Source organism: Arachis stenosperma, chromosome 6 (genome assembly GCF_014773155.1).
Source record: "Arachis stenosperma cultivar V10309 chromosome 6, arast.V10309.gnm1.PFL2, whole genome shotgun sequence".
In the NCBI taxonomy this organism is placed as follows: Eukaryota; Viridiplantae; Streptophyta; class Magnoliopsida; order Fabales; family Fabaceae; genus Arachis; species Arachis stenosperma.
The window spans coordinates 131,966,420-132,038,508 of record NC_080382.1 but is presented as its reverse complement, the minus strand read 5'-3'; the positions used below and the strand labels follow the sequence as shown (position 1 = coordinate 132,038,508).

Sequence of the window (72,089 nt, the reverse complement as noted above, 5' to 3'; positions counted from 1 at the left end):
ATTGCCTTAACATTAGCAGGTGGTGGTAATTTTTCAATTACTTCAACTTTAGCTTGATCCACCTCTATTCCCTTGTTTGAAATTTTATGCCCAAGGACAATCCCTTCAGTCACCATAAAGTGACATTTTTCCCAGTTTAAAACTAGGTTGGTCTCTTGGCATCTTTTCAGAACAAGTGCTAAATGGTTAAGGCAGGAGCTGAATGAGTCTCCAAATACTGAAAAGTCATCCATGAAGACTTCCAGAAACTTCTCTACCATATCAGAGAAGATAGAGAGCATGCACCTTTGAAAGGTTGCAGGTGCATTGCACAAGCCAAATGGCATCCTTCTGTATGCAAACACTCCAGATGGGCATGTGAATGCCGTTTTCTCTTGATCCTGGGGATCTACTGCAATTTGATTATAACCTGAATATCCATCCAGGAAGCAGTAGTATTCATGACCTGCTAGTCTTTCTAGCATCTGGTCTATGAATGGTAAAGGAAAATGATCATTTCTGGTGACTGTATTGAGCCTTCTATAATCAATACACATACGCCACCCTGTAACTGTTCTTGTAGGAACCAGTTCATTTTTTTCATTATGAACCACTGTCATGCCTCCCTTCTTAGGGACGACTTGGACAGGGCTTACCCAGGGGCTGTCAGAAATAGGATAAATAATCCCAGCCTCTAGTAATTTAGTGACCTCCTTCTGCACCACCTCCTTCATGGCTGGATTCAGCCGCCTTTGTGGTTGAACCACTGGCTTGGCGTCACCCTCCAGTAAGATCTTGTGCATGCATCTGGCTGGACTAATGCCCTTGAGATCACTGATGGACCACCCAAGAGCTGTCTTGTGTGTCCTTAGCACTTGAATTAGTGCTTCCTCTTCCTGTGGCTCTAAGGTAGAGCTTATGATTACAGGAAAGGTATCACCTTCTCCCAGAAATGCATATTTCAGGGATGGTGGTAATGGTTTGAGCTCGGGTTTAGGAGGTATCTCCTCATCCTGAGGGATTTTCAGAGGTTCTATTATTCTCTCTGATTCCTCCATATCAGGCTGAACATCTTTAAAGATGTCCTCTAGCTCTGATTCGAGACTCTCAGCCATATTGACCTCTCTTACCAGAGAGTCAATAATATCAACACTCATGCAGTCATTTGGGGTGTCTGGATGTTGCATGGCTTTGACAACATTCAACTTGAACTCCTCCTCATTGACTCTCAAGGTTACTTTCCCTTTTTGGACATCAATGAGGGTTCGGCCAGTTGCTAGGAAAGGTCTTCCTAGAATGAGAGTTGCACTCTTGTGCTCCTCCATTTCCAGCACCACAAAGTCAGTAAGAAAGGCGAATGGCCCAACCTTGACAATCATGTCTTCAATCACGCCTGATGGGTATTTAATGGAGCCATCAGCAAGTTGAAGACATATCCTGGTTGGTTTGATTTCTTCAGTTAAACCAAGCTTTCTGATAGTAGATGCAGGTATTAGGTGATACTTGCCCAAGATCACATAAAGCTTGCTTGGTACAAGTACCCTCTAATGTGTATGGTATCATAAAGCTCCCAGGATCTTTAAGCTTCTCAGGTAAGCTTTTCAGAATGACTGCACTGCATTCTTCAGTGAGGTAAACTTTTTCAGTTTCCCTCCAATCCTTCTTATGACTTAAGATCTCTTTCATGAACTTAGCATAAGAGGGTATTTGCTCAAGTGCTTCTGCAAACGGAATCTTTATTTCAAGAGTCCTGAGATAGTCTGCAAAGCGGGCAAATTGCTTATCCTGTTCCGCTTGGCAGAATTTTTGAGGATAAGGCATTTTGGCTTTATATTCCTCAACCTTAGTTGCTGCAGGTTTATTACTTACAGAAGTGGGTTAGGAAGCCTTTTTAGAAGGGTTGCTATCAGCACTTGTATGTGACTGATCCCCCACTGGCATTTGAATGCCAGGGGTGGAAGCTGGAGTGGTGTTAGACGCCACCTCCTTATTTGTTACTGGCGTCTGAATGCCAGAACTATGCTCCCTTTGGGCGTTCAACGCCGGATTCATGCTTGTTTCTGGCGTTGAACGCCAGGAATGAGCATGGGCTGGGCGTTCAGCGCCAGCATTATTCCTCTCTGGGCTCTGATTGTCCTCAGAGGGATTTTGAGTAGCCATTTGTTCATTTCTTGGCTTCCTGCTGTTTTGAAGTGAAGTGTTTAATGTTTTCCCACTTCTTAATTGAACTGCTTGGCATTCTTCTGCTATTTGTTTTGACAGTTGCTTTTCTATTTGCTTTAACTGTACTTCCATATTCCTGTTGGCCATTCTTGTTTCCTGTAGTATTTCTTTGAATTCGGCTAGCTGCTGAGTTAGAAAGTCTAATTGCTGATTGAATTCATTAGCCTGATCTACAGGACTGAGCTCAGCAGTTACTGTTTTAGCTTCTTCTTTCATAGAAGATTCACTGCTTAGGTACAGATGCTGATTTCTGGCAACTGTATCAATAAGCTCTTGAGCTTCTTCAATTGTTTTTCTCATATGTATAGATCCACCAGCTGAGTGGTCTAGAGAAATCTGAGCTTTTTCTGTAAGCCCATAGTAGAAGATGTCTAATTGCACCCACTCTGAAAACATTTCAGAGGGGCATTTTCTTAGCATCTCTCTGTATCTCTCCCAGGCATCATAAAGGGATTCATTATCTCCTTGTTTGAAGCCTTGGATGCTTAGCCTTAGCTGTGTCATCCGTTTGGAGGGAAATAGTGATTCAGGAATTTTTCTGATAGCTGTTTCCATGTTTAGCTGTTCTTAGGTTGGTTATTTAACCACCTCTTAGCTTGATCTTTTACAGCAAATGGAAACAGTAATAATCTGTAGACATCCTGATCTACTTCCTTATCATGTACTGTGTCAGCAATTTGCAAAAATTGTGCCAGAAACTCTGTAGGTTCTTCCTGTGGAAGACCGGAATACTGGCAGTTTTGCAGCACCATGATAATGAGCTGAGGATTCAACTCAAAGCTACTAACTCCAATGGAGGGTATACAGATACTACTCCCATATGAAGCAGTAGTGGGGTTAGCATATGACCCCAGAGTCCTCCTGGACTGTTCAGTTCCACTTAGTTCCATAATGGAATAAAAGAGATGGTATTGATGTTGATATTATTTATTTTATAAAAATTTATTTTATAAAATAAAGTAAAAATAGAACAAGTAAAAACGAATTAAAATAAAAAAATGAAAATATAATTTTTTTTTTGAAGATTTTCGAAAAATTTGAGGAAAAGGAGAAAGTGGTTAGAATAAAATTTTTGAAAAAGATAATAAAATATATATTAAAAAGATAATAGTTTACTATTGTATTAGACATCTTTGAACGTTTAGTTCTTAGACCTTGGGGGCTGGCCTCTCGGCCATGCCTGGACCTTTCACTTATGTATTTTCAACGGTGGAGTTTCTACACACCATAGATTAAGGGTGTGGAGCTCTGCTGTACCTCAAGTTTCAATACAATTACTATTATTTTCTATCCAATTCGATTTATTCCTGTTCTAAGATATTTGTTGCACTTCAACTTGATGAATGTGATGATCCGTGACACTCATCATCATTCTCACCTATGAACGCGCGTGACTGACAACCACTTCCGTTCTACCTTAGACCGGGCGCATATCTCTTGGATTCCTTAATCAGAATCTTTGTGGTATAAGCTAGAATTGATGGCGGCATTCATGGGAATCCGGAAAGTCTAACCTTGTCTATGGTATTCCGAGTAGGATTCCAGGATTGAATGACTGTGACGAGCTTCAAACTCCTGAAGGCTGGGCGTTAGTGACAGACGCAAAAGAATCACAGGATTCTATTCCAACCTGATTGAGAACCGACAGATGATTAGTCGTGCTGTGACAGAGCATTTGGACCATTTTCATTGAGAAGATGGGATGTAGCCATTGACAACGGTGATGCCCTACATACAGCTTGCCATGGAAAGGAGTAAGAAGGATTGGATGAAAGCAACAGGAAAGCAGAGATTCAACAGGGACAAGCATCTCCATACGCTTATCTGAAATTCCCACCATTAATTTACATAAGTATTTCTATCCTTTATTAATTAAGCAAGTATCTCTTTATATTTCCCATAATCAATTATTATCCGCCTGACTAGGATTTACAAGATGACCATAGCTTGCTTCATACCAACAATCTCCGTGGGATCAACCCTTACTCACGTAAGGTATTACTTGGACGACCCAGTGCACTTGCTGGTTAGTTGTGCAGAGTTGTGACTAAGTGTAATTCACGTGTGAGAGTGGTGCACGAATTTGCAATCCGTACAACTAACCAGCAAGTGCACTGGGTCGTCTAAGTAATACCTTACGTGAGTAAGGGTCGATCCCACGGAGATTATTGGTTTGAAGCAAGCTATGTTTATTTTATTATTCTTAGTCAGGATATTAATTAAAATTATCAGTTGGAATTATTAGAAAAATAAAAGAGTGTGAAATCGTTACTTGTTGTGCAGTAATGGAGAATATGTTGGAGTTTTGGAGATGCTTTGTCCTCTGAATTCCTGTAATGTACTTTTCCATGCATGCAAATAATTCAATGTTCCTTCCATGGCAAGCTATATGTAGGGTGTCACCGTTGTCAATGGCTACTTCCCATCCTCTCAGTGAAAACGGTCCAGATGCTTTGTCACAGCACGGCTAATCAGCTGTTGGTTCTCGATCATGCTGGAATAGGATCCATTGATCCTTTTGCGTTTGTCATCACGCCCAGCAATTGCGAGTTTGAAGCTTGTCACAGCCATTCAATCCTTGAATCCTACTCGGAATACCACAGACAAGGTTTAGACTTTCCGGATTCTCAAGAGTGGCCGCCATCAGTTCTAACTTATACCACGAAGATTCTGATTAAGGAATCTAAGAGAAGCTCATTCAATCTAATGTAGAACGGAGGTGTTTGTCAGGCACACGTTCGTGGGTTGAGGAAGGTGATGAGTGTCACGGATCATCACCTCCTTCATAGTGAAGCGCGAATGAACATCTTAGATAGGAACAAGCATATTTGAATGGGAAACAGAAACACTTGCATTAATTCATCGAGACGCTGCGGAGCTCCTCACCCCCAACAATGGAGTTTAGAGACTCATGCCGTCAAAAAGTATGTAATTCAGATCTGAAAATGTCATGAGGTCCAAAATAAGTCTCTAAAAGTTGTTTAAATAGTAGACTAGTAACCTAGGTTTACAGAATATGAGTAGACTAAGATAATTGGTGCAGAGATCCACTTCTGGGGCCCACTTGGTGTGTGCTGGGGCTGAGACTAAAGCTATCCACGAGCTGAGACTTTTCTTGGAGTTGAACTCCAAGTTATAACGTGTTTTGGGCGTTCAACTCCGGATCATGACGTGTTTCTGGCATTTAACTCCAGACAGCAGCATGTACTTGGCGTTCAACGCCAAGTTACGTCATCTATCTTTGTGCAAAGTATGGACTATTATATATTGCTGGAAAGCCCTGGATGTCTACTTTCCAACGCCGTTGAGAGCGCGCCAATTGGACTCCTGTAGCTCCAGAAAATCCATTTCGAGTGCAGGGAGGTCAGGATCCAACAGCATCAGCAGTCCTTTTCAGCCTAACTCAGATTTTTGCTCAGCTCCCTCAATTTCAGCCAGAAAATACCTGAAATCATAGAAAAACACACAAACTCATAGTAAAGTCCAGAAATATGATTTTTGCCTAAAAACTAATAAAATTCTATTAAAAGCTAATTAAAACATACTAAAATCTACATGAAATTACCCCCAAAAAGCGTATAAAATATCCGCTCATCAGAGAGCTACCAAATTATTAGAGCCATTGTTGATGATCACAATTCCGTGCACCACACGCCTAAGGAGTTAGAGAGATTCGAGCTCAAAGTGATTGAATTTCGATATTTTTGCGACACTTTCGGCCAAAACAAAACTGCACCATCACCAGCTGTGCTTCTGCCATTGTGTGCATATTTTCTAGTGTGTAAAAGGTTTAATAACTGAATTACATAAGAGATTCAAACCCACGAGATCTTCTTTGAGTTTCCAGCCTTGGGACTAACGAGCAGCAGTAGCATTACCGGAGAGTCAGAGCCACTTCTTTTACTTCACACAATACTTCCGTGTTTCTTTAGCTGCCAAGAATCACCAGCAGTAGTTATAATAGTAGCAGTAGTGGTAGTAGTCTTTGCCCTCACTTTGTATAGACTTTTAGAGGGCTAGGTGCTTCTGTAAACACCTATATAAACAAGTTAGAACGGGTCCGAGACTAGAGTGACTCTTGTGAGTCGAGCCCTATTAGTATAAATATGGAGTTTGTAAATATTTTCATGAATAAGCAACGACGTAACACGATGTGAATTATGATGTACTAAATGAGCCTTCGAGCATATATGTATGATATTACTCTGTTCTCTGTATTTTCTATGCTTCATGTATATATTATCTATTTATCTAATACCTATTTCGCTATATCTATATATCTGACACGTGATCTCGACTAGCGCTATAGGCTCATATGTATATATGTAATATAAGGTCTAGAGTCTTTAAGAAAAGCTGTGAAGTAGCACCTGGCGGCTAGCATTAGTCATGACATGCTGGAAGTTGGGTTGTTACACATTCTGCTGATGAACATACGGGCAAGAAAACCTGTGCTGAATGCCTTTACAACTCAAATATTTTGTTAAAGCAACATATTCTTGTGCATTGTCTGACTAAATTGCTTTAATTTTAACACCTAATTGGATCTCAACCATTTTCTTAAAATGCATAAAAATAGTGTGCACTTGTGATTTGTGATGCAATAAGTAAATCTAGGTAAATCTAATGTAAGCATCAATGAAATGTAAGTAGTAGCGAGCACCATTTATTGTTGGTACAGAGGTTAGGTCCCAAATATCAGTGTATACAAAACAGGACAAGACACTGAGAACAAGACAGGACAAGACACTGATGGACAGAGATGCAAAATTTTGTGTTTTTGTATTCTGTTTGGTGATAAACTAGAACAAATTATGAAAATCCAATTTATTCTCATTTTTTTTCATTCAAAAAATTTGAGATGAAAAATATAATAACAAAAAATATAACTATGAAAAATTAACAAGAATAATAAAAGAAAAAATGAAAAATAAGTTGTGTCCCTTGTTAGTGTCTCCGTGTTCTTCCTGTCAGGATGGACACAAAATACACTAATTCAGTGTCTCTGGACACATTGTCTCCGTCCATGTCTCTTCTGTCAAACACGATTTTATGTCTCTGTATCCATGTCCCAGTGTCCTGTCTCTATAAACAAACGCAGCGTAATGGACTGGTGAACTTGGTTATTGAATCAGGGAATGGAAGCTGTTTTGATTTACCTAAACAACAAGAACTGCAAATAGAATTTGGGTGTTTGAAAGAAATGTTACAGGATTTCAAGATTCTAGATAAAACATTTTTGGAAGGATGCCCTAATCTCAAGTGCCAAAGCTTGAATGTAGCATCATCCTTAACAGTAGTGATATGTGTTGTGGGTGAGATTCGACTTTTATTGGAACCAAAATAGTAAAGTACATGATTAACTGATCCTCGGAGAAGAGTCTCCTTAGAAGCCTGGCATTTTACATAACAGCCATCAGCATGAAATTCTATCCATACTCTATTGTCAGTCACAAATTTATACACACTAATAAATTCTTTGTCAAATCAGGCACATGCATCAGTTTATGCAGTTTAAAAGTATGCGAATAAGAAAATGGTTTGAACAAAGAGTTATCAATATTATATATTACCAGAGCATTACCATTTCCAACTTGCACTTGTTCATTTCCTCTATAAGGTGTATATTCTGCCAATTGATATGCCTCTGGCGTCATATGATGCGTAGCGCTGTAACATTTGCAGTTTCATCTAATGGTACACCTATTGAAATAAATGCATCCATAGTTTTCTTTACATCTAACAAGTAATCAGTAATAGATCCCTCTTTCTTTGTGCAATTCAGCTTGTTTCTTAATTGATTTTCTTTAGCTCTAGTTTGTGAATCAAGGAATGTCTCTGACCTTTTCCACACTTGACACACAAAAGTACAGCCAACCATTCTTGAAGTGATCGAGGCACTCATCAAAGCTAGGAGCCAAAACTTGAGCAACGCATCCTGTCGTTTTCAGATCTTGTATTCTACAGAGGGGCTTTTATTTCTTCGATCTTCTTTAGAGTTAAACATGACTGGTATATTGACTCCAAAAATGTGATCTATCAGCTCGTAACCTTCAATCGTCGATTTCGCCTGGTCTCTCCATGGCAGATAGTTGTTGTCATCAAGCTTGAGTCCGATCGAGGTGGAGAATGCGTGAACTACTGCTGAGTTTTCTGGATTTGCCATTTTCAGAACCCTAAAGCTCTCATACCCTAAAAGGTACCAAACTCCACACTTGAGAGCTTAAGACTAGAAAGAATAGATATAAGAATTCAGAGAGTGAGATAATGATTTTATTGCCAAAGAATTAATTACATAAGTATATCTATATAGTTGGATCTTGTTTGCCTGTTGTACCAGTCATAACACTAACTACTATTAGTTATAACTGACATCTGTCCTTACTAACAACAATTAGTTTCTAACTAATTTCCTTTCAATTAAGTGCTAGACATAGGCTTTTTGAGTTGATCTAATATACTTGTATGTATAAATCTTCTAGATCTTGCCTCTCTTAACTTTCAAATTTTCATCTAGGCTTTGTTTAGAAGTTATTTTAAAATGGTTCTCAAGATTTTTCTATACCTTAGCTTATAAGTGTTTTTACAATTGATAAGAGTTCTACTAAGATATCATAAATTGTTTTATATATGTTAACCTGACAAATAGTTTTAAAATATCTTTACCAAAATTTTTTGAACATTTTTTCACATATTTCATTTTCTATTAAATTCTTAAATTTAATAAACTTTTAAAGTTGATTTATCTAGAAAAGAGTCACCACACTTTTATTCTCTCTCTCCACTTCACCATCAGTTTTTTTTTTAAGTTAAAGAATCGATTCTTGTAGTAGAAAAGTATTTATTTTCAATAAATTAGTTCAACTAACAATCAATTTTTTTTTAAAATAATCCATTATTTTCCTTTTTTTGGCATTCTCCACGTTTTTTTAAAATGTTTAGATTAGTGCTTTTTAAAACCTTTGTTTATGAATCAATTTTACATGTTATAAAAACCCATATTTTCAAAAAATTTTAATGCATGTATGAAAGAGATACTTAAGTTATGATTCTTAAAAAGAATTGTTTAAGTCCTATCTGCTAAACACTTCATAACTTGAATTTGGCTTTCTTGGTTTCTTTTGTTATTTTTTTGTTGTTGCATGATACTCAAACTCTAACATTTATCAAAATACACATAGACGCATGCATGCACGTACACGCAGGCCGCAACACACACATATAAAAAGAAAAGAGAAAAGAAAAAGAGATAATGAATTAGAGACAGAAGAAGGAGGAGGAGGACAATTAAAAGCAAAAGAAGAAGGAAAAGGGGCAAAAGAAAAAGAAGACGTTAAAGAAGAATTAGGAGTGAAACAAATAAAAAAGGATGAAAATATATAGAATGAGAATAGATCCTTTTAATTTTTTCTTTCAATTAAGTATGTCAAGTGTAATTTTTACTATTCAACATTTTTTTTTACATTTTTTTTAATTTCACTTAATAAATGTACGATGAGAAATTATATTTTACAACTTCACTTGAGAAAATTTTTTTAAAAAGAGTCATTTCCTATGCAAAATACTCAAAATTGAGAAAATATATGTAAGAAATGAAAAATTTTTTTAGATCTGTTTGATTGGACATATATAAATTACAAAAGATAAAAGACATACTTTACGTTTACATAAAATATTAAATAGTATTAATGGTTGGATTTAAATAGATTATCATAATTAATTAATTAATATTAATGAATTAGATAAAATAAATTAGGAAAATTAATCTCAATTTCTAGTAAACAATTTTATCATTTTATTATTAATTTTATCTTATGGTGTACGGACTGACACGACACAATACATGACACGTAAACACGCGAATTTAAAATTCTTATAAGATCCAGGGACACGTCGTATATATAAAATATAAAGTATTTTTTAAATAAATTATAATGATATTTTGGTATTTTATTGATATTAAAATACAAATAATTTTTAATGTCTTTTTTTAATTATATAAAATATTTAAAATATTTTTTAATAATTAATAATATATATTATTTCTAACTCATTTCAAGAATATATGTTAAGAATATGATTTGACACGTGATGGTACTTAGGTGTGTCTAAACGTGTCTGAAATTTTTTTATTTTTTAAGATACGATTAGATACAGAAAATATACATCTCAGACGAATATCAATAAATGTCGTGTCTAAAATATGTCACAAACAAAACAATAAAAAATGACCATATTTCATAGATTTTATCATAAACTTTTAAGTGACGTTGAATTAAAAAATATATATTTTTTACTATTCTTATCCATTTGAAGTAAACTTTTAAAATGACTAAAAATTTACAAAGAGAGCTTGAAGTCTTGAACCATGTTTTTTATTTAAAAATAAATAAATATAATCTCAGAAATTATATCAAGGTTTTGGATTTGTAAGTAATAAAAAATAAAAAATAAATTACTATTTCTATCAATAAAAAAATAAAATTTAACTTTATATCCATAAAAAATAAAATTTTATAAATAAAATGATCTAATTTTTAAAAAATTATTTAAAATTATCAAATTTTTAATTTACAGTTTTTCATCATCACCACACCCACTAGAAACCACCAACAAGCCATCACCTCAACCCCTGCCCCCAAATCTATCCTACTTTATCCTATCATATCATCACCTGATATCAAGAAGAATGAGCGAAAATCGATTATTTCATGTCGAAGAAGTAGAAGAAGATAGAGAAGTACTACACATATAAGTCATTTTGATTTACAAATTATATAAGTTGGGCCAAACCCAATAAAAAGAGTGTTCACCTATATGAGCGTGTCAACACGCGCACTACTTAATGGTTTTCATAGCTCTTCACGTTCCTCCTCCTCCTCTTCCTTCTTTTTTACATTTCTCATTTTTTTTCTTCACGTGTTTCATCTTCGTCGTCGTTTTCTATTATTGTTGTTGTTGTTGTATTTTTTTCCCTCATTCTCTTTCTATTGATTTTGCAACATTATGTTTTTTTTGTTTGATTTTTTTCTCCCAAGAAGAATTATGAGAATATGAAATAAGAAGAAGAAGAAGAAGAAGAAGAAGAAGAAGAAGAAGAAGAAGAAGAGGATGAGAAAGAGGAAGAGGAAGAGTTTTGAATTATGCATAAGAATAAAAGTACACCCAAATATCTTTGTGTTATACCCAAATTTGCTGCAAATACAGAAAAATGTTTCTTCTAATGCTGCATTTTTTTCTTCTTTTTTTTTCCTTATTTCTTTCTTTCTTTTAGTTAAATGAATATAAATTCATCTTCTTCCAAGTAATATTGCAGCATTATATGTTACTTCTTTTTTTGTTTGATTTTTTTATTTTTATTTTTGTTAAGAGAGTAAACAAGAAGAAACTTGAGAAAGTAAAATAAAAAAGAAAAGATGAATAAGAGAAAAAAAAGAAGAAGCAATAGAAGATGAAGAGGAGGAAGAGGAAGATTTTTAAATTATGCAGAACTTATCAGAATAAAAATACACCCAAAATTCTTAAAATACACCCAAATATCTTTGTGTTACACTCAAATATCTTTGTGTTACACCCAAATTCGCTGTAAACACAGAAAAATGTTTCTTCTAGTGCTGTATTTTTTATTCTTTTTTTCCTTATTTCTTTCTTTCTTTTCGTTAAATGAATGTAAGTTCATCCTCTTTCAAGTAATTTTGCAGCATTATGTGTTTCTTCTTCTTCTTTATTTGATTTTTTTGTTTTTATTTTTGTCAAGAGAGTAAAATAAGAAGAAATTTAAAAAGGTAAAACAAAAAGAAAAAGATGAATAAAAAAAGCAGCAGACGATGAGAAGGAGGAAGAGGAAGAGTTTTAAATTATGCAGAACTTATCAGAATAAAAAGACATCCAAACATTTTTGTGTTACACCCAAATATCTTCATGTCACACTCAAATTTGTTAAAAATGCAGAAAAATGTCTCCTCTAATGCTACATTTTTTTCTTCTAAATTGAACCACACCTTAACCACTTGATTGGATTTAAAACAATAATCAATTTTGTTCTAGTTCAATTGATAATATGAATTATTTATTATCTTCAACAACGAGATAACTGATGATGGAGGAGAAGAAATTCTAATAAAAAAAGAAGAAAAAAGAGGAGGAGGAGGAAGAAGTGGTGTTGATGACGATGATAATAAAGAAGAAGAACGAAGAAAAAGAATGTTCAGTACAAAGCACATGAATATAAATGACTTGTAAAGACCTGTATAAAAAAATGTTTATATGAGGAGAATAATTCATGTTGAATATCAATTAACAATTATATATATATTTGAATAGTTTAATTAAAGTATCAATAAAGAATTAAAGATATGCATATAGGGAGATGCTAGGGGAACAATGACTTTGGTGAACAATATGAACAACGGGCCTTAGTAATTAGCCCAATTAGATTACTAACATAGGAACACTCGTAAACACCCCCTTCCTTAAATCCTAATTTTGATTATCTTAATTAATACCATCATAATCATCTCATCCACTCCCCCCTTCTTTGACCCAACAGTCAAAACCTTTCCCCTTCCCTACCTTTCGAACACCATTCAGGAAACATTAGCCTTCCCTCACCGCCATTTGAAACGACATTGACGAAGGAGGACCTTCCCCCATTAGCCGCTTCTTTTTCGCTGCAACCCGTCGTTCATCCTGCCAATCGCCGAATCTACCATCCGCTGGCGCCTCAATTGTGAAGACGACCAGCAGCAGACGAGAATCCCTGGCCCTGTCGCATGGAAGTCGCCCAGAAACCACCGGTGTTGCCGTTTAACCGCAGTCTCCCTAGGTTGTAACCGTTGCATGTTCGCGTCGTTTGGAGTCATTACCGGGTACAACAAGAGAAGTCGTGGGGTGTGTTTTCGTTCCCAGATTAGAGGTCAGTAAACCGATAACCGTTTATTGAAGGTTTAGATGTTCATAGTAACTTTTATGTTCTGGTTGCTTAGAAGGGTTTTGTTGCTTGCGGAAATTCCTGGGTCTGTTTGACTTATCCAATTGTTTGTGAACATAAAGAAGTTGAAAGGAATAATGACACGTGCATGTTTATGAGCATCCGGTTTTTGCGTCTTGTTTTTTAATGAGTTACTATATTTGGCTTTATTTTGCCTCTGGGTATTAGTAAGTCAGCAATTTGTGTACAACACGTACTATGAATATGTTGCTTTGTGATTTATTTAATAAATCTAAATTGGATGATCATTTTATTGATGAACAGAAGGTTGAATATTTTTCACAGGTCATTCCAAAACCTAACCTAAAAGCCTGTCACAATTGAAAAACTGTTAAATACTCTGATTATGTATATTTGATATTGAAGAGATAGGTTTGGTTTGGAATCCTGTTTGTTTATTTTATGAAAAAATTGTAAGTATAATTTGGGATCAATTTACATTTTTCTAGTCTTAGGTGAAAGTGTATTTTATTGCATCCTCACATGTCCACTTGCATTTGATCCATTTGATTGGAAATGATATAAGTGAAAGTAGTTTTGGCATTGAGTCTAATCGTGCAAAGACTCTATTTACATGTTGATCAGCATATTTGATAACCATCGTAATCAATATTAGGACTTATTTTGGTATCTTACGTAATTACAAGTTCAATTTTTAACAGCTATGCTTCCAAGGACCTTGTTTAACTTGATTTTTTTTAAACTGCCTATGTACTTTTACTGCACACGACTGTGGAGTGTTATGCTGTTGATTTTCATATGGTATTTTTTTTAAATTACAGCATGGATAGTAATATCACATGGTTCATGGATCCTTGGATTAAGGCAAAGATGTTTGAAATTCGATAGAGCCTGGCTTGATATTTTAGTATTGTTTTCTTTGTATGTTTCTGGTTCATTTGATTGACCGTTAATTTCTATAAATTACGGATGTTCAATTTTGTAAGAAAGGATGGATGAAAAAATGTGACATGATTTACATCATTTAGGTAGTAATTTCTGATGTTGCGAATTACTGGAGCCTAGCAAGCTGGTTATATTAGGACTTGTTTTGGTGACTTAGGTAATTAGAATTTCAATTTTTTAGCAGCTACGCTTCCAAGGACCTTGTTTAACTTGATTTTTTTAAAACTGCCTATGTACTCTTACTGCACACGACTGTGGGTGTTATGCTGTTGATTTTCATATGTGTTTTTTTTAATTACAGCACGGATAGTAATGTTACATGTTTCATGGATCGTTGGATTAAGGCAAAGATGTTTGAAATTTGATGTAACCTGGGCTTGATATTTTAGTATTGTTTTGTTTGTCTATTTTTGGTTCAATTGATTGGTTAAATAACAGATGTTCAATTCTTTAAGAAAAGATGGATGAAAAAATGAGACATGATCTACATCATTTAGGTAGCAATTTCTGATGTTGCAAATCATTAGAGCCAAACAAGCTGGTTATATTTGGACTTGTTTTGGTGAGTTACGTGATTAGAACTTCAATTTTTAACAGCTATGCTTCCAAGGTCCTTGTTTAACTTGATTTTTTTTAAACTGCCTATGTACTCTTACTGCACACGGCTGTGGGTGTTATGATGTTGATTTTCATATTTTTTTTTAATTACACATGGATAGTAATATCACATGGTTCATGGATCCTTGGAATAAAGTAAACATGTTCGAAATTTGATGGAGCCTAGGCTTGACATTTTAGTATTCTTTTCCTTATCTGTTTCTGGTTAATTTGATTGACCTTTAATTTCTATAAATTACAGATGTTCAATTTTGTAAGAAAATATGGATGCAAAAATGTAGCATGATCTACATCATTTAGGTAGCAATTTCTGATGTTGCAAATCATTGGAGCCTAGCAAGCTGGTTATGTTAGGACTTCTTTTGGTGAATTACGTGAGTAGAAGTTCAATTTTTAACAGCTATGCTTCCAAGGACCTTGTTTAACTTGATTTTTTTTAAACTGCCTATGTACTCTTACTGCATACCACTGTGGGTGTTATGCTTTTGATTTTCATATGTTTTTTTTATTACAGTATGGATAGTAATATCACGTGGTTCATGGATCCTTGGAATAAAGCAAACATGTGTGAAATTTGATGGAGCCTGGGCTTGATATTTTAGTATTCTTTTCTTTATCCCTTTCTAGTTCATTTGATTGACCTTTAATTTCTATAAATTACGGATGTTCAATTTTTAAGAAAAGATGGATGCAAAAATGAGATGGCTTTTAGCGGTGGCTTAAGTAGATATGAGTAAGATTTGTTGTAAATACTATAGTTGCATCATCTTTCATGTCTACGTATGTATGAATATATAATTATCGATCTTGGATTGTTGTAGAGACTCGTTTTAAAATTTAAATAATAATACATGGTTATACAGAAACAAATTTTGTTTCCATTAGAAATTTTGCTAAATAATGTGAGAGGACTAATATAATATATGAAGGTAAAATAATTTACGCTTTTGAGCTGACCTACAGCAGTTATGAAGGATTTTTTTCTATTAATAATTTCTAGTGTTAATAATAATAACTAATTGTTATCAGGAATTGCGTTGGTTCATTTTGTAATCGGAAGGCCAATTTCTTAACTCATTATTTTATATGGAGCATGTTATGACCAATATCAGGTTCTTTGCTGTTTACTTGAATTGAGTAGGACATTTTGTTGGGCTGCTAATTATTTCTTTTTTTTCTTGTTTCTTAAATTATAACGGGGTTAGTAATATCACATGGTGCACCGATGCTTGGATTAAAGCGAATCATACCAAATATGTTGCATTTTGCGGATTGATTTTTTTTATTTATACTGTTTTTTTTGTGGTTAATGTGGTTGAATCTGTACTCTATACACTATGCATGTTCAATTTTGTTAGAAAACTTCATACCTTAATGAACTAGGCTTTTTTCTAGTGGTTAATAGAAAACTTTATTAATATGGGAGTCATTGCAACGGCAGCTTGGTTATTGATGGCAATGTTTTTTTTTAATCCTTCTTGGAACACGATGTTGTGTGTGTCCAGAGCTTCGGATTGTTGGCTATTTTTGCAATTATAGTCAAATGATAATGTGTGTTTTATATCAAGACTTATGGTTGAATGTTTCCTGACAGACAAGAAACTGCTTTGATTTTCACTTGCTGAACAGCATTTTAATGGGGAAAAAGGTAAGCAGTGTTTTGGGTTAACAAATTTTTTATTCTTTTTATTTCTAATAACTTGTATTGTGTTGCTTAAAAGAAATTAGTGGAGACGCGATGTTCTCCATGCTACATCAACGGTATGATAACCCACTTGCAAGAAATTAATGCCGATGCAAAGCTAGCTAAGATTGATTCTATTGGGTTTGGCTTTGTGAAGCAGATTCCTCGCTGGGCAGTCAAGCAGACGATAATGATTTAACTGGCCAGGGCTTATGATGTGGAGACAGACACGCTTTTAGTGGATGTCGGCGACATCCCAGTTAGTGCTGAGTTAATAGGAAGGGCGTTAGGGATACCCTCCAATGGTCAGCTCCTTATCTTTAATTGTGAATTTGTTGTCATATATTTTGCTGTGGATTTTGCTCTTAGGTATGGTTAAATTTATTCCATTTGCTTGTTTCAATATGAAATGGAGGGGTTGACATTCCGAAAATAGAAAAAAAGAATCCGGCTCACCGGGAAATCAAAGAGCAATTTAAAAAGAAGACAACCACTCAGCTGCGCGACTTTGTTTATGCCTACCCTATGGAGACAGAAGCGGATAGGATAAATTTTAGAAGGTACTTCATATTAGTGGTCTTAAAGATGTTCCTATGTCCAACCAGCCAACAAACAATTTCTCCATGGCACATTCTTCCAATTTTGGATGTCTCAGATCCAAGCGAATTTAACTGGGCACATAAGACATTCAAGTGGCTCGGGAAGGCGATTGAAACACACCAAAATAAGAAACTTGAAACTTGTGGCAGCTGCATGTTTGCCCTAATGGTAAGTTTAATTGTTCATTTACTTATTTAGCCCACTTGCGGTAGTGCTGAACTAAGAAACCATACAATCTTTCCATCCATCTCTTGTACTTTCAGCGGCTAAGGCATGGTCCACTAGAACGCTATCGAGAACCAGAGCCATGGTTGATAGCATGAACTACATCAAAACTTGAAAAAAGGCAAACAATGTAATTGATGAGGTACTAGGATGGATGATATATTCTCTATTATAATATAATCCACCTAAGACATTTATAATTTTCTATGGGCTTTCGGATGAGTGTTTCGTAAGCTCAGTTGACCCTTTGATGTTAGGGTCCCATCAGAAAGAGGGCAAAATTTCGAGAGGATCAAAAATTGCGAACCAGGAAGAAGGGGGGAGAATAGGTAGCTAAAAAAAGAGCGGAAAGAGAGAATGCAGGAGTAAAGCGGCTCAAAAGGTAATGTGTCTTTTGCAATTTAAAGCACGTGCAACATTAAAGTCATAGGCGGTTAGATTAGATTATAACTTCTGGTATTTATTTTTAATTGCACAACTGGAGTCATGCTCCTATAGAATTTGGATGTTTTATAGGTTCCATATCAGTGTACTTGTATGTCAAACTAATTAAAGTTGGTATATGAAATTGTCGCTTAATGTACACAGGAATGCAAGGAGACATCTGTAAAAAATATGGACTATACGAAACCAGCTGAAACACCATCAAGGACATGTGAATCAAAACTTCTTGGAAGCCCTACAGCGCCACCAGGGGTGACTTCATCTTAGTGTCTACATGTGTTGGCATCATGAATTAATTACTCTGATCTACTATTGATGTTGTTGGGGTTTGATGTCGATTATGGGTTTGCGCTATGTTAGATGTGTTCGATGTTTATGTGTAATTTTATTTGGCTTGGGTGTTGACCTAGTGAGATTTAGGTTGTTATAGGAATCAACATAGCTTTTTTACGGATTGAATTTTCTATTGTGATCATGGATTTGTATGCGAGTATATAACATAGCTGTTTTTTTCTAAAAGCATGATAATTTGGTGTATATTCCATATTCAAGAAAGCAAGATAGGCACCCGAAGAAAGCTACCCGTCGTCAGACCCAAATTCGGTAAAGGCAGCCGTACAGCACGTGTTGCCGAGACGTGCAAGGAGAGGAGTGCAGTTGTTTCTGACTCTGACGACGACGACCACGTGCCACATGTTCATCCAAAGTGCCATTTATTTGATCACAGCTTAAGCCTGACAGGTGATCACCTAAATCAGGATGCCGAACACTTTGATGGGCCGCAATTTGATCCAATTACACCTTCCACAGCACTAGGGCAAGTAACTAAATATGATTTTGACAGGTAAGCTCTATCAGTTTACATCTGTTGTAGATATGTAATGGAGGTATCTTGATTTACGTGTGACTTACATCCGAGTGATAATTGACTTGCCTTACTTTGTTGATTTCGATGCAGAGAGTTTGATTTGAACTTCGTGCGGTGTCCAGAAGTCGAGGAGATATTGGTAAAAGTTGAATAGAAAAAATATAGCAAGCCTTTGGAAATGGGACCCCTAAAGACCGTGATGCCGAATAAGTCACAGTGCCAGACCTCGAGTCCCGAAAGGCCTAACTTTTCACTGGGCTTGACACAGCTTGAGAAGCCACCGATCACACCCCCAATGATAGCAGTACATCCAAGTCTTAAGGATGTTAAGTTAGGAGAAGATAAGGAAGACATGATCTGAGAATGGATTGTGAACTCTTCCATCGATGAAGAGGAGCTGTTGGCAACCTACGAAGGTAGGCCATATCTTTGGCTGTTGAGGAAGGATCTATTAACATTGAAAGCACGTGGTTGGGTTAACAGCAATGTAAGTGTTTAATCTCGATGTTTTAGCTTCACTTATTGCATTCTTCGTACACTTTATTTCATAATTTTCAATTTTGCACCGCAGATCATTCAATGGATGCGTTACGCATTCAATGATGCACAGTTCGAGAGATTCAAACGTGATTTCTACTGTGTCTATCCGGACATATTGGTATGAATAATATAATATTTTTGCAACTTATTGTTGACACTTTATAACTGACTGATCCTCTGACAACAGAAAACAGTCATGCAACCGCACAACCTCGAATCATTCCATAACGGGCTAGTTGCAGTGTATGAGGACTTGGGTCCAAACTTTGGAGAGGATTCCAGATTCTTTAACAAAGTGGATGCAACAAAAAGAAAATGGGTGAGACATTGATGTATTTTACATGTTGCATGATACAGCATATTTAAACGAGAATGTAATTGTCCGTGTCAATTAGTATGCACAGTTTGCTAGGTGTTTGTTCCATATGTAGCACAATTCTTGATTTTTTTGTTGATCGACCTGTTGAGTAGTACTTGTTGAATAGAAGCCATCATAATTAGGACGGGGGATGTATCACCTATTGGTGCCCGTAGATTAGGATGATTATTTCACTTGTGTGGGATTTGATCTATTTGTGCTTCATGATACACCATACGATTAATGTTTGACGATGTTGTGATGCGTGAATTTTTGTGACAGTAATTTATTCCGATGTGTTCAAGAGGACACAGGTGACTGTATGCATTTGAAGTGGCAAGGAAAAGGATTATGGTAATTAATAGTCTTCATGATGAGGCATCTGACGATGAAAGGAAGAAACTAGATTCATATGCGGTAAGATCAAACACTTCCTTAAGCATTATTCATGAATACGTGAACCACTTAAAACATATGCTGAAGAAAGATTGCTGAGTGATTTTCAGGGACGGTTAATTGAAGACATGGCTAGGGTGGCCATCCCAACGTATGACTGGAGTCCAAACGGCACAGTGTGTGCGTATGCCAAAGTCCCCATGAACAACGGGTAAGTAGTTCAAACCAACAAACCCAATAAATGATTACTTCGCTAGTGGGTTTAGCATAACCATTTTATTGATGGCATTGGTTTTACTTGATTATCTAGTTGGAACTATAGTATCTATGCCATCAAATTCATGGAGACATAAAATGAAAATTGTAACATAGATGAATGGAATGATGTAAGTTAACATGTCAGTCTATGTTTTGGTTGTTTTTACCAGCTCATGTTAATTTGAAACATTAAACAACGTATATTTTTAAACACTACATAGGAAATGATTCTGTCAATGAGACGTGAGCTGATGTTAGATATTGTCATGGGAGCCCATAATGAATCAATCCAGCTGGTGCAATCCTTGTTGGAGCAGAACGACGGACGTGTTCGTCACAACTGTCAAAGAAACAAGAAAAAAGTGGTTAAATCACCCTTCACAGCACCAAGCACAAGGTCATTGATGGAAAGAGTGGAAGAATTACCTGTGAGGAAGACCCGGAAAAGGAGAATGTGATAGTTGTAATTAGTTTTTAAACAATACTCTCAAATCTTCTTAGCTTCTTTTTGTGTCTATGAGTTGGAGTTTTATTATAATAGAGTTGCTAAATTATCTGGCAAAATTCATTTATATGGTTTATTTCTATTGCAAAGCATTTGATTTTGTTGCATGTAGTTAATGATTCCTAAAAGCTAAGAGTAAGGAACAACACATGTATTAAGAGCATCCATTCACACACAAGGTGAATCACAACTTAAAACTGAAATAACCATCCACCCAACTAATAAATCAAACATCCGCATTGTACTAGTTGTACCTAATAACTCACAACTCCTAAGTATTATGAATAACCATCCGGAACTTATAGAAATAAACATCCGCTATCCTTCTAAGGCGACCATCCGCGATATAATTCTTGTAACTACTCACACACCTAAAAAACCATAATGACACAAATAGAAATAACCATCTACTAACCTATTAAAGTGAACATCCATATTATAACTATTGTAAGTACTAAGATGCCAATTGGAATCCACATTAAAAGTAACCATCCAGTCACCTATTAAAGCAAACATCCACATTATAACTCCTGTAACTAATAACTTGCCATTCATAATCCACACTAAAAGTAACCATCCAGTAATCTATTGAAGCGAACATCCACATTATAACTCCTGTGACTAATAACATGCTATTCGTAATACACACTAAATAATCATCCGGAAACAAATAGAAATAACCATCCGAAACCTAATAAACCAAACACCCGTATTATTTTTCTTTTGGTTACTAACACAGTCGTCGTAATCCACATTAGAAATAACCTTCTAGATATAAAAAAATAACCATTCACAAACCTAAGAAATCGAACATCCATATTATATGACATTTAAATAATCAAAGACAAATTGCTAATCCGATAAGAAGTAACCATCCAAACACAAGAAAAATAACAATCAATAACCGTAGTAAAGCAAACATCCTGGACATGCCACTCGAAGTTAAACGCACACAACATCCCAAATTTATTAAATGGTTAAAATACAGATTATACGACATGTATTTATGTAGACAGTATTTTACAACCAATCAAACGACGTCCAGAAAAATATAAACACGTCGGACACGTGAGTAGCATCAAGATAAGGCAATGAAAATACAAATTTCATAATTCTTAGCATAGAAAACCTAAACAAAGAAAATGGCCATGAAACATACATATTGAGTTGTAAGACCTAACAAAAGGGACCTCTAATATGACATAATGGATGCAGTATCATAAACAATCTAGGTATTGTCAAAGGAGTTTAACAGCAACATGAATCCACCAAGTCCTTGCTTAGCAATCTCCTGAGCGGAAGCCTCTGAATCTTGATTTGCAGCAGATTCTACACGATTATCCTGAAACAAACAAGCTCAATCAGAACCAAATCACTATCGACATAATAAAAACCGTTGTAAAAGTGAAGTTTAACTTTAATTCTTATACATACCTTGCGTAAACTCTTTCGCTTTCTCTGCATGGATTTTCTGATTGATTTATCCAACTCATATCCTAGCCTTTTGCCTTTTGGATGACCCTTAATGGTTACCTTTGATAGGGTCTGAATGTCCTCTGTGCCGAAAACGGTTGAAGGGTCTGTGACAATGCTATTGTGTTCAGTAGCGACAGTGTTATTCTGCATCCTGCCATGGTAATCTGCTAGCTTGGCCCTTGCATCCTCCAGAACATTATGTAGCATGTCTGCCTCATTATTGCAGTCTACGAATTCCTGCGCAACATTGTAGAAATGTACACACAACCCTCTGAATATGTTGTGGCTTTCTTTGAACGTCTAACGTCGTGGCTACTCTTAATGTAGGTGTGCTTGCGCTTTATGTTCTTGCTCCAACGAGGTAAAACATAGCAGGAAGGCACCTCATTAACTTTGTAAGATGAAAGTACTACAAGACAGTGGCAACATAATATACCTGCACTCTCGAACAAGTTGCAATCACATTGAATCTCGTGAGTCGAACGGTCAAAATGGACGTCAAAACGTAACGTATCGGGTTGTCTCATAGACTAGTATTTCCTCTTCCACTTTTACCCTAGCCGAGTCGCCCTGTTCATCCACGGCACGAATAGTGCAACCAGCTTTCTTGCCAAACTCCGTTTAGACATCCTTAAACATCTCGTTGGTATACTCTTTTTGAAATCGTCTCTCGATGGCTGATCTAGTTGAACATGAGATTAGACCTCTCGAGTCTGCAGCATCGTCCTCCAGTTCCTTCTGCTCCTTCGTTCCTAGGACATTATCGAACTCGTGGACAAACTGGGCCAAACTAGTCTTACAATTTAAGTATCCACCAAAGAATGAATGCATACACTCACTCCTCTGCGTACTCCTCATGGAAGCCCATAATTGACCCTTGAAAAAGATAGGCACCCACATGTGTCGGTCCTCAAACAGATCTAAAAAGGACCTTCTTAATTAGAGTTCCATATAATGTGATTCAACTCAGCATTCAACTCTTTGAACCTAGAATAACCTCCAAGCTTGTTGTGTATCTTTTTTGTTATATGCCATATGCACCACCGGTGTCGTGTATTGGGCAGAACCTTCTTAATTACACCAAACATAGACTTGCATTGGTCTGTGATGATGCCCTTTGGTGCCGTTCCCATGCACTCCAGCCATTGTGTGAACACCCACTCAAAATTCGAGATCTCTTTACTGCCAGCAGAGCGCATCCTAGCAAAGTAGACTTACCATGGTGGTTCACACCAATGAAAGTAACGAACGGCAATCCATGCCTAAAGGACAAACAACTATATTTAAAAACATGAAACTAATAAAAAATAATAAAATAATTAAACAACGTGAATTTAAATACATTTTACCGGTTCGTGCTGTATGTGGTATCAAATGAGACCACATCTTTGTAGTATTCATAAGATGCCCTACATCTTGCATCAACCCAAACTGCACTCATAAACTTGTTATCCTCGTTTAGATTCACTGCGTAAAAGTAGTTCGGATTCAACTCCTTCATTCGCATGTAGTAATTCAGCATCTCCTTGACATCTGCGTTGACATTTGTGGATCGGAGTGTTGATGAAATGTAATTCCTGACGTCCTTCTCTGAGAAGCCCAAGTTCGAAGGCCCACCAACTTCATTGGCTAATGCAAGAAAGGTCTTGTTGGGTCGAATGTTCGCCTCATCATTAACCTCAATGATACACTTCGCATGTATTGTTAACTTCCTGTTCTCATGGTAGTGCACCGCCTTCTTAGTTGAACACGGGTGCGAGTGATTTAGTTCAACCTTCAACAAGACCCAATCATGCTTTTTCCTGTGGAACTTTGCATATATTCTTGCTCTGCATCCCACACCTGCCATTGTGTTCTTCCGTATGGGTGCCTTGACAGGAGACCCCCGGAAACCCTCCCGATTGCAATGGATAGATTGGTTGATCGGTTGCTTTATCATCCTGTCAAAATTTGTGGCCCGTATCTTACTTATGAAACAAACTTTTTTTTGTATAGGTCGCATAAAAATCTTGGGCCAACTTCAAATGCTCAAACCGCATCCCAACTCTAGGTATTTCATCGTCAGCAACGCAATTATGGTCTGGTAAATGCAAATTAGTCCAAAATAGACATCATTTGAGGCGCACGACGATTAATGGTCTATTCAAACATGCGGTTAATGAAAAACAGCAATAAAATAGAGTCTGAACCTCATCAACAAGTTCCGTGTCATCACATCCCAACTGAGTAATTTTCGTACATTCTATGGCCTACAATGAAACATACACAACATAAATAGATACTATAATAAAATATCAACTAAATAGATTTTATTAATACTATATTAAAAAATATGATATTAACATTTATTAATATTCATGAATTAAACGAATTCAGAACAATGAAATTATACTCATACAAAGTGGCACCTAACCAAATAGTATTGCATTAATTATTTATATAGAGAATGCATAAATACACCACATATCAAGTATCACTACACAAACTAAAATAGAGTCTTCTACTATCATGTAAAAAGTCTCGTTATTAGCTCCTATAATTTTCTTCCATATTTATCTTTATGAAAATCAAGTTAAACAAGGTTCTTGGAGGCATATGTGTTAAAAATTGAACTTCTAATCACATAAATCACCAAAAGAAGTCCTAATATAACCAGCTTGCTAGGCTCCAATGATTTGTAACATCAGAAATTGCTACGTAAATGATGTAGATCATGTCACATTTTTACATCAATATTTTCTTACAAAATTGAACATCCGTAATTTATAGCAATTAAAGGTCAATCAAATGAATCAGAAACAGATAAGGAAAAGAATACTAAAATATCAAGCCCACGCTCTATCAAATTTCAATCATGTTTGCTTTAATCCAAGGATCCATGAACCATGTGATATTACTATCCATGCTGTAAAAAAAATATGAAAATCAACAGCATAACACCCACAATCGTTTGCAGTAAGAATACATAGGCAGTTTAAAAAAATCAAGTTAAACAAGGTCCTTGGAAGCATAGGTGTTAAAAATTAAAGTTCTAATCACGTAAGTCACCAAAAGAAGTCCTAATATAACCAGCTTGCTAGGCTCCAATGATTTGCAACATCAGAAATTGCTACCTAAATAATGTAGATCATGTCACATTTTTACATCCATATTTTCTTACAAAATTGAACATCCGTAATTTATAGCAATTAAAGGTCAATCAAATGAACCAGAAACAGATAAGGAAAAGAATATTAAAATATCAAGCCCACGCTCCATCAAATTTCAATCATGTTTGCTTTAATCCAAGGATCCATGAACCATGTGATATTACTATCCATGCTGTAATTAAAAAAATATGAAAATTAACAGCATAACACCCACAGTCGTTTGCAGTAAGAATACATAGGCAGTTTAAAAAAAATCAAGTTAAACAAGGTCCTTGGAAGCATAGGTGTTAAAAATTGAAGTTCTAATCACGTAAGTCACCAAAAGAAGTCCTAATATAACCAGCTTGCTAGGTTCCAATGATTTGTAACATCAGAAATTGCTATCTAAATGATGTAGATCATGTCACATTTTTACATCCATATTTTCTTACAAAATTGAAGATCCGTAATTTATAGCAATTAAAGGTCAATCAAATGAACCAGAAACAGATAAGGAAAAGAATACTAAAATATCAAGCCCACGCTCCATCAAATTTCAAACATGTTTGCTTTAATCCAAGGATCCATGAACCATGTGATATTACTATCCATGTTGTAATTAAAAAAAATATATGAAAATCTACAGCATAACACCCACAGTCGTTTGCAGTAAGAGTACATAGGCAGTTTAAAAAAAAATGAAGTTAAACAAGGTCCTTGGAAGCATAGGTGTTAAAAATTGAAGTTATAATCACATAAGTCACCAAAAGAAGTCCTAATATAATCAGCTTGCTAGACTCCAATGATTTACAATATCAGAAATTGCTACCTAAATGATGTAGATCATGTCACATTTTTGCATCCATATTTTCTTATAAAATTGAACATCCATAATTTTTAGCAATTAAAGGTCAATCAAATGAACCATAAACAGATAAGGAAAAGAATACTAAAATATCAAGTTCAGGCTCCATCAAGTTTCAAACATGTTTGCTTTAATCCAAGAATCCATGAACCATGTGATATTACTATCCATGCTGTAATTAAAAAAAAAAACATATGAAAATCAACAGCATAACACCCACAGTCGTTTGCAGTAAGAGTACATAGGCAGTTTAAAAAAAATCAAGTTAAACAAAGTCCTTGGAAACATAGCTGTTAAAAATTGAAGTTCTAATCACGTAAGTCACCAAAAGAAGTCCTAATATAACTATCTTGTTGGGCTCCAATGATTTGCAACATCAGAAATTGCTACCTAAATGATGTAGATCATGTCTCATTTTTTCATCCATATTTTCTTACAAAATGGATTAACAATGTTGATCTTTTAATAACCATCTAATTTATATGAAAATAAACATACGTTATAAACAAGATACATTGTTTATGTTGTCCAAATGTTCACTTTCTCCGTTGAACGAATTGAGCATGTTGTCGATCGAATGTGTAGTAATGTCACCGGTGAAAGAATCTGGCGCGAGACAACTCGGTTCAACGGAATTCTCCTCCATTAAATTGGCTATGAGAGGTCACGTACTTATGAAACGGGAGCTGCAACTCTCCCGTGTATTACATCGGATTAGTCGGTGACTACCTCTGTAATGGTGGAGGACTTGGGCTGCAGGGGCTGCACAGTGCGTCTTCACGGAGACCTGGGGTGGGCTGCACGGTGCGCTGGTTGTGGAGTGTGGTGAAAAAAAAAAAAGAAAACCGCTTGGGGGCTGACTGAAGGTCGGAATAGGGGGAGGCAGCGTCGGCAGTAAGTGACCGGGGAAGAGTGGCTTTGTTATTGGTATATGTGTAATTGTTCTTTATCCAAAAAGATGACTTTTTAAATTTTAATAAATGGTTATTATTCTAATTAAATTAATTACATCATTAAATAAACTTAAGAGTAAATTATATTTGTAACCTCATTGTTCATATTGTTCACTAAAATTATTGTTCACCTATACTTTTTAAACAGGAATACGGGATGACTCGAGCAGTCAAATTAAATAGGTAGAAGTAACTAACCGGTTATTATTGTTTAATTTTTCTTTGTAAGTAGTTAAAGTGTTAAACACAAAAGATAAAAATGCAAAAAAAAAAAGCCTAAATTGCAAGCAAATTTTACAAAAATAAAATAAAACAAAACGAAGAGTAATATTAAAAAATTAATATTAATTATTTTTCAAATTATTTTATTTATGTTAATATTTTTAATTTTAATTTTAAATAATAAGCTTAAATCTTAAAATTAGCTGTTAGTTACCTTTTTTGTTAAATAAAAAATTATTTATACATTAAAATTAATTATTATATATTTGTGTATGAATTTGGATCCTCTAAATTTTAAATTTGTACTTTAGAGGATAAAGGGCCCATTTGGAAAACTTTAGAAGTAACTTTTTTTTAACTTTTGACTTATGAAAAGTAGTAGTATTAATGTCTGGTGCAAATTTTAAAACCAAATTGCAACTTTCTAAAAAACTATTTAAGAGCTTATAGAAAAGTTAAAAAAATAATTTCTCTCATAATACTTCTACTTTTCATCACATTTCTATAAAATAAACACTTTTAGAGTTAAAAATCCAAACACAAAATAACTTATTTATAAGTTACTTTTAACAGAGTCATGGCTCAGGATTCGGTAGTCCCAAAACCTTTGGACTACTTAATGGTCCGATTAGAAAACATGTTTTTAGAGTGTTTTTAACAATTGCTACATAGTCCTTGAACTAATTTTAATTACAAATTAACCCGATATATTTTATTTAATTATAAAAATTATTTTTTATTTTATAAATTATTATTTTATCAATTATCTATTATATTTATTAACAATCAAATACAAAAACAACAACCAATTATATCCTCCATTGATCCTAATAAAGCTTTTGGTCATTCCAATCGATTAAAATATTAAATTTGATCTCGTGACGTTCGTCCATGGCTTCTAAATCGTATTTCCTTTAAATTCAATCAATTGGTTTATCAAAACAATCGATTGAATTGTAACTCAATCGATTGAATTACAGTGTATCACAAAACATTCGATTAAAAGTTGTAAGGTAAAATGGTTTTCGCTTAAACCAATCGATTGTTTATACTTTCCAATCGAATGAATGCTCAAAAACAATCGATTGTTTTTGTTACTCAATCGATTGAATTCACGAAAACAACATGGATTTACCAAATACAATCGATTGGAAAGTGATGACATTGAAGTCTTAGCCAAATTCAATCGATTGGTAATGTAATCCAATCGATTGGAAGGTGATGAAGTTGAATTTTTTGCCAACTTCAATCGATTGGTAATTCTACCCAATCGATTGAAATGTGTCCTGTGCCTATTTTAATCTTGTTATCTTTTTAGAAATGATCTTATTATTCATCTATCTTATCTTTAAAATTCTATCTTCAATTTTTGCTGTTTTATTTTGATGTTGATAAACTAATCTTATCTTTTCCTTAATATTAACATTATAAATTGGTGAATAATCCATCACTAATTATTCAATCCCACCATTGAAATCGTGTATTATTTTCTTTGATTATAAAAAATTTAATTGTTTTTCTTTGGAACATCCATCTACTCAATATCCAATTTTTTTTTTAATTTTTTATCCGTCTATTTAATAACCACTATTTCTTCATCGTTAATTACAGTAATCAGCAAAGGTCCAATCAAGTTTTTTATTATAGTGTTCAGAAAATAAACCATCGTTTTGATTACAAAATCGAGGTCAGTGAATAGAATCTCTAATTTTGCAATTATTCGTTTCGATACTTTATCTGTGAAATTGATTGTGTAAGGAAAAAATATTTTTTTATCTTTTATTAATTCACAAAAATTGAGAAATACTAAAAAGTAAATAGATGTTATTATTTTTTATTATTAATTAATTAGCTAATAATCAGGGACGGACCTAGAGGGGGCGAGTAGTGGCCTAGACACCCAAAATTTTAAGAAACTATACTTATCTATAACAATTTATATTAGGAATACAGAGGGTTTGGTGTCGATTATTTTTTTCCTATTTTACCCCTATGTTTATAATCTAAAACAACATACTCAATCACGTACTCACGTTCTGTAAATTTTGCATTAACTCATGACAGAATGATGTAACTGCTCGTTAAGATATTCTTATTAGATGTAAATTATTGTTACAAATATTTTTATTAAGATATGTTTTGAAGGAATAAAAGTAGAATAGTTCAATAAGGATTAATTTTTTAAAAAATAATTTTACACTAATAATTTTTCTCTTCAAATTATTAACGTACTTTTCTAATATACTCTAAGTACTTACACAGTATATAATATCAATTAGCATTCAAATTTAAGTTCCAATATTGTTATTAACAATAGAAGTTTATTAATTTTTAAAAAAATTTACATGCAATAAGTTTTGTATCAATATATCATGATTCATTTTAAAAATAATATTTATTCATCTAAGTTATAGAGTGTCTTGAAAAATCATATTTAAATAATTTTTTATTTTTTAACTATTTTATATTTTTAGATTGAAAACTTTGTATTTTTTTTATTCAAGCTTTATTTTTATATTTTATTTTAATTGTCTTATTCAAAACTATTAATATAAATTTTTATTTTGTAGGATAAATAAAAATATGAGATTTTTTTAATAAATTAAATTATTGAAAAACTTACTTATTATAAAAGAAGTTAACTATATTTCTTGATTATAAGAATACATATAATTCACTTTTGAATGTAATCAAAATAAATATAAATTTATTCAATTTTTTAAAATTTACATTAATATTAAGGAAAAGATAAGATTAGTTTATCTGCATCAAAATAAAACAGCAAAAATTGAAGATAGAATTTTAAAGATAAGATAGATGAATAATAAGATAATTTCTAAAAAGATAACAAGATTGAAATAGGCGCAGGACACATTTTAATCGATTGGGTAGCATTACCAATCGATTGAAGTTGGCAAAAAATTCAACTTCATCACCTTCCAATCGATTGGATTACATTACCAATCGATTGAATTTGGCTAAAACTTCAATGTCATCACTTTCCAATCGATTGTATTTGGCAAATCCATGTTGTTTTCGTGAATTCAATCGATTGAGTAACAAAAACAATTGATTGTTTTTGGGCATTCATTCGATTGGAAAGTATAAACAATCGATTGGTTTAAGCGAAAACCATTCTACCTTACAACTTTCAATCGATTGTTTTGTGATACACTGTAATTCAATCGATTGTTTTGATAAACCAATCGATTGAATTTCAAGGAAACACGATTTAGAAGCCATGGACGAACGTCACGAGATCATATTTAATATTTTAATCGATTGGAATGGCCAAAAGCTTTATTAGGATCAATAGAGGATATAATTGGTTGTTGTTTTTGTATTTGATTGTTAATAAATATAATAGATAATTGATAAAATAATAATTTATAAAATAAAATATATAGGGTTAATTTACAATTAAAATTAGTTCAATGACTATGTAGCAATTGTTAAAAAACTCTAAAAACATGTTTTTTAATGGGATCATTAAGTGGTCCAAAGGTTCTAGGACCACCGAATCCTGAGCCCAGAGTCATTTATTGTTTAAGTTATTTTGGTTACCCAAACTGGGCCAAAGTGTGATTTTCTATCCTTAAATGGTCTCTCCCTCATATTTATTTTTGGTGAATTTAGATCATCTAAAATTTAAATTTGTACTTTAGAGAGCAAAGTGTGATCTTCTACCTTTGAATGGTTTCTCTCTCATATTTATTCTTGGTCCCACCTATAAAATAAATGGTGAGAAATCATACTTTACTCTCTAAAATAAAATTCAAATTTTAGAGAATTCAAATCCATTTTTGGTCCCACTTCTAAAATAAATAATGAGAGATCACACTTTACTCTTTAAAATAAAATTCAAACTTTAGAGAATCCAAATCATTGGTGAATTTGGATTCTCTAAATTTTAAATTTGTACTTTATAGAGTAAAGTGTGATCTTTTACCTTTTACTCTCTAAAATAAAATTTAAATTTAGAGAATTTAAATCCATTTTTAGTCCCATTTCTAAAATAAATAGTGAAAGATCACATTTTACTCTCTAAAATAAAATTCAAACTTTAGAGAATCCAAATCCATTTGTGTATGATTATGCGTAGTTAAGTGTTTAACTGATTTTTAACGTGTTTTCCTGCATCTGAAGACTGATTTTCTAAATTGATACGTGTGTATTTCAAGTTGCAATGCCTGTGTTCGACGATCTTCGTTGAATCGTTTCTGGTTTGGTTGGAAATTTTAATTGTCACAGGTCTCCACACTTCACCCGATTCGATCCGTCATCATCTCCATCCTCATGTTCGATCTTATACTCCATTTTTCTTGTAAGACGAGGATGATTCGTTCGAACCCTAAGCCCCTTTTGGTCCTTTTGTTGCCCTTCTTTCTTCACCGTCACTCTTCTCTCTTCAACGTCGCTGTTGCTCTGTAATCTCTCTCCACCTGCTGCAACCTCTGAGCTCGTCGCCGATCTGCTCTCTTCTATTCTTCTGTGCCTCTCTCCGCCGCTGCTCTGTTTTTGCTGCAAATCTGCTCTGGCCGCCGATTAGATATCGCGGCAGCTCTGCTCTTGCCGTTGCTGCTGTGCTCTCTGTCGCCGCCGGTCAATTATCTCAACCTGTCTGCTCTCTTGTAGATTTCTGTGCCTACGCCGCTGCTCTGTTTTCGCTGCAAATATTCTCTCACAGCCGTTCAGATCGCTGTCTCTGCTGTTCTTTCTGCTTGCGCAATCTCCGTCGCTTCCTCGTACTCGCTCGCCGCCGGTCAGATCTCTCCTCCGATCTGCTCTCTGCTAGTCCTTTTCTAGTCTTCTGTGCCTCTCTCGAGATATTGTTTTTCTGATTACTTTCATGAATTATTGAATATTGATGAGTTATGTGGTAACATATATGGATTAGTTCAATTTTTAAATTTCTTTGTTCATCAGGCTATTTTATTAGATTAGTTCTAGTTTTGCTCTTTATGAGATGAAAATTCAGTGTTTCATTAAACCTGATTAAATTTAGCGGGAGCTCTTTACTCTTTGTGCTTAGTTCTGCCCAAATAGAGCCTTAATTTGCTTGCGTGTGAATTATACCTTGTTACTTTTATGAAAGAATAAACTAATTAACATTCCGGAGGCTTAATTTGCTTCTATTTTGCTTGTCATTTGCGGTTAATTAAAGACAAATGGAAGGAGGAAGGCCTTAATTTGGTTCTGTTGTGCTTGTCATGTGCGCTGTATAATAGGATTTGCTGCATCTTGATAGGCCATTTCCCCTGAAATTGCTTGCTTTCCTTCTGCTGTAAAAATAATCGGAACTCTCGTCATTTGAAGAAATTTCAATCTACATAAACATAATTAGTAAGAGCAATATGGACGGATCAGTTTGGTACTTGATTTGCAATTGTTTTGTGATTTGCTATTTCTATTGCTGAGTGATGTGGTGTTGCTGATTCGGTCATGTGATCCTGAATTCAACTGTCATTTCTCATTTTTGCTTCCGAACCTTGATTTGCAATTGTTGCATCTGATTCTATACCAAATTTCTTACTTGACTTTCTAGCAATGATACAACAGAAAACTATTTGAATTTCTCACACACTTCCAATAAAGATTACACAATATGAACTCTTGAAACAATAATTTCTCTTTTTGAGCTTGAAGGACTTCCTTTTATAGGAATTTGCATACTTGAAAAAATGTTATACCCTTGTTATCGGTAATGTTAGTGGCTGAGAAAGAATGTTATAGCTTTGCACTCTCCTTCCCTTCAAGCTGGCTATAATGAAAGGAATTGAAATAATTAGTATATTTGGAAGAGAAAATTATGAGTGTTGCTCAACTCCCTTTATATAGCCCAATACTTATCCTTTATTTGCTATTGTTACGGGACATGGTCTTGTTGAATGGATGTAGGTGAGTGGTGAGAACATTTCAACTATGGCTGTAGATATATTGGCTTTGATTTTCAACCACAGTAGCCAGTGGTCAATGACACATGCCATGACAATAGTAAACTGTAAAAACATGGCAAGGTTTCTTGGAGAGATTGGTGGCTGTAGGAGGGAAACTCATGTAGGTGTTTCTAAACCAAGCATGCCCAAAGTTGTTGAAAACATACCACATCAGCCAAATTTCCGCACCTATGGTTGTTCTTCTAAGGAGAAGGAAGATTTCCACTTTTCTATTGTCACATCAGAACTACTTATAATATAAATTTTTTTAAAAATAATCAAAGAAAAAACAAAGGTCTCTTGAGCCTCGACTCCTTCCCCTCTTCCTCTTTCTCCCTATCCATGGCACATCTAACTCATCCATGAAGCTACTAATTTCCTTAGTTGATTCTGCTATATTATTTCTTTGTATTTTTTGTTTTGTTTTATTTTGTTTTTCTTTCCAATCAGAATGATGTCGTCTTCGGACATTACTGGAATCTTGGATAACTCAAAGGAGCTTGATCGGTTAAGGAAAGAGCAGGAGGATATTCTGCTTGAGATCAACAGGCTCCACAAGAAGCTTCAAACAGGTCAGTCAATCATTTTCTTTCTTTGTTTTTTTAGGTGATGTGTCTTGATCCATTCTGCAATTCAATAAATGTCGAAATCAGTCATTGCTTCTTTTTGCAATTCTAGTAATTGCAAATTTTATTTCTAAATAAAATTTCCACTTTAAGGCATAAGCTTAAATGTCAGGTGTGCTTGCCTTTCTATATATATCATTAATTTCTTGAATGTTTTAATTTTTGAACCCCTTTACTGGTGGCTCAGTCAACAATGATTCTTGGATGCAAATGTGTGTTTTGATATTGATACTGTGATACTAATATAGAGAGACATTCAGATATTGGGAGCGATCATTTCTGCTGAGAAATTGTAGTTAAATATGCTATAAATTTTAAATTAAAAATTAATCATTAGTTTTCGGGTACAATTGTTGATAGTTTCTTCTAATTTTGATGCAGCTCCTGAAGTAGTTGAGAAGCCTGGGGATAATTCATTAGCCAGGCTTAAAATTTTGTATACTCAAGCAAAAGATCTTTCAGATAGTGAAGCACAGTATGTTTATTGTATATGGCTCTGAAGCATTTTATGTAAATGGCATTTTCTTTTCTGTTCACTGATTCATTGTAATCACGAGTATGTATTTTCTAAAACTGGATTGACTCAACTATACTGAGCAGTTCCAGCTTAAACATTTCCATGCCATAATTGATTGTTTCAAATGCATCTTTTTCTTTTTCAAATTAATTTATTGTTGTTGATTGTTGATTTGGTTTTTGGTTTCAGAATTTCCTCTTTACTGATAAACCAACTTGATACACTACTGCCTTCAGGACAAGGTCAACCACGAAGAAGAATAGGTGTGTCTCAAGTTATTGACACATCGATTTTTTTTATTGAAAATGTTGCTTATGTTATCTTCTTTTTGGTATTTTTGACATATAAAATGTTTGTCCGTTGAATTAAGCTTATAGTCTTATACATTATAATTCATCCATAATTAGAAATAGATGCTTCAATATATATATATATATATATATATATATATATATAGGCACAGGATAAATGAATGATTGGCCAATATTATAGAACCATGGCAAGTATCTAAAGCGTGAGACCATAGCTTTTCCATGGAAAGGAAAGTATGAAAAAATAAAATGAGGAGAGTGATAATATGTCTTTCAATCAACCAATCTTTGTGGCTTATTATATGTCAAATTTCCCTAGATTTGTTCAAAGAAGTTGCAGATTCTGATTGTATAAGATTTTCTTTTTTCTTTTGTTTCCTTTTTCTTTTCCAGGAAAAGGTAAAAGTCGACTGCTTTGGATACTCATCAATATAGTTGACGTCTCTGCTGCCATTTTCATGAATCTCATATAGTCAAAGATACAAGAAGGGAGGAAAGGGGCAAGGAGGGAATGTTAACCTGTAACTTTAAATTAAAAGTTGAAGATAGTGTGTTAACTGATCCAATTTTTAATCTATTCCTTTTCTAAATATATGGTGGACGGAGAATGGTTTGGAAAGCTACGTAGGGTTCATCTACAGTGATCAATGATTTAGCATTGATGCTTAGACAACTTTTAACTCATTAAGCAGAATGCTTTTGCATCCTCTTGTTAACCCTGGATAATTCATGCTTGATGTATTGCTTCCCCAACATTGTGCTAATGGCTTTTAATGGCATTCAGTTATAGTATGGAGCTTTGCAAGCATGAGAATCAAAATTTGTTAAGATGTAAAAGGGTTCATGAAATACTTCAGTTGATGTTATATATTTTTTTTTGCACCTATTTTTGTCTTTAATTACAAACATAAATTGCATTATTATGACTTAAGTTTCAATGAGATGTCATTTCTTTTTTAAAATTTTTGTGCTTACCGTTACTATGTTACAGAAGGTAATGAGCAGAAAAGGAAACGAGTGAAGACCGAGTCAGATATTTCTAGGATGAGCAATCTTAAGGGTGAGCAGGTATGAAGAATTTCCATGGAGTTTAACTGATATAAATCATTGAACATCAATTTCTGTTTTATTTGTTGATAAAATTTATTTTTCTAGTATGATTCATCTGAATGTTGTGTTTCACTAGGTTAATTTGTTCTTGCTTCTCACTTCTTAGGTAGCAGCTAGGGTCACACCACGTAATGCTGATAAGGATGAATGGTTTGTTGTTAAAGTGATCCATTTTGATAAGGAATCAAAAGAGTAAGTGTACATTCTTTACCTAAGTTGTCAAGTATTATGTTCAAGCTATAAAAAATCAATTCACATTCAGCTTGCATAATATTAAAATTTGAAAATATATTGCCAGATGGCTTTGATATGATATGCTATATAGTTTAGGATACTATATATCATGAATTAAGCTCTAACAAATGCATATTGAGCTTATTCTAGCCAGTGAAAGAATATTGTTTAATGACAAATTGAGTTATTACAGATTATTAGATTTATAATTTTATATGCTTAGCATAGTTCTACTATCAAATGAACATATAAACAAGGTTCCTTGTATTTTTATTGTGTTTATTCCTATCTCTGAGTTTTTGTTATAGTAGATAAATTTGTTGATCCTACAATAAATTATGGCATATTGTTTCCCAAGGAGGATAATGTACTATATCTTGTCAAAAAATCTCCCAACTTTCTGAGTATCTGCCAAGGAGTAACTAATATTAAGGTGTTATGTTAGTACAACCTTGTTAATATCGGGCTTGGTGATTCTGTTATTTTATTCTCTGATATGCTTGCTGAGCCCCTAATTTGCCTAGATTCAGCCTTTGATTACAGTACAAAGGTCAATCATGAGCTTGATGTTAACTTGAGTCTGCTTGGCTGTACTTAATTGAATGAGTTGTTATTTGACCATCTTTAAGTTGTTGGAAGACGTTACATTTCTCGGCGTTAGTTGCTATTTCTTGTGTCTGTCTGGTTTCAAATTGTTGATGCAGAGAATAGTACCAGTGGGACATTCAATCTTTTTGTAATTGCCCTTATCACCATCATTTTGTTGTTTGCTGAATCTTTCGCAACATGATTTTACAGAGTTGAAGTTCTAGATGAAGAACCTGGTGATGATGAAGAGGGAAGCGGCCAAAGGTAACCTAAGAGAAACTGTTTTGTTTTGTTTTTAAATCGTGTGAATACCATATTTTTGTCTTAACATATCTAATAACTAATATAATATATATTTGCATCAATAAGGACTAGATTGCATAAGAAAATAAAAAATATTCTGCACCAATTAGAAAAAGATTGCATCAAAATATAAATATAGAAAAAAGAATTCTGCAGCAATTTTCATTTTTTTTCTTGAGGCACGATGCCTCTTTCTTTTTTCAGTCTTTTGTACTTTTTTTTTGCTCTCTTTTTCCAATGCCCACCGTGATCCCTTCTCTTATTTCTTTTGTGATTTAGGTCCTTATTTGCTTTTCTTTTCATCTTATTTTGTTTTCAAAAAGTATACAGAAAAATTCCGAAGTTTAAACCTTTTAATAAAATCCATCAACATATGATTTTTCCAATTTTTAGAAGAAATACATTGGTTTTGATAGTGTTCTGATAGTGTCCTGTTTGTGTTGCTTTTAACCTTAACATGGGTTCTTTTCTGCTCCATTCAGACAATACAAGCTTCCCATGGGAAATATAATTCCTTTCCCAAAGAGCAATGATCCTTCAGGTGCTCCGGATTTCCCGCCAGGCTCACATGTTTTGGCGGTCTATCCAGGAACTACTGCACTGTACAAAGCAACAGTTGTACATGGCCATCGCAAGGTAATGGTTTCTTTGTTTCCATTTCAAAGGGATTATTTCTTGTTTTTTCGTCTAACTTCCAGTGAGTTGTAGTGTCTATAATTCCTTTCTAGATAGAATTCTGTTGATGCTGACATGCTACTGAGTACTAACCAGCAATATTGTGCATGTTCTGGGGCAATCTTTTTAAATAAGATAGGAAAAAGACAAGAATAAGAAGAAAACAGCATTTGATAGCATGAGGCTGGTTCAAATTTCAACACCATATATAATATATATATATATATATATATATATATATATATTATATATATATATATATCTTTTTTCTTTTTTTTTTTCTTGACAAGAATACTATATGTGTAGTCTTTGGTATTTTACTGCATAATATAATGTTATCGAAGTTGTATTTGTTCTAACTATTAAAGTATAAGTTCATACCAAATTTATTATTTTATTATTTTTATTTCCAATTATAATTGATATAAGATTTTACTCATTTTTCTTCTGTACTCTTATAATTTATATTATTGATTATTTTACACTTTTATAAATTACCAAAATTGAGAGAGTACAATACTTTCTAAGTTATTCTTAATCTTACATGTACTCATCATCTTCACCTTTTATGTAAAATGAAAAGAAAGAAAATGTGCTAAATTAATTAGACATAGTTATTAGCATTGAAAATTTGAAATATGATTTGTTGACTTCAAGTTTGCAATGATTTATTAATATTGAAATAGTACAATATTTAGTATTGAAATATTATTGATTTGTTGAAGTATTCACTCCTCAACTGCACTATTGACTATTGTGTTGTCACTATGTTATGGTTGTTAACTTCTGACGTGTTTGGCAGCTATGTGTTGGAATTTGATGATGATGAAGAAGATGGGTCTTTGCCTCAAAGGACGGTTCCCTTCCACAAGGTGGTTGCTCTGCCAGAGGGCCATCGCCAATGAATTTAAGCAATTTAGGGTTGGTTTGTGAGTTGGGTTAAAAAGGGAGGAAATGAAAGGTTTGTAATGTAAATTTTAGACTAAATGCTCCGAACTCCAAACCCAAACTTATGAACAACCCTTATAGTTTGTGTATAAAGTAGGAATGGCGTTGTTGCTTTACGTGCTGGTTGTGTAATATGATTTGTTATATTCTCATTTTTGTGTAATGATCACTGACTAATATTATGTTTGGATGGGAAAAAGATTTTCTTAAGTGAGGAGATTGTAAAGTGATAAAATGAGTAATTTAATTAATTACTATTGAATTTGTAAATTTTATTATATGAGTTTTATTATTTTAATTTAAGAGTGATAATATATTTAATTCTTTTACTTTACCAACTTCACTTCAGAAGAATTTGATCGAGAAGAATGAATTGTATTTTATTTGTGCTGCTATTGCAATGAAAATATCCAAAATATAGTTGGTGAAAGCTTTATAATCTTTAATGAAGTAGCTTTTCTAAAGATTTTAAATTTTGGATAAGAGTCAAAGCAGTTTGCACATGTCAATTTAATCATGAGTAATATTAGAGGGTTATTAAAATTTATTATTTTTAGTTATCAGTTAGTTATTAGTATTTAAAATATTTTAATATTTAAAATAATAGGATAAAATGTTATTAGATTAATAAATATATTAGACTAAAAAAATTAAGTTAATAGCTAAAAATAAATTTTAATGACTTTTTTAACATTTTTCTTTAATCTTCTTTAATCTTCGCAAGATTGAGTGTCTCAAATATTTGAATAGAAAATTAGATGGATTTTTTATTAATTAAATGATGATATCTCATATAATTATTTTGTAACAGATTATTATGGAAAGATTAATTTGACTTATTATTATATTTTATTTTTTAGGTATTAATTTCATAATTTGAGATATTTAATATTTTAAAAACTAAATTAATGAATTTGTGATCTTTTAGACATTATTTTGACTATTAGCCCTGTTAAATTTCTATTTTACGTTGCATGAGTTTTTAATTAATTTCTAACACCAGAGAGGCGAAGAAATTTTAAACAGACCGCACCATAATCAGAACAAATACAGTAACATGGAAAAGTTTGTACCTGTAAAAAGAAGCATGAAGATAAATGATATCTCATGTTAAGAAAACTATATGGTACAAATCTAAATCTGTACAGATTTACAGATTTAATGATCTAAACCACACATCCTAAAACTACACTTTTCACTTAAAACCGTAACTCTTCACAAAGAAAAGCGTCACCTAATGGAAAAAGTAAATTAGAAGATTTAAGAGAAGAAATAATTATGTTATCAAAATTAATAGATCAAAAATTAATGATTTTAACTAATGTTAATTGTAATGACACCGAATTCTTAAAATCAATACAAAATGATTTTTTTCAAAATCTTTATTTTACTATAAGTTTTATTGAAGGACTTCAAAAACCTGAAAAAACTTATTTTTCACACGGAATTTCTAAAAAATGTTACCATGGAAATGATTCTCCACATCTTTATCATACCTTCAACCCACAATTAAATTCTATAGTAGATATGCTCGAAGAAATATTAGTATGTATAAAATTTCAAAGGGATAAAGAAAAAGAGAATCCCAAAGAAGAAAAACTTCAAAATATAATCAACATAACAGATCTAAAAGTAAAACCACTATTAAAATTATGAATATTGAAGAAAAATTAGAAGAAGTTACAATGCTTTTTAAACAATTAAAAATGGCTCAAGAAAATAATATTATGGAACATGGTTTTCAAATAGAAGAAGAGTTAGTTAATTCTGAAAATATAGAAAATGAAGAACACATTCTAGATTATTCAAGTGACGAAGAACCAGCAATTCCAATACAAGTAAAAAATGAAGCTGGAACATCTAAGGATAATCAATCTCAGTTTAAATGGGAAACAGGTTTTGATAATTATGCTTTTAAAAAAGGGTTTATAAATAAAGATTCAAAATATACAAAAATACCATCAAAATACGTTCCTAAAATCCAGGAAATGGAAGGAGAAAGAATGCTCGATTTAGACTGCAAAAAGAACGAAAAAGAAATTTTCGAAAACTGGTTAAATTCCTTCTTATTAGAAGCCTTTACTAATCCAAAACTTAGTGAATTGTCTGGAAGAGACATTTGGAATTACATAGGGTTTCATACTAAAGGAACTATAAGAGATTATATGACATCAATAGAAAACCAAATAATAGAAGAATTAGAAACAAAAACAACAGCTTATGATAAGATATTATATATAATGATGATTCTATATAAAGAATTTTTTGGAAAAAATATTATAGATCATAGACAAGAAGTCTATAATAAAGAATATCAAGAAGCAAAAAACCATTTAGCTAATATTCAGATATATGATTTATGTAATGTGGAATCTTATATATGTGAATATAGAATATATTATTACAAATTAAAAGAAGAAGATAAAAATCATTATCTTAGTATGTACATAACAAAACTTCCATATCCTGCTAATGAATTTATAATGGGAAGATTTATAAGAGAAATAAATAGAGGAACAATTGAAAATAATTTTGGTGGAGCAACCTCTGCAATAAGAGAGAAAATAAAAGAACGTTGTATGCAAGAAGCAACTCAAAAAAGATTTGCAAATATAATCAGAATTTGCTGTCAGGATAATGAAGAGATACCTCAAAAATATGGTCTTAATAAAAATTTTCAAAGAAAAAGAAAATATCAATTTAGAAAAAGAAAATACTATCCAAACTGAAGAAAAAAGAGATATTTTAGAAAAGAAAATAACAATAAAAACAAAAGACAAAGAAATAACTATTGCCCGAATAAAAAAGAAAATTGTAAATGTTGGTATTGCCAAGAAGAAGGACACTACGCAAATGAATGCCCGAAAAAGAAGGATAAAAAGGATCTTACTAAACAAATAGAAATTGCTAAGTCTTGTTCCATGGAACCATTAGAAGAATCTGATGATAACTTAGACTATATTTTTGAATATGTCTCGAAAACAGACTCAGAGACTGAGTAATAATGCTACATTTATTACTATAAAAATAATAGAAAAGTTTATAAATGCTTTCATAGATTCTGGGGTAACACAATGCTTTGCTAGTTCAAATATAAAACTTGATTGGAAAAAATTAAAGAAACCATTAAGAGTTAGAATAGCTGACAAATCAATACATAAAATTGACCAAAAAGCAGAGATGGTTGAAATTTTTATTCAAAATTATAGGTTCATTGTTCCATCTATATATATGTTAGATTCTGGAATGGATTTTATCATAGGAAATAACTTTTTAAAGCTATATCATCCATTCGTTCAAGAATTAACATATATAGTTTTAAAAGCCCCACACGATTCTTCAATAAATCAAAAATCAAAACGTATAAAAATACCAACTACTACTATAGATAAGATCTTAAAATTTAAAATATTTTCTATATTAGAAACATGTTATTTAAATTTATACTTTCAGATAAATATTCCAAAAAATAATCTTGAAATAAAGATAGAAGAACTTTTGGATGAAATTTGTGCTGAAAATCCTTTAGATATTAAAAATACAAATAACGAATTAGTAAGCATTAAATTAAAAGATCCCACAAAAGAGATAAATGCTCCAAATAAAATTCCTTATTCCGCAAGAGATAGAGAAGAGTTCTAATTAGAATGTAAAGATCTTTTGGAAAAAGGAATTATAAGATTAAGTAAAAGTCCTCATGCGGCTCCAGCTTTTTACGTTGAAAACAATAATGAAATTAAAAGGGAAAAACGAAGAATGGTAATAAACTATAAGAAAATGAATGAAGCAACTATTGGTGATGCTCATAAACTTCCAAGAAAAGATTCTATTTTAGAAAAAATCAAGGGAGCAATTTGGTTTTCATCTCTTGATGCAAAATCAGGATATTGGCAACTTCGTTTAGACGAAGAAACAAAGAAATTAACTGCTTTTACTTGCCCAACAAAAGAATCAACAAGTGTGTTACTTTATGAATGGAATGTATTACCATTCGGATTAAAGCAAGCCCCAGGTATTTATCAAAGATTTATGGAAGAAAATCTAAAAGAATTAAATGAATTTGTTTTAGTATACATTGATGATATATTAATTTTTACAAAACAGGATAAAGAAGATCATCTTCAAAAATTATTAATAGTTTTAGAAAGATGTAAACAGAAAGGATTAGTTCTTAGCAAAAAGAAAGCAAGAATAGCAAAACAAGAAATAGAGTTTCTTGGATTAATTCTATCTACTCAAGGTAAGCTAAAACTTCAACCAAATGTTCTAGAAAAGGTAAATTTATTTCCTAATAAAATAGAAGATAGAAAACAATTACAAAGATTTTTAGGGTGTATAAATTATATTTCCAATCAAGGATTTTTAAAGAATATAACAGAATACACTAAAAGCTTATTTCCAAAAATAAGTACTAAAAAAGAATGGAAATGGGATGAAAAAGATAGTATGCAAATTCAAAGAATTAAAGAACTTTGTGAAAAACTTCCAGAACTTTATATTCCAGAAGAAAATGACTACTTAATAGTAGAAACAGATGCTTCAGACATAACCTGGTCAGGATGTCTAAAAGCTAAGAAAGCTATAAAAAGTTTGGAACAAGAAAAAGAATCACTAGATCCTAAATATTCCCCAAAGGAATTACTTTGCAGGTATATTTCAGGGACTTTTACTCCAACAGAACAGAGATATACCACTCATGAAAAGGAAACTCTAGCAGCAATTAAATCTCTTAAGAAATGGAAAATTGATTTACTACCCAGAGATTTTACATTAAGGACAGATTCAAGTTACTTAACAGGTTTCATACGATATAATTTAAAAGTTGATTATAATCATGGACGATTGGTAAGATGGCAATTATTTTTGTTACAATATCCAAAAAATTGAATATATTAAGGGTGACAAAAATGTTATTGCAGATACATTAACAAGAGAATGGAGTTCGTCTACAACGCATTAGATCAAGAAATCCAGAAATACGAACAAGAACTCGAAAAATGCAAGCATTGTCAGCAAATAAGGACACAGATCCAATCCCTCAAGAAGGCCATCGAAGCAATGAAATCAACACAACAACCAAAACCATCAGAGTTCAGCCAGCTAAGCGTGGTGGACAAATCAGGTGAAGAAAAAAATTCCAGAAAATAAAACAATTGCTGAAATTATCAAAAAATCCACCCAAGATAAAAAATATTATGTAATTTATAATGGCCCCATGAAAGGAGTATATGATGCCTGGGAAAAAGCAGCACCATTTACACATCAATCAAGGATAATTCATAAAGGAGAGTTTTTAACACTGGAAGAAGCAAAGGAATCTTTCAGGGAATATGAAGCTCTTCATCCAGAGCAAACCCTAAAAAGAGCAGATAAAGCTCCAATTCAAACCCAGAGAACAGGAATAATAAGAAACATTCCTACAAGGGCTGAAATCAAGGAAAAGAAAAGGGTCTGTAGATCAAATCTCAGAGAAACCCTTAACATAGTCCTGAATTGGACTGAAGAAAAAAGGGCAATCTTGGGATATTATCCTATTGCCAAAGAACAGCTAACAAAGCTGGTTATATTTCCAGATGCTTCCCCATCTGACACCTATCAGTTTTTCCAGTATGGATTAATTGATACAATTTTAATTTTTAATGATTTGAAAATTATTAGTGAGTTTCCTGCAGGATTCATTGATGCAGTAAAGAGATTTAAAAATATGATTGACAACGTAAATCCAAGGGATATATCCCTAAAATTTACGAATAATCAACCTATTTTTAATGAAGAAGAAGAATGCTTGGTTCCAGCACATCAAGTAATCTTCATGTCCGTCTTCCCAGAAAATTTTCAACCAATTGATCAAGTTCAAGATTTAACAATCTACAGTCATGAAGGAAGACTAGCCAGCACACTAGCAAGGGTCTTCGAAAGAACTCAAAAGATAACAAGAGAATCTCACACAAGAATCAATTATAAAAGCAGAAATACTTTGCTTGTGTCCAGTAAAAAGAATGAAATTGAAGAAAGAGAGATGAGACTCTTAGTGGAATTTGAATCAGCATTCTACAACTTATCTGGACTCTTAGAAATGCTCCCCGAAGGGATAAAGAGGAATATCTGCTATTTGATAAAAGACAGAGAAGACCACAAGTGCCAGCTATGTGTCTCAGAGTTATCTGAAGAAAGCAATAATGAAACGGAATCAACCCACATGATAAAGGAAGAAGACAACGCATCTGAAGGTCACATAATGAAAGAGGAGGACAGCACATCTGAAGCATCTCTCAACATTATTGCATAGTGACGTAAGCGCTTAGGTCATAGAGCACCAACAATGTAGCTGGTGCAAGATAATAAACAATGACGTAAGCAATGACGTCATAAGAAGGGTAAAGATGAGAATTGTCCATCAGACCCAACCATTATAAATAGGTTGCTTAGGCAATTGTAGAAGCATCAGACAATAGAAAGCAGGAGGCTAACAGTACTCATATGCTAGGAAAGCAAGGAGGAAGTTGCCAAGGCGATTCTATAGTCTGAAGAAGAAGAATTCCCTTAGGAAAAACCAATTCTAAACTCCCCTCTGGAGTTAGTATCTACAATCTCCCCTCTGGAGATAAAAACATCTTATGTAAATATTCTAAATAAAGGAAGTTTTTCTCCAGAAAGGTACGCCTTTATCCTAATCTCATAGTTATGAATTATTTAGAAAGTTTAGAATTAACGGAAGAATCTGATTATTATAGATTATCTGCCTTACTAGATAATGAAAAACAGACTGTTCTAAAAACATAATTAAATCTCAAATCAAATGAAAATTTTAATAAACAAAATCCTTTAAAAGAAGTTTTTAATAGAAAACATATAATATACTATGGAAAAATTCAACTTGAAGCCCCTATAAAGATAAAATCCGCCAATGGAGAACTTGAAATAGCTTTGATAAATGATGAAGAATTGAGTAAACAGATTGAGAAAATTAAGGATCAACAAAAAAGATCTAAAATTGGATGGATTCATATTAGTACTATACAAGTCTTAATCAAATCTACATATATGAAAGGAATTAATTCACCAATAAGCTTAGCAATCTGTGACAAAAGAATTACTGATGACCCAATAGATCAAATAATTGGAATTGTTCATGGAAACTTGGCAAACGTAAATGTTAAATTCAATGCCCATCTTGGATATGCTATACCTTTATCAACTAAAAATCTTGGAAGATCTATAAGTTTGGCTTATAAATTTCACAGAAAGAATCTAATGGAACAAGACGATGAACCATTTTCAATTACATATGCAATAAATTATGCTTTAACAAATAGCCATCATAGTATAATATTTAAAAATAGAGAAAGAATTTATGTCGATGAATTATTTCAGAAAATTGTAAAGACAGAAATACCAAAATATAAAGCTATTGAAAACCCAGTTCTTTTACTAAAAGAACCATCAGGAAAATTAGTTTCATCAAATTTTCAAATAAGAGAATCCAAAATTAATAGTCCGTTAAGTTTATCTAAGTTAAAGATTGGTGCACGAAATTGCAATCACACTTTTGCAACTCCGCACAACTAACCAGCAAGTGCACTGGGTCGTCCAAGTAATACCTTGCGTGAGCAAGGGTCGATCCCACGGAGATTGTCGGCTTGAAGCAAGCTATGGTTATCTTGTAAATCTTAGTCAGGATATCAGAAATTATCAGGATTGATTGTAAAAAGCAAAAGAACATGTAATGGTTACTTGTATTGCAGTGATGGAGAATGGGTTGAGGTTTGGAGATGCTCCATCTTCTGAATCTCTGCTTTCCCACTGTCTTCTTCATCAAACACGCATGTCTCCTTCCATGGCAAGCTCGTGTAAGGTCTCACTGTTGTCAGCAGCTACCTCCCATCCGCGCAATGAAAGCTAATGCAAAGCACTCTGTCACAGTGCCGCCAATCACCGGTTTGGTTCCCTCCCCTACCGGAATAGAATCACTCTTTTGCGTCTGTCACTAACGCCCAGTAGGTTACAGGTTTGAAGCACGTCACAGTCATTCAATCATTGAATCCTACTCAGAATACCACAGACAAGGTTTAGACCTTCCGGATTCTCTTGAATGCTGCCATCAGGTCCTGCCTATACCACGAAGATTCCGATTAAAGAACCCAAGAGATAACTACTCAATCTAAGATAGAACAGAGGTGCTTGTCAGGCACGTGTTCATGGTTGAGAATGATGATGATTGTCACGGATCATCACATTCATCCGGATTAGGAGCAAGTATTATCTTAGAACGGAAGCAAGCATGATTGAATAAGAAACAGTAGTAATTGCATTAATCCATCAAGACACAGCAGAGCTCCTCACCCCCAACCATGGGGTTTAGAGGCTCATACTGTGGAAAGAACGTGTACAAAATGTTATGAGGTCATAAGGTTCTGATTACAATGTCAAAAGGTCCTATAAGTAGTAAACTAGTATCCTAAGGTTTACAGAAATGAGTAAATGACAGAAAAATCCACTTCCGGGCCCACTTGGTGTGTGCTTGGGCTGAGCAATGAAGGAAATTCGTGTAGAGACCTTTTCTGGAGTTAAACGCCAGTTCTCATGCCAGTTTGGGCGTTTAACTCCAACTTTTATTCCAGTTCCGGCGTTTAACGCTGGAATTTCTGAGGCCGGATTGCTACGCGGGTTTGGGCCATCAAATCTTGGACAAAGTATGGACTATTATATATTGCTGGAAAGCCCAGGATGTCTACTTTCCAATGCCGTTGAGAGCGCGCCAATTGGGCTTCTGTAGCTCCAGAAAATCCACTTCGAGTGCAGGGAGGTCAGAATCCAACAGCATCTGCAGTCATTTTCAGTCTCTGGATCAGATTTTTGCTCAGGACCCTCAATTTCAGTCAGAAAATACCTGAAATCACAGAAAAACACACAAACTCATAGTAAAGTCCAGAAAAGTGAATTTTAATTAAAAACTAATAAAAATATACTAAAAACTAACTAAAAGATACTAAAAACATACTAAAAACAATGCCAAAAAGCATACAAATTATCCGCTCATCAAAGATCAAAGAAGAAAATTCTGAAATAAAAGAATTAACAAAAAAGGTCGAAAAATTAAATGAAACCCTAAACACTAAGAGTTATGACAATAAATAAAGAAAAAATATATGTAACCTATCAAGACAAGAAACAAGAGCTCTTTGAAAGAGAAAATCGGTTGAATTATTTACAGTTTTCTGAAATAAATCAAAGAGCATTTAAAGCTCTAAAAATAATCTATGACAAATTGAAAGGAGAAGTTGACGAGTTAGAAAAATTAATAGAATCTCTAGAAAATAGTGATGAATCGATGATAGAATTTGCAGAAATTCTAAGATAAATAATGAAGTATACAAAGATTGAAAGACCAGAAAACAAAATAAAAAGAAAAAGGGCGAAAAAATTAAAAAGTAAAATAAAGGAGTATAAAAGGGAATTAAATAATCTTTAGTTCGAAATTAATGACCTTATAATAAAAAGGATAGAAATAAGAATAAATATAAATAAGTTGGAGCTAAACTTAAAAAATTTATAAATGCCTGGAAAACCATATTATGACTTAAAAGAATTAAAGCTGTTGAAAGAAAAAATGGAGAATGAAGTTGAAAAATTAAAAAGATATTTAGAAACAACAGAAAGGGTAGAAATAAAAGAGGTTTTTGAGGATTTGAAAAATTATATTAAAGAAAAAGACAAACAGATAAAAGATTTTATATACAATAATCCATGCAAAAAAGAATATTATAAACTAAAACAAGATTGAAAAACTATAAAAATGAAATCAGAATTAGTAATAGTAGAAATGGTCAATACTTTTTATGAAATTGTAAACTATAAAGTACCACCAACCAAATCTATACAAATTATAAACTTATTCGAAGCAAAATATGAAGAGTTAATAGAAATTTTGAAAATAGAGATTTTGAAAAAGAAATTACATCTAAAAATTGGTATCAGAGCCAAATTAACGATTAAGGATAACACTTTCTCTTTAAGCAACACTTTTAGTGACACGCTTTTAAATCAATAAAAGACAAAAATCTGTAAATCTGTACAAAAGTACATCTGTACAGTAGATGGACCCTCATGTTATTATTCAGGTATACTTAAGTGAAAAAGACCCCGTTACCCTAACAGAGATGGATTTATTAATATAGCTGTGTGAGGCTGTGGGCAACAACAATGCTAGGAAATCAAAATGGTTTTAGTAAAAAAACCTGCCAACTCTTGTTGGGCTGAGAACATGAAACCCAGTCCACTTCAGCAACATCCCAAATTAACCTAGGTAAACATAATTAATGTAACTGAACCCGCTCTTTTTCTTTCACCGTTTCAGACCTTCAAAACTATCTACGGCAGTGCCACACCATCAGCCTCATCGCGTGGTGTTCTCCTCCGCCCTCGACGGCCGCCTCGCCTCGGTCCACATCGTGCGGGAAACATCAATCCTCCATAGCTAGCTTCAGAATGCCGCAAAGCTTCTCTCCTGTCGACTTGGTCACTGGCGCGTCAGTCGGAGTCACGCCCATCTCCGCCGCAACGACGTCGTGCTACCCAGTTGCGAGGAATAAGGCGGTTCTGTTTGTCACCAAGAGTGCGCCGCTGCTGCTGCATGTCGGTGTTGGCAGCGCCATTGAAGCATCTCTGCCCTGCAACCACGAACGTGAGAGAACGTCCTCTGTCCCAGCCTCAAAACATCCTCTACGAGAACTAATTGGTGAGTGTTTAGTATTTGGAGTTGATTGATATCTGTTTTTGAATACCACGGTTTATAAGTTGTGGGATGTTGCCTTTGATTTGGTCATAAATATGGCTTTGTTAGATGTTGCTGTTGATTGCATCAAACAATATTGTTAGAGGTTTTGGTTATGGTGTTTCATTTTGCTAGATGATTCTTTTCTACTATATTTGGGGCCGGGATTAGTACTGAGATCATGGCTTTTGAATGAGATTCAAATTGTGGTATTTCATATCCCAAAATATGAACTTGAGCTATGTTTGGGTACCACTAAACTCAGCCCTGTTGGCTATGAATAGCAATATGAACTTGAGATGTTTGTGTGTGTAGCCATTATGTGATCCTAGCTTGTTTATTTAATTAATATTTTTTCCCTGTTCTAAAGATGATAAATATGTCCAATTAACTCTTAGACAATTGTTTAAGGGAATATTGTAATTGATTATATTGTGCGCATACGAATGTTTGTTGATTTCAGTAGTTGAGGGAAAGTGGTAATTTACATAGCATGACTACTATTTTGATTCATTTGAACATTCACTTATGTAAGAATTTATATTAGATTTGCATTCTTTAGGTAGAGAGTGTTGAATGTATATAGTAAGTGATTGGAGGAATAAAAAGCTTCTCTCTACTCAGATATTGAGCGTTTTATAAATGAAAAGATTATACATGCTTACAAGGTGATAGTTCAGCATGCTGTCACAAAAATAAGAGATGGTGATGTTCTTCTTACTTATGAATAGTCATTGGCTGTTGAAATGATATTGTTACATGCACATAAATTAGGAAAATATACACAGATTATAGGAAAAATTTTGCTTCGGAGGTGGGTGGAGAAAGATCTTAACTGTACATACACTTTTTTTTTAATTATTAAACATTGGATGATTTTTCCATTCATGCATCATGTCTCTGGAACTCAAAAAAGTTTATACTTTTGGTCTTTTATTTGAATAACTGATTTTTGTTTGCACTTTTTTTTAATGCGGTTTTGGGAGTTAGGTAACAAAAAGGATTAGAGTTGGTTTAATTTTGTTTACTTATCTATTCTAAGGTTAAGGAAATGTGGTTGTAGTCGATGTGACTTACCCTTGCTAAATTGTTGGATGTTGTTAAATTGTTGTAACTAGAGATTGGATGTTACTGAAATTAGGGACCGAAAGATGATGTTATTAAGAGTTGGATTTTGCTGAATTGCATGTGGTTTGGGATTTTCGAAAAAGAGGAATTTAGTTATAAGTTAGTTTATTTCTTTTTTTTTTTCAACTTTAAATTTGGTCTGAATGTGATTATTTAAAATTGCAGTATCAAAACGTGATTTTTTTGGACAGATTTGATGGAGGTTTAACTACATCTATTGGTATCTATGATTTGATTATCTTGTTGGACAACAGCGTGGTTCTTGTATTATAGATTGGAGGCCTTTTTTTTTTATCATGGATTGGATGATTTATTCATTTATGCAACATGGCCATTGCATTCAAAAAAGTTTGTACTTTTGGTCTTTTGTTTGAATAACATGAATTCTGTTTGCGCTTTATTTTTTATTTTTTTTTTGCGGTTTGGGAGTTAGGTAATAAAAAGACCATACTTGGTTTAATTTTGTTTGCTTATCTATGCTAAGGTTCAGGAATTTTGGTTGTAATCATGGTCAAATTCAGTCTGTTTTTTCTTCATGTTGAGCATATGCTCTAATTGATTCAAAATGAACATCTCGCCATTTGATAGATGTTGCTTCTAATTTGGGTTTTATATCGTAATAATTGATATGGGATTTGTATAGCTTCTAATTTGTATAGCTTCTGATTTGCATACTGTATAGTCGATGTGGTTTACCTTTGCTGAGTTGTTGGATGTTGTTGAATCGCTGTAACTAGAGAATGGATGATTCTGAAATTAGAGAGCGAAAGTTGTTGTGATTGGGAGTTAGATTTTGCTGAATTGCATGTGATTAGAGATTGATTGTTGCTGTTCTCTTAATAGTGGTTTGGAATTTGGATGATGAAATTATATTAAATTTAGTCTAATTTTGGTTGGACTTAATTTTGGTCCTTACTCATGGTCCAAGAGTCAATTTATTTGGAACTATGAAATCGTTTCTACTACCCTTCTTGTAGCTTATTACTTGTTAAATCATGTTTCCTATATGCAAATTTACCTGTTTGCTTTCCAACCCTTTATACCCCGGAACCCACACTTGATGCAATCTGTGTAACTTAAGAACCTCTTCAGGCGGTTTTCTATTCATGTTGAACATCTACTCTAATTTTGCATGTGTTTAAAAATGGACCTCGTGCAATTTGATATATATTGCTTCTAATGTTGGTTTAATATGGTATTAATTGATATGGGTTTCGTAGAGCATCATCAACAATGGTTAATGGAGAACTCTTTTGATGTTGCATCTTTGTATACCGTTTCCATTAAAGGATTTGGTCTCGTGAAACCACAGCAGGATTGTTTTGCAGAAAAGCCAACCAACATGGAAAAAAAAGGTAAAATGATGTCTACCATTCTCATTTTAACATTCCACGATCCGATGTGTGACTTACAGCTAGTGTTACAATTAACAGAAATTGTTAGAGTCGCGATGCTCGTCCATCTACATACATGACATGATGAGCACGCTATCTAAAAACAACTCCGTTGAAAAGCTTGTTGAGATTGATGAGATCGGATTCGAATTCTTAAGGCTTATCCCAAATTGGTCGGTGAAGCAAGCCATCATGCTTCACCTGGCCGAGTCGTATCAAGTTAAGCCAAGAACTTTTATACTCGACATTGGCAACATCCGCCTCAATGCCGAGTTAATCGGGAGGGTTTTCGGCATTCCGTCTCGAGGTAAGTTCTGCTATCTTAATTACTTAGTGTGGCGTAGGCGTATTGGCGCAAATATCTTTTGGGTATAGATATATCACCATGCACTAACACATGAACATGTTGTAGGAGATCCATTCGCAGTCCTGGATGACAATAATTCGTGCCACGTGACCATCAAAAAAGGTTCTATAGACGGACAACAACTGAACTCTGGGATTTAGTTTACAGCTGTCCAATGGCAACAGAATCAGATAGAATGGAGTTCAGGAGATATTTTCTACTGGTGGTAATGAAAATGTTTCTGTGCCCCACCACTCATCAACAGGTAATTTTGCCATGGCACATTTACCACGTCTTAGATGTTTCTGATCCACGAAGATTCAACTGGCCGGCCGTTATAAACTCTGAAGTGGTTCGACAAGACAGTCGAGAAGTATAAGCTGAAAAGGAACAAAACTTGTGAAGGCTGCATGTTTGTCATGCTGGTAGGACGCAATGACTATTAGTAAATTCAGTATGCCATTTTTTTTATGTAGTACCTAACCTGTAGAATCTCGTACGAATAATGCCTGAACTCTCGAAACTAATGCATAGAAAATTAATCTTCTACAAGTTATGTACTACATAAAAAAATGGCATACTAAATTTAGTAATAGTCATTGCGTCCTACCAGCATGACGAACATGCAGCCTTCACAAGTTTTGTTTCCTTTCAGCTTATACTTCTCGACTGTCTTGTCGAACCACTTCAGAGTTTGCAACGGCCAGTTGAATCTTCGTGGATCAGAAACATCTAAGACGTGGTAAATGTGCCATGGCGAAATTACCTGTTGAGTGGTGGGACACAGGAACATTTTCATTACCACCAGTAGGAAATATCTCCTGAACTCCATCCTATCTGTTGCCATTGGACAGCTGTAAACTAAATCCCGGAGTTCAGTTGTTGTCCGTCTATAGAATCTCTTTTTAATGGCCACGTGGCACGAATTATTGTTATCCAGGGCTGCGAATATATCTTCTACAACATGTTCATGTGTTAGTGCATGGTGATATATCTATACCCAAAAGATATTTGCGCCAATATGCCTACGCCACACTAGGTAATTAAGATAGCAGAACTTACCTCGAGACGGAATGCCGAAAATCCTCACGATTAACTCGGCATTGAGGCGAATGTTGTCAATGTCGAGTATTAAAGTACTTGACTTAACTTGATACGACTCGGCCAGGAGAAGCATAATGGCTTGCTTCACCCACCAATTTGGAACAAGTCTCAAAGAATCCGAATCCGATCTCATTAATCACAATAAGCTTCTCAACGGAATTGTTTTTAGATAGCGTGCTCATCATGTATGTAGTTGGGTGAGCATTGCGATTCTGACAATTTCTGTTAATTGTAACACTAGCTGTAAGTCACTCATAGGATCATGTGGAATGTTAAAATTAGAATGGTAGACATCATTTTACCTTTGGCGAAGTCTCTGGTGTAGAAGGTGCTGCGTGGTCACTAGCAATTTGTGACACGTGTGAATTGGGAGACAGATGTGATATATTACAGTATTGGTCTCCTCATATTTAAGTCTGCTGCTAATATGATGTGATATAAAAATGTTGTTAGCTTCTGTAATTATTAATTATATTATCGGTAGCTTTTTTTGCCATAACATTAACGGTAGTTAATTCATGTGAGATGAAGTTGGGCCTAGTTTTGTTGGATTTTTTAATTTTTGGAATGACTAGAAAAAACTAGTGAGACTCAATTTGCTATGGCAATGAAAAGTTGGAATAAAGAAACATGACAAGTTTATTAACGGACTAAACATTAGTAAACTTAAAATTATAATTTAAGAAAATTAATCTAAAATTTAAAAGAAAAAGCAAGTTTAGACTTTTGCTTTTAAATAAAAAACATATAAATACATACCCAAAAAATATTTTGTAACATTAATTATTGTGCAATAAAATTTTAGTGTATTAAAAAATTTATATACATATTTATTTTAATTTTAAAATATAAAATACTTAAATTATAAAAATAATTACAAAATATTATTATGCACTCCTCTATCATTTAGTAAAATAATATAATAATAATGATGATTCCTAAACCTAAATTAAATTCTTATCATACCAAAAATTTAACTAATTCAATTTACCTTATTAAAGTTTTTTTAGTCTATTTATTTTAATAAAAACATCATAAAATAATACATAGATATTAAATCAACGAGATATTACAAGATAGTGGAACGAAAAAAGATAAAATAAAACACATAAAATATTATATCCTCTAGTAGTTTATAATAATATTCAATTTTTACATAAATATCTATATATTATAGGAATTTATGATAATAATCAATTTTCTCATACATTTCTGTAATATATAGCGATTTATGTATAACTTTTGAAACATCTACACCCTATAATATATTATTGATACTTTTTAAAATTTATATAATTATATAATTCACGCATTTCGTTTTCTATATACTAACGAGTAAACCCTAAAATAGTCCATAAATATTGGTGTTGTGCATTAAAAGCATTCTTGAGATTTTAATTGCGTTAACTACGTTCCTGAGATCGACAAAAGTACACCACGTTAGTCTTTGACCCATTTTTTATTAACGGCGTGATGACATAGACTATTAGTGACAAGTGTCACTTTATGGTTAATCCTTGACCCATTTTTTATTAATATCTATGTATCATTTTATGATATTTTTATTAAAATAAATAGACTAAAATTTTTAGTCAATTAAATTGAATTAGTAAAATTTTCGGTATGATAAGAATTTAATTTAGATTTAGGAACCATCATTATTATTATATTATTATACTAAATGACAGAGGAATGCATAATATTTTGTAATTATTTTTATAATTTAAGTATTTGATATTTTAAAATTAAAATAAATATGTATATAAATTTTTTAATACATTAAAATTTTATTGCACAATAATTAATGTTACAAAATATTTTTTTGAGTATGTATTTATATGTTTTTTTATTTAAAAGCAAAAGTCTAAACTTGCCTTTTTTTTTAATTTTAGATTAATTTTTTTAAATTATATTTTTAAGTTTACTAATGTTTAATCCGTTAATAAACTTGTCATGTTTTTTTTTTTTGGTATTAACTTGTCATGTTTCTTTTTTTTTTTGTTTCCCACGGTATCCCCCAGCCCGGCAGGCCAATGACTAATCCGCCGCGGTACTGAACTCCATTTAAGGGTTTGCCACTGGCCAATGAGTTGCTGCATGTACAAGGCGGGATTCGAACCCCCAACACTTACTTAAGCGGACTAGTGAGCTAACCACTAGATCAACCCAACTAGTCATGTTTCTTTATTCCAATATTTCACTACCATAGCAAATTGAGCCCACTAGTTTTCTCTAATCATTCTAAAAATTAAAAAATTGCAACAAAGGTAGGCCCAACTTCATCTCACATGAATTAACTACCGTTAATGTTATGGCAAAAAAAAAAAAGGCTACCGTTAACGTAATTAGTAATTACAGAAGCTAACAACATTTTTATATCACATCATATTAGCAGCAGACTTAAATATGAAAGGGGACCAATGCTGCAACATGTCACATCTGCCCCCTAAATTTACACGCGTGTCACAAGCTGCTAGTGACCACGCCACGTCTACACATGTAGAAACCACAGCACCTTCTACACCAGAGATTTTGTCTTTACGTTTTTCCCATGTTGGTTGGCTTTTTTGCGAAACAATCCGACTGCGGTTTCACGAGAAACAACCCCGAACTTTAATGGAAAATGTATACAAAGATCAGAGGCAACATCAAAGGAGTTCTCAATTAAACATTGTTAATGATGCTCTACGAAACCCATATCAATTAATACTATATTAAACCAACATTAGAAGCAGTATATATCAAATTGCACGAGGTCCATTTTTAAACACATGCAAAATTAGAGCAGATGTTCAACATGAATAGAAAACCACCTGAAGAGGTTCTTAAGTTACACACATTGCATCAAGTGTGGATTTCGGGGTATAAAGGGTTGGAAAGCAAATAGGAAAATTTGCATATAGGAAACATGATTTAACAAGTAGTAAGCTACAAGAAGGGTAGTAGAAACGATTTCATAGTTCCAAATAAATTGACTCTTGGACCATGAGTAAGGACCAAAATTAAGTTCGACCAAAATTAGACTAAATTTAATATAATTTCATCATCCAAATTCCAAACCACTATTAAGAGAACAGCAACAATCAATCTCTAATCACATGCAATTCAGCAAAATCTAACTCCCAATCACAACAACTTTCGCTCTCTAATTTCAGAATCATCCATTCTCTAGTTAGAGCGATTCAACAACATCCAACAACTTAGCAAAGGTAAACCACATCGACTATACAGTATGCAAATCAGAAGCTATACAAATTAGAAGCTATACAAATTTCATATCAATTATTACCATATAAAACCCAAATTAGAAGCAACATCTATCAAATGGCGAGATGTTCATTTTGAATCACTTCCAAAATTAGAGCATATGCTCAACATGAAGAAAAAACAGACTGAATTTGACCATGATTACGACCGAAATTCCTGAACCTTAGCATAGATAAGAAAACAAAATTAAACCAAGTATGGTCTTTTATTACCTAGCTCCCAAATCGCTAAAAAATAAAAAATAAAAAATAAAGCGCAAACAGAATTCATGCTATTCAAACAAAATACCAAAAGTACAAACTTTTTGGAATGAGATGGCCATGTTGCATAAATGAATAAATCATCCAATCCATGATAAAAACAAAAGCCTCCAATCTATAATACAAAAAGCATACAGTTGTCCAACAAGATAATCAAATCATAGATACCAATAGATGTAGTTAAACCTCCATCAAATCTGTCCAAAAAAAATTACGTTTTGATACTGCAATTTTAAATAATCACATTCAGACCAAATTTAAAGTTGAAAAAAAAGAAATAAACTAACTTATAACTAAATTCCTCTTTTTCGAAAATCCCAAACCACATGCAATTCAGCAAAATCCAACTCCTAATAACATCATCTTTCGGTCCCTAATTTCAGTAACATCCAATCTTTAGTTACAGCAATTTAACAACATCTAACAATTTAACAAGGGTAAGTCACATCGACTACAACCACACTTCCTTAACCTTAGCATAGATAAGTAAACAAAATTAAACCAACTCTAATCCTTTTTGTTACCTAACTCCCAAAACCGCATTAAAAAAAAAAGTGCAATCAAAAATCAGTTATTCAAATAAAAGACCAAAAGTATAAACTTTTTTGAGTGCCAGAGACATGTTGCATGAATGGAAAAATCATCCAATGTTTAATAATTAAAAAAAAGTGTATGTACAGTTAAGATCTTTCTCCACCCACTTCCGAAGCAAAATTTTTCCTATAATCTGTGTATATTTTTCTAATTTATGTGCATGTAACAATATCATTTCAACAGCCAATGACTATTCATAAGTAAGAAGAATATCACCATCTCTTATTTTTGTGACCGCATGCTGAACTATCACCTTGTAAGCATGTATAATCTTCTCATTTATAAAACGCTCAATATTTGAGTGGAAAGAAACTTTTTATTCCTCCAATCACTTATTGTATACATTCAACACTCTCTACCTAAAGAATGCAAATCTAATATAAATTCTTACATAAGTGAATGTTCAAATGAATTAAAATAGTAGTCATTCTATGTAAATCACCACTTTCCCTCAACTACTGAAATCAACAAACATTCATATGCGCACAATATAATCAATTACAATATTCCCCTAAACAATTGCCTAAGAGTTAATTGGACATATTTATCATATTTAGAACAGAAAAAAAAACATTAATTAAACAAGTAAGCTAGGATCACATAATGGCTACACACAAACATCTCAAGTTCATATTGTTATTCATAGCCAACAGGGACTGAGTTTAGTGGTACCCAAACATAGCTCAAGTTCATGTTTTGGGATATGAAATACCACAATTTGAATCTCATTCAAAAGCCATGATCTCAGTACTAATTCCCAAATATAGTAGAAAAGAATCATCTAGCAAAATGAAAAACCATAACCAAAATCTCTAACAAAACTCCCTGATACAATCAACAGCAATATCTAACAAAGCCATATTTATAACCAAATCAAAGGCAACATCCCACAACTTGTAAACCGTGGTATTCAAAAACAGATATTAATCAACTCCAAATACTAAACACTCACCAATTAGTTCTCGCAGGGGATGTTTTGAAGCAGGGGCAGAGGATGTTCTCTCGCGTTCGTGGTAGCAGGGCAGAGATGCTTCAATGGCGCCGCCAACACCGACATGCAGCAGCAGTGGCGCACTCTTGGCGACAAGCAGAACTGCCTTGTTCCTCGCAACTGGGTGGCACGACGCCGTTACGGCGGAGATGGGCGTGACTTCGACTAACGCGCCAGTGGCCAAGTCGACGGGAGAGAAGCTTTACGGCGTTCTAAAGCTAGCTATAAAGGATTGATGTTGCCTACACGACGTGGACCGAAGCGAGGCGGCCGTCGAAGGCGGAGGAGAATGCCACGCGATGAGGCTGGTGGTGTGGCACTGCCGTAAATGGTTTTGGAGGTCCGATACAGTGAAAAGGTGAAAGAGAAGAGAGGGTTCAGTTAGGTTAATTATGTTTACCTAGATTAATTTGGAATGTTTCTGAAGTGGAGTGGGCTTCATGTTCTCAGCCCAACAAGAGTTGGCAAATTTTTTGTCGAAATCATCTTAGTTTCTTAGCATTGTTGTAAAACTAATTAATAATATTATCATTAATTAAGTTGTTTCATTCTTAACTGATTAAGAGTTGGTTCCATATACTTTTTCATGCCCATATTAAGAAATTTATAGTATCCATGCGGCCATGCCTATAACTAACACTAAAACACATGGTAATAGTATTATCTTTACAAATACATGCTACGCTCCTACAAGCGTGACCCATAAAGCTTTTCACATGCATATTACACATTCCATGAGAAAATGAATGAATAATGTATGTGAAGAGAAAATAAAAAAAATGATGAATTAACTGAAATGAAATTTTATTGAATAGTACAAAATACTTAGTGGGTTTAAGGTCTCATGTTGATACCAATGGCATAGCAAGAGGCAACTTGTAACACAATGACATAATAAAATTGAAGTCTTATCTCCCTGCATAGGTATAGGTAGGGAAATCTTATTACATCAACAAAAGTGAAACACAAAAGGAATAATATTGCGAAATTTGAATCTCAAATGGTAGGAGGGGCTAGAGCACTGACAAGAAACGCCTCGTCGACAGTTTCATCATGGCAGCACTGGAACGTGGTGAGCATGTGCATGTAGCGGCGGCACTCAGGGCAGCGGAGCTTCTCCGGGATCCTCCCCATTGCGTGGGAGAATTCAAACCTACAACAAGGGTTATCCACTGCATGGAGCTTCCCATAGTGATCGCGAAAACCTGGCTCAAACCCATCCCTCTCAGCATGCACCCTCCAAATGTCCTCATACTCCATCAGAGTCTGCAATCCTGTGGTGGCATGTCCATTCACTATGATGCGAGATCCTCTTGCGAGAACAATCCAGCCGCCCATCTTGTCATAGCTGAGAAGCCTCTTCACTTCCTGCATCACCAGGTCAGAGTCGTCGTCCGCTTGCTTCAGCTGGATCTTGGAGAACAGCATGCTCTCCAAGCGAGTCCAGAAGAACCATATCATGCTGTGTTCTTGCCAGCTATGAGTTGGAAGCTTCTCACGAGTTATGGTGTCTAGCACTTTCTGCACTTGCTCGCTTTTGTTGCTCTTCCCCACATACACCATCTCTAAGTTTATTTGTGATGCCGCCGCAACCCTGCGAGCTTCCCTCACGAATTTTCTAACCCAATCAGGGTCATTCCCTCCATATAAGAAGATGAATTTATCATCCTTGATCTGTCCAAATATCAAAATTAATCATGATTATAAAAAAACAACAAAGTCAAGAAAGGGTTTTATTTATGTTATGCTCACCCAGTTCAATATTTCAGAGTCAATACCATCCACAAGCAGTTCAAGTCTCCAGGTCTCTTCCTTCCACAGAGCTTCTTCTCTAGCGCTTGTGAATGGAAATGCAGCACTTCCCCAAATCCACATCATGTGAATAGCATTAGGACAAGCCACCCTCCCTTGAGGATCAAGAACCACCAGAATTGGCTTATTCTTGTACTTCCATTCCCTCTGGATGAACCAGATCACCGGCTTGCTTATCGCCGAAGGATGATAAACAGAGAACCATGGCATGGTTAATTGCAGCTCCTCAAACTGCCTTTGCTTTCTCTGTGTTGATTCACCTTCATTCAGGTCCAGAATTGGGATCCAAACTAGCTCATATCTATTTTCATATCTATTATCAAGCCTTGATGATGTGTGTGCCCTTGATTCATTATAGATTTGTTCGAGGATCAGAAGCTCATCATGGGAGAACTCCAACCCTGAAATTAGAAGTAACACATTCTTCCTTCTCAGGGGTTCCAGGCTAACCTGTTTGGTTTCAATTAAATTACACCAATATTAGCTTCACCAACTTCTCAAAATACTAGTGCATCATCATATATGCAATTACAATGTTGGAAAAAATGTAACCCTTTTCTTGGTTGCACCATCGTATAGAGGTAGAGTATCGTCCTTCGCAGAAATCAAAGCCTTGAGAACCTTCATGTTGTCAATGTGGGGTGTCGTGAATAATTCGCCCAACATTTCATAAGCTTCAGAGTCCATTCTTTTCTCTGCATTGAATGTTAAACTTAAAATTAGCAGCCATGATCCAAAGAATTTCACTAAATGTAACCAAGTGAAACTAAATTAATTAGACCAATCTGTCTGTAGCAGCTATCCAGATTCTTCCTTAGATGTTCAAGTATGTTCTTAAGCTTGTGAGCCAATGTAGATAGCTCCCATGCCTCAGTAGTTGATTGCATGAACCTGGAACAATGTTTACTTAAAATGATGAAACAAATGCAAAATAAAAGAAATGGAGAAGTGAAAGGGAAAACATACTCAAATCCAAGTGTAGTTAGGCTTGTAATCTGAGTTGCGCAGGCGACGATACCCCTGACGCTCCAATAGGTGGCAATTGGGATATGGTTAGAGGCAATGTTGTATGCTGTTGTGTCTTGAGCAATGTAGTGTCTTGGCAGACCATTGAACTCAATGACACACCTTGCCACCTCCAATATGACCTTAACTAGTTCATTCAGGGCTTCGAACCGGGGTCGCAGCATGCTTACATGCTCCATGATGTTTGGAACTTGCTTCAGAATGGCCATGGATCTTGCAAGCTGGTTTGTTAAATGCATGTGTGCAAGAAGCCAGAATTCACCATATGTCAGAGCAAAAGCAGCCAAAGACAGCACCAACTTCACATCCCACTCATATGTTTGAAGCATATCAAATATTGCAAGTGCTGTAGAGTGTGCATCTACACCCGCAAGAGACTTGTACGAAATCTGAAAGTTTATTGTACCTTTCATATTGTTAAAATAATGATATATCCTAAAAATTTCAAGCAATGTTATCAAGTGTCAAATTTAATACAAGATCATTGTTTTTGTATAGATTGTCTAGGTTATTCTTGAATCACCTCACAAGCAATTCGATCAATCTTGAAAGAAAGTGCCTCCAGCATGTTGGTGTAGCCAGGGTGATGGGTCACATCTTCGACCTGGTCAACATGCGCAAGCGCACCCTGAAAGAAAGTAGAGTCACTTAGAAGATAGATAAACAAGAAAAAACAATAGAATTGCATGTTTGCAGCTGCAACATTTTCTTGGAAATTTCATAAGCAACTAAGGTTTCAAAGTATTATTAGAATTAGTATCATACCGAGGAAACACCTTCAGTGCTCAAGGTGGCACGTCTAAGAATATCCTCAACAATATGGAGAAGTGGCTTGGCATCATATTCTAGACCATCAGGTTTATGCTCAGCCACTATTTTCTTCACCAGAATGCTGTCATCAGACAATGCCGTCGCCGGCATGGGCCTTTCGCCTCTCAGCTGTTGTTTCATAGCAGCCAATTTGCCAATGTTATCCATCTTGTGCTATAGAAAAACAAAGACGCTAGATAGGAGGCAGAGAACAAAAAACAAGGCTTGTGGTTTTAGCTGCCATGTTGATAGGCCAATATATAATACCCGGAAAGGAATAAAGCAAACATGAATCCACTTCTTTTCTTTCACCATAGTTTAAGGTGTTGGAACGTTAAGAAGAAGAAAGGCTTTAGCTTCTTCAGTCTTGTGTCCTTGCGCTTCACTCACTTTAGTATGTACCAAGTTAATGACACATGCAGTGGCAATACTACACTTTAGTAGCATACAGTAGCTTTTACAAATGGACCAATGGTCTCAAAGGACAATATCTACAGCTATAGGGAAACCAATGGCTAAATCCCGTGGTGTTATTTGAGATTTACTGTATGCACCAATTTGCTTTTCAGGTTCTAATTGTACTATTATCGTCGTTGAGATTGAGTTTCGGATACTAATAGTTTCTCGAACCTCTTTCAATAGTGACTCAACAACTAGAGTGATGAGCCGAAAGTCTGGCACTACCTTGTTTCGCTAAACAATAGTAGAATGATGTCATCTGTTTTTTATTGTCCAACATAACAAGAGAATGCCAACTCATCGCTCCATTTGCTGAGTCACTATTAGAAAGAGGTCGAGAATCATTATAATTTTTTTAGCTCAATTTCAAAAATGACAATAATGCGACTAGAATCTCATAAATTAAATCGATACAAAACGTGAATTTCAAAGACCGCTTTAAGAATTTAGTCAAAAAACAATGTTGGCTTTGATTGAGGATCAGTGTTTACCAAATAAGGCGCAACAATATTCTATTCTTGGTGGCAAGCAGGGAAAGTATCGAAAGGCCGTTGGCATGAAATTCTTCTTTTGCTTTGGAATTCTTTTATTTGCTTGCAACATCGGTCATCTAATTCCTTCAATCAAAAGTTATAAACGACAACTGAAAGATTTGATTCCTTTCTTTCTTAATTTTTCAAATAACACACAATTCATCAGGCCACGAGAGTCACATTCATCATCGTTACAGTTTTATGTTCATTCACAAATCACTAGTCACTAGAGTTTGATTTCACTGCAACGAGAACATGTTATTATTCTACTCTAAACATTTTGAATATTCCACTATAACAAAAAATTGATTCTTTTAGAAATCGCTCGCTTATAATGAGAGGAAAATGATATGGATATCAGAGTTTATTATATTTGGCCATTATTTAACAATGGTTATTCAATTTTTTTAGTTTAATTCTTTTATTTTAGTAATTCAGTAACATATTTTATCTCATATTTTTAAACATTGATGGTTAACTGATAGTAAAAAATAATAAATTATGATGGTCTCCTAATATTTTTCATAATTAAAATATAAAACAATACGTATAAATATATACAAATATATAATAATTATTTTTCAAAGAAAAAAACTATCACAAAAAATAATGGATTAACATTGAATAAAAAAATATAGATATAGATTAAAATTAAATACAAAAAAAATTATTAATGAACTTTTTTTAATTTAATTTTTTAATGCAACAAAAAAGAGACTCATTCAATCTAATTTGTTCACCATTGTTTAGGAAATAAATTGAAGGAAATTACTTAATTTTCTATTCAAATTTTTTATGCAATAAGAGTGAGACTCACTCAATCTCATTTGTTCATACTATGATTTTATCACGGAACCAAAAATAATTTTTTTTCACCCTTAAACTCTATAATCACTACAACCGTTTACGAGGTATTTATAATCTTATATTAAATTAGAATAAAAAAAATTTTAAACTCACTAATATAAAACTCAATCTACTAAATAAATAAATAAAATTAAAATAAATAAAACTAAATTAAACATTCTAATCCTTAAAAATATTAATTAATAACTATTAAATAATATTTGAACTCTTTATATCATAAACATTTTGAAGCACATATCATTTATTCTCACATCTATATCCATAAAATTAAAATTATTCTATTTTTGAAATAGACTAAGGCTTGGTTTAATAACATTTGTTTTGAAGAGGTATTTGTTAAAAGCATAAATTTTTTATTTCGTATTTGGTAAATAAAAAAAAAAACATGTGTTTGTGTTTGTACCTTTTAAAACACTTGAAATAAAAATTTTTAAAGTTGATTTGTACTTATCAAAATCAAAAAATATAATATAACTTTATATATTAATTAATTTTTTAAATTTATCCCTTACATTTATATCTATTATAGTATTTTTAAATTTTAAAAACTATTTGACTAAACATAATTATTATTATTTGTACTTATTAAAAGTCATTTTTAATTTAATTTACTAACATAAATATTATAATTTTTAAAAATAATCTTTTAAAAATTAATTTTATAAACTTTTTTTGAAACATAAAAATTTTACTAAATCAAGTTTAAATAGGATGCTAAAGTATAAAAAAGCTTATGAACATAAACATCGAAAGTGACAAAAAATATCACGATAGCACAACATATTTATTTGGATTTACATTTGTTATTATTAGGTCATTTCTAATCATCAACACCCTCTGTCACATTGAGCAGCCATTACAAATTACAATAATCATTCTATGGGTTTAAAATTTCTATATGCAATCACGGCATAAAAGGGGTCTAACCCTGACATCAATCCAAAAAGTCCCATAATCCAATCAATTGGTGACTTGTTCTGTTGAGAAGAATTAGTAGTAGCCGGTAACTTTCGAACCACCTCAGGCTCTGTGAAACCTTCAACACATTGGAAGTACTGAACCACAAGTTGTACCCTACTATAGCCACTGCCATCTCTCCAAGCACTAATGGCTTTCTCATAAAACATTCTGTTGCTGAAACTCACCACGAACACGCCCCCTGGCTTTAGTACCCGGAATACCTCTGCAAATACCTGTAATAAACAACATACATAGGATCCTTTTTTATCTTTAAATATTATAAATTGCTAATAATTGTAATGATTAATAGACCAAAGTAGTTATGTCATCTTGATAAATTCTACATTTTTTAATATTGCACATATATTAAATTATTATAAAACTGAATATAAAGGCAATTTTCTTTTATATCTTTGTGTCACCATTTTTTTTATTTTGTTCCATGATAATATCTAAACGTGAAATGATAAAGGACTAGTAAATTTTTTTTTGTCAGTAACATTTAAAAATATTATATCGTTAAATTATTAGATTAAAAAAATTAGATTAATAGCTAAAACTGCTGCTAAAAAAAATCAATTATACTATAACAATACAACCATTTAAATTTTTCAAAACCAACTTGTTCAAAGTCTCAACAACATGAAATTTCTTTAAGGCTTCATATCAATAGGGTGGGTTTCTTGAATCACAAAGAAGAACTAAATTTTGTTTAATTTTGATATACTTCCCATGAAAAATAGTTTTATACGTACATCTAATCACATAATATCACATTAGCAAAAATACCTTACATTATGGTGTATCAAAATTATAAATATAATTAATTAGAAACCCGAAACAATGATGGAATATCAAACCTTCTCTGGCTGTTGTAGATATTGGACACTAACTGTGCACAACACTGCATCAAAACTGCAATTCGTAAACCCAAACTCTTGTTCCTCGTTTAGATCCTTCACAACAAAGTAATCGAGTCTTGGATTTTTGGCAAGTTCTTGTGCATTCAATCCATGACCCACCACTCTTTTGTAGTTGACATCATGGGGCAAGTGGCTGATCCAAGAGCTCATGAGATCAAGAATCTCTGTCTCAGGCTTCAACCTCTCTCTGTAGAGATTGGTGAGTGTGGAAATGAAGGCATCATCGACGTGTTTCACAAGGCGTGGGTATGCATAGAACTCTCTATCTGAGTATGGATTGAGTTTCGTTCTACCCTCTTGGGTCAGAACAAGGCGTTTGATTTTGCCTGTTGAGCTTGGCTCATTGCTCAATGTGCTTACGATTTTGGTTGAAGTGTTCTTGGTTTTGATAAGAGGCGATGATGAGATAGGTTGTATGCTACTGGTGCGCATTGTTGAAGCCATGATTTTTTGTGTAGGTCATGAAAAGTGGGTATGAACTTGAATCAATCAAAATCGAACAGTAACTCTTTTTATGGTTAACTACACGTATACGTGTTTTTGTTTTTTGTTTATTATTTTATCTGGAATATATCATACAATATATTATTGTGGATAACTGTTCCACGGTTGGGAGAGCATTTAGAGTTCAGTGAGATTCAAAAGGAATCGGATTTCCTCTTTTCCTTTTTTTTTTTTTGGTATGAAAAATTTCCTTCTCTTCTCTATTTGGTGGAAGTTTCTACACAATTTATCAGATATTTATTACAAGGGATATCAAAATTTATTATTTTTGTCATCATTTTTTAACTATTAATCTATCGAACGCGCTACACATTCATGTAACCATAAACCATGTAATCAAATTGGCCCAAATTCAAATAGAGTCACGCGCATTAATGAAAAGTGAAAACACGCACTCGAAAATCATTCGTTACTTCGCGCTCATTATGAAAAAACGTTACTTCTTCCTCAAAACGAAACCGCTCATTCTCTTCGAATCTCTCTCAAAATCACTCAAACTTCAGTCACGTTCTCTGCGAAAACCACTACTGAAGAAGAATTGCGAGAAGATTTGGCAAGGAACAACTAGAAACTAACGAAAACAACAACAGAGATTCGCCTTCCTCCTCCTCATTCTCCTCCTTCTTTTTCGCGTTCCTTCTTCTTCACGTGTTTTCTCCTTATCTTCATTCTTTTGTTGTTATTGCTGCTGTATTATTTTTTTCTTTTCCTCCTTATCTCCCTGGTGAAGAAGCAGTAGAAAGTGAGGAGGAAGAGTTTTAAATTGTGTAGAATAGAAATAAACCGAAATGACCAACTCCACTGAACCGAACATCATTCATGTGCTGAATAAAACGTCATAAACATTTAATCATCAAGAAAAATATTTCTACATGCACAAGGACTCAATTGAACACACTAACAATCAAGTAAATCAAAATGAGCAACTCCACTGAATCGAGCAACATTCATATGCTGAATAAAATGTCATAAACATTCAATCATCAAGAATAGCATTTTCTCATGCAAAAGAAGTCAACTGAACACATAACAATCAGGTAAACTGAAATGACCAACACCACTGAATCGAACACCAATCATGTGCTGAATAAAACGTGATAAACATTCAATCAGTAAGAAAAATATTTCTGCATGCACAAGGACTCAACTAAATACATTAACAATCAAGTGAATTAAAATGAGCAACTCCACTTAACTGAGCAAAATGTTGGTATTGTTGGTGATGATTATAACGAAAGAAGAAGGAGAAGGAGAAGGAAAAGAAGATGATGATTATAACGAAAGGAGAAGAAGAAGGAGAAGGAGAAGGAGAAAGAGAAGAAGAAGTACGTGCGCAAATTTGAAAGAAGAAGGATGAGGACGAAGAGGATGAGAAATACTATTCTTGTTTATTGAAAGTTGATCACTATTTATTCACACATGAACATTGTTCGGTTCGGTGGCCTTTGTGATTTTGATTCACCAAATGAATGTTGTTCGGTTCGGTGGCCTTTGTGATTTTGATTCACCAAATGAATGTTGTTCGGTTCGATGGCCTCCTTTTATTTTGTTCAGTGTTTAAGATTATTGTGATAGCACGCAGCAATCATTTCCTAGCTGTCTCAACGTAATAACCTCATTCAACTTATTTAAAGTTGAATCATTCATTGTTTCCATTCAGAAATGTAAATCGAAGAAGAAAATGAAGAAAAAGAAGAACGACAGAGCTTATTACGTTGAATTCAATGCAGATCAATAATGAAAAATACGAGCAAAGAAGAAAAACGCGAATAAAGGAGAATGACGAATTTTATTATGTTGAAGAATGAAAACGCGAGAAGAGAACAAAGTTTACGTTATATGAGGCGCGTGTATAACAAACGCGTAAGGGAGTTGGAGAGACGCGTCTGATTGAAGTTACTTGGATAACTTGGATGAAAAAATTATATGGATGTAGAGCTTTTCTGTTAATCTAATTCTTTTACTTTAGTAATTAAATAATATATTTTAACTTATACTTTTAAGTATTAATGGTTCAATAAGGGTTAAGTATAATTTTGATCCTTAAGATATAGATAAAAAATTTTTGTAGACAAAAAAAATTAAGAAAAATTTTTTTTGACTTATATCTTAGAAATTAAAATTGTACTTAACTCTATATAAAATAATAAAAAAACACAAACAAAATAATCACCTCAGTCATACCATCAACATTTTGAAATGTTAATATAATATTGAATATCAATTTTTACTAATAATGTCTATGATAATACACGTTTTTCATGAAATTAAGGAATAAAAAAATTGAAGTGGCAGCTTTTATGAATAAGAAATGTCAAATTTCATGAATAATAAAAAATGAAAAAAAACTAAAATAGTAAATGAACGAAAAAAATAAAGTTGCAAATGAATGATTATTTACCTTGTCAAAAGAATAAATAATTACAATCATAAATTACGTAATAATGAAAAACTAAAACACAATGACAAATACTATTAGTCACACATAAAAATAAAATAACATGAATGGAGTAACTTGAATGATTGACTTTTTGAAAAACATGAAACATAGAAAGGTACGTGTTAAGCATTTGTATTTTTAAAATTTAAATTAAATAAAAGTGTTAGTGATTTCTAAAATTTAGGAAATATGATTAAATAAAAATTAAAAATTTTATATAATAAAGTAATTACATCTAAAGACTGATCGATTAAAGGATAAATTTTAAAGGATAAATAGTATTATTAATTTATTATAAAAGAGATCAAAATTTATTATTTTTGTTATCATTTTTAGTTATTAATTCAATTCTTTCATTTTAATAATTTAATAACATACTTTAACCTATATTTTTAAATATTAATAATTAATTGATAAATAAAAATAATAAATTTTAATAATCCTCTAATATTCGTCTCATTATAATTTAAGGTTTAACAAACATATTTGCTAAGGATACAAGTATGTTAATAAGGTTATTATCAATAAGAAGTTATTTTTTAAATAAATAATACTAAATGTTTTAAAAACTTTAAATTTTTATATATCTTAAATAAAAAATTTAGTTGATAATTATTAATATATACTATTAGGACAAATAATGGTGCATATTAATGTTATTATTAGTAAATTTTTATCTTTTTAATAAATACATTAAAAAATTATATTTTTATAAAAAAATTAATAAGTTTAACATATCTGCCTTAATTTAAACAAACATTAGTTAAACTATATTTTTTTATGTTGACAAAATATGCTTCAAATAAATAAAAAAACAGGGTTAAACCTTGGTGAACGATTCGGTAGTCTTCAAGTCTTGTTTTCCCAATATTAGTGAGATGTTTTAATGTTACGTTTAGATCCCAAACACGCTCTTTATATTTAGCAAATGCAACAATGTTATCTAATAATGTAAAATTAGTGCTGCCTTCGATCTATTATGCGTATCCAAATGCAACAATTTTATGATATTATCTAACAATGCAAACTTCAAATGGTTACCGTTTATTATATGGGAATTGGATCAAATAGAAGAATTCAGTAAAATAAGGAAGTAAGGAAGTGAGAGTCTAAATTAAGATGATAAAATTTATATATAAAAGATATAAATTTAATAGTAATTATATTTTTATTTTATTATTTTATAATTTTTTTATTTTAAAAGATTTTTTACCGAAAAATTTATGGATGATGTTATTTTCCTGTTGATTCTTTTGACAAGAGCACAGAAAGGTTATATGGTTAGGGGTGGCAACATACATCCTATTCGTGGGTACTCAATTCGACCTCATTCAATTGGATAAGGTACAAATAGGGTTTTCGTGCAGATCGAATAGAATACGGGTTGAGCTTCAATTACGGATAGCAAACGGGGAAGTGCGTCTCGCAAAAAATTCGTCTTCTGGCGGGCAAGCCCGTCTCGCCCCGCCTAATGAGGTGGTCCTGAAAATCTCATCCCACCCTGCCTAACGGCGGGTTGGTGGGCCAAACCTGCCAAAAAGCACTAAGCGGTGCGGTTAGGCGGACTTTCAAAGTGTTGTCGTCTCAATTTTCAGTCCGGCCTGCCTTTTTGGTGAGTTACGCGTGCCGGCCCGACGTGTTTAGCCCTGTTTGCCATCCCTAGCCTCAATCCTATCCGACCAATTCGAACGGGGCGGCTAGGGGTGGGTTTTTGCTCTACCCGACCCCGCCCCGCAGTACAACAACCCTCAGAAAACCCGCCCCGCTTCTACCCGCGGGTAGTAAAACATTGAACCCTAACCCGCTCTGCCTCTACCCGCCCCTATAATTATTAAAATCTAATAAATAAAATTAAATTTCAAAATTTATATAACTATCATCACATACATAACATAAATTAAAGTAAAAATTTAAATATGATACAATATTATTAATCATTTACTAATTATTTTACATATATTATACATATTATATATTAAAATTATATATATTATATATATATATAGTGGGGCGTGTAGGGGCAGGTATTACCTAAACTCCATCCCACCCCGCCCCTCCCAAGAACCCGTCCCGCTAAAAATCTGTCCCGATGCGGAGCGGGTAATTACCCACCCAGAGCAGGTAGGGACAGGGTGGGTACCACGAGTTCGGGTGATATTGTCATCCCTAATCTGCACCCTATATATGTATATGTTATATACTTATATAAAATATATTTTAAGCGGATGTTAAACTAAAGACCTCTCACTAAATATAAAAGATCCTTAACTATTAAAAAAATATTATTAATTGATAATTTAATTTTTTTTACATAAAAATCAGTTCTATTTTAAATTATCATTAATTTATATAATAATATTACATCTTTTTTATAATCTGTAGATAAAATCAAATATCCGCAAATTAAGAATGAGTAAAATTAGAATTGAGATATTCTCAACCTGCGAATAAAATATAATTGGATTTATATAAAATTTTATTCTATAGATAAATTTAGAATTGACTCCAAATTCTACTGTATCTATCCATTGCCATCTCTAGTAAGATCGTCACGATGGCACTAATGAATAGAATCTCGAATAAGGTGAGACCCAATAATGGCCAATACCTCAAACACAATAATGGCACAATAAAGTATATTAGTGTATTACTATTTTTTTATTTATTAAATATGTATAAAATGATAAACATAAAATTAATTGGAATAATAAATTATTTAAATAATAAATTTCGAGTTTAAGTTTTAAAAATAATGAAAAAATATATTTTATAAATTATATATGGCAAAAATATTAAAAAAAAAAGAAAGTTAGCATTAACTATTTCTATATTCTCATTAAATACCCTATAAATATAGATGTAGCAGTAGATTTAAAGAAGAGCAGCAGCTTATGTCAACAATGATTAATTAAGTTCGCTGCATCCAGGTAACACTTTTTAACTTTCAGGTCCGGTCAACAAAATTTTGCATCCTACTATCCTACTAATTATTTAAAGTAATTCTAATATTTGCACCACATTTTTAATATATTAAATACATTGTAAATTTTTATTTTTATTTATTTAATAAATACATTTTTCTTCTTAAAATAACTATTTTTTAGGTTCACTAAAATTAAATACTAGTTTAAAAAAATAAAATATAATAATATTAATTTTTGTGTTTTTGTCATTTGTCTATTATTTTCCGTTTCATGTCTTATTCTATTTTTAAAATGAAAAGACTAAATTATTTAATTAGTGGGCAACTTTTGGTAGGGAAAAAAAATCCAGAAGCAATTGGTAAATGAATTTAGAAAGTAAAGGAATTTTCCATGAACAAAAACCCAACCTAGTATGGAGGCAAAATTATACCTAGTATGATTGTTATTATTATTATATTTGGAAAGGGGAAGAAGGAGCACACAAAAC

General features: G+C 33.2%; 3 protein-coding genes across 5 annotated transcripts; 1 reads left to right on the top strand and 2 right to left on the bottom strand.

The window, feature by feature from the left end:
* Positions 1 to 31,370: 31,370 nt before the first annotated feature.
* Positions 31,371 to 38,761, top strand: LOC130935064 (SAGA-associated factor 29 homolog A). 3 transcript variants are annotated; one of them, XM_057864620.1, is made up of 9 exons: positions 31,371 to 32,000; positions 33,625 to 33,746; positions 34,182 to 34,275; positions 34,507 to 34,580; positions 35,620 to 35,696; positions 35,845 to 35,930; positions 36,771 to 36,824; positions 37,346 to 37,499; positions 38,341 to 38,761. In XM_057864620.1, exons 2-9 carry the CDS (start codon positions 33,626 to 33,628, stop codon positions 38,356 to 38,358), a joined length of 678 nt encoding a protein of 225 aa, XP_057720603.1. In that variant the 5' UTR covers positions 31,371 to 32,000; position 33,625; the 3' UTR covers positions 38,359 to 38,761. The 3 variants fall into 3 exon arrangements, with proteins under 3 accessions (XP_057720603.1, XP_057720606.1, XP_057720604.1); XM_057864623.1 differs by having other exon boundaries at positions 37,346 to 37,513; XM_057864621.1 differs by lacking the exon at positions 38,341 to 38,761 and adding an exon at positions 37,592 to 37,621.
* A 20,380-nt stretch (positions 38,762 to 59,141) lies between these two features.
* Positions 59,142 to 62,206, bottom strand: LOC130935060 (protein SIEVE ELEMENT OCCLUSION B-like). The gene is made up of 7 exons (XM_057864616.1): positions 61,948 to 62,206; positions 61,706 to 61,810; positions 61,123 to 61,571; positions 60,938 to 61,047; positions 60,709 to 60,851; positions 60,097 to 60,606; positions 59,142 to 60,018 (listed from the first exon to the last, which is right to left on the bottom strand). Exons 1-7 carry the CDS (start codon positions 62,158 to 62,160, stop codon positions 59,341 to 59,343), a joined length of 2,208 nt encoding a protein of 735 aa, XP_057720599.1. The 5' UTR covers positions 62,161 to 62,206; the 3' UTR covers positions 59,142 to 59,340.
* Positions 62,207 to 64,621: 2,415 nt separating this feature from the next.
* On the bottom strand, positions 64,622 to 66,255 carry LOC130935061 (uncharacterized). The gene is made up of 2 exons (XM_057864617.1): positions 65,672 to 66,255; positions 64,622 to 65,044 (listed from the first exon to the last, which is right to left on the bottom strand). Exons 1-2 carry the CDS (start codon positions 66,176 to 66,178, stop codon positions 64,724 to 64,726), a joined length of 828 nt encoding a protein of 275 aa, XP_057720600.1. The 5' UTR covers positions 66,179 to 66,255; the 3' UTR covers positions 64,622 to 64,723.
* Positions 66,256 to 72,089: the final 5,834 nt, after the last annotated feature.

Excerpts from the sequence above, each read along its gene's own strand:
- LOC130935064 (XM_057864623.1), top strand. The coding sequence starts at position 33,626 with ATGATGTCGTCTTCGGACATTACTGGAATCTTGGATAACTCAAAGGAG. Across the intron at positions 33,747-34,181 it reads CCACAAGAAGCTTCAAACAG|CTCCTGAAGTAGTTGAGAAG; the intron begins GTCAGTCAATCA and ends ATTTTGATGCAG. Across the intron at positions 34,581-35,619 it reads TCAACCACGAAGAAGAATAG|AAGGTAATGAGCAGAAAAGG; the intron begins GTGTGTCTCAAG and ends ACTATGTTACAG.
- LOC130935061 (XM_057864617.1), bottom strand. The coding sequence starts at position 66,178 with ATGGCTTCAACAATGCGCACCAGTAGCATACAACCTATCTCATCATCG. Across the intron at positions 65,045-65,671 it reads ATCTACAACAGCCAGAGAAG|GTATTTGCAGAGGTATTCCG; the intron begins GTTTGATATTCC and ends TGTTTATTACAG.
- LOC130935060 (XM_057864616.1), bottom strand. The coding sequence starts at position 62,160 with ATGGATAACATTGGCAAATTGGCTGCTATGAAACAACAGCTGAGAGGC. Across the intron at positions 61,048-61,122 it reads CTAACTACACTTGGATTTGA|GTTCATGCAATCAACTACTG; the intron begins GTATGTTTTCCC and ends ACATTGTTCCAG. Across the intron at positions 60,607-60,708 it reads ATGGTGCAACCAAGAAAAGG|GTTAGCCTGGAACCCCTGAG; the intron begins GTTACATTTTTT and ends GAAACCAAACAG.